General features: G+C 37.5%; 1 protein-coding gene across 1 annotated transcript; it reads left to right on the forward strand.

Annotated features, from left to right (window-relative positions):
- Positions 1-26,429: 26,429 nt before the first annotated feature.
- CLCA4 (chloride channel accessory 4) lies at positions 26,430-49,839 on the forward strand (the record flags this gene model as incomplete). The annotated part of the gene is made up of 14 exons (XM_043573345.1): positions 26,430-26,603; positions 30,607-30,747; positions 30,888-31,035; positions 33,809-33,917; positions 35,461-35,638; positions 35,971-36,189; positions 38,243-38,470; positions 40,788-40,965; positions 42,280-42,386; positions 44,831-45,046; positions 45,641-45,908; positions 47,747-47,917; positions 48,860-49,093; positions 49,448-49,839. Coding segments are annotated over exons 1-14 (2,745 nt in total), but the record flags the coding sequence as incomplete, so codon positions are not given.
- Between the last annotated feature and the right edge of the window lie 22,250 nt (positions 49,840-72,089).

Raw genomic sequence — 72,089 nt, forward strand, 5'->3', positions numbered from 1 at the left:
TGCAAATATCTTTTTCCATTCTGTTGGTTGCCTTTTAGTTTTGTTGATTGTTGTATGGAACCCAATTGGACAATAAATTTCATATTAAAAAACAAATAAATAAAATAATAAAATAAAATATTAGGTTTAATTTTTTCTTTCAATATTGTGAAAATAGTATTCCTTTGCTTCTTGCACTTAGGATTTCTGTTGAGAAGTCTGAGCTAGATGGGTAGGTGGTCATCATAAGAGTACAAAGGATAGCCAAAGCCATGTGTGTGAGTGTGATCACTAGCTGCAACATAGAGAGGGAGAAGAGAAGGGAGCCAAGAATGAACTCTTGAAAAAAGCCAACACTTAAGGGGGAAGAGGGGTAAAGAAAAGGGGCATTGTGAACTAGACTGAGAAGGAAAAGCCAGAGATTTGCAAATACAATCAGGAATGCATCATGTAAACCAAGAAAAGAGGCAGTTTCAAAAAAAAAAAAAGAAAAGGAATGATCAACAACATCAAATATTACAGAGAAGTCAAGTAATATTAAATACTCCAAATTGTTCACTGCATAAAACAATATATCCAAATTACAAGATTTTCTTTTCTGAGATGAGAAAGGTTTGTATCACTTTTAAATGCTGTTGAGAGGGAGTAGAGATCAGTAGGAAGCCAGTAGAGAGGGAGAAAGGGAAAAGAGAGGGGAAAGGATGTTTTGTTAAGTTCTTGGAGGAGACTGGAGGACAAAGAGCACAGGTACATGTATATTAAAAGGTAATTATCAGTGTTTTCTGGGGAATGAGGAAAGAGACAGTCTAAATAAAGGTATATTTGTAGATGTAAAAGCAAGCATTTGGAGGAGTTCTATTTTCATTGTGAAATTTTGCTGATAGATAAGGAGTTAGGTGAATTAGGACCAGTATTTTGGATATCCCTTTAGACCAAAGAACAAAAACATCTTCTAGAGAAAACAATAGGTTATTAAACATGTAGTTGAAACATTATATTTATTTTTCACAACTCTTTTTATTAAAGGTCTTATTTTGATTCCAGTTAGTTAACATACAGTGATATATTAGTCATTAGGTATATAGTGATCCCAAACTTTCATCCAACACCCCGTGCTCATCACAGCAAGTGCACTCCTTAATCCCCATCACCTATTTAACCCAGCCCCCCCATCCGCCTCCCTTCTGATCACCATCAGTTTGTTCTCTATAGTTAAATGTCTGTTTCTTGGTTTGCCTCTTCTTTTTCACAACTCTTAAAGGCAATTAAAGCAATATTTCTTCTTGTAAGGCCATTTTGATTTGTGTTTCTGGTGAGGGAAGTTGTCAAGTGTAAAATTTAGTTCCTGTTCTTGGCTCTGTTTCTTGTCATATAGACAAAGTCGGCCTTCATAGGAAAGAATGGAAGTGACTCTGAGAGAAGTAGCAACAAAGAAAGGAAAGATAATGTTTAAGTCCTTGGTTTTGGTTGCTCATAAAAACTAGCTGCATCTTGACCTTACCATAATTCCTTGTTCAGTCCTTTTTAGGATTCTCCGAGTAAATAACTTCCACTTAATTCCTTAAACCAATTTGAGGTAAATTTCTATTTGTTGGAACAGAGAGTTCAGACTAGTGAATGATTAGTGCAAATGAACCAGACAGAAAGAAGCATTTTAGGAGTTCAAAAGAGAGATTTCTTTGGTCTAGGGAGTCAAGAAAGATTTAATGACTTTACTTGAGGTGGGACAAGGACTAGTTCAAGTATGCAGAGCTAGATAAGCAGCCATCATGACAAATGTAAGAGGTGAGGGGCACCTGGGTGGCTCAGTTGGTTAAGCATCCAACTTCGGCTCAGGTCATGATCTCACAGTTTGTGGGATCCAGCCCCGCATCGGGCTCTGTGCTGACAGCTTAGAGCCTGGAACCTGCTTCAGATTCTGTGTCTCCCTCTCTCTGCCTCTCCCAGCTCACACACACTCTCTCTCTCTCAAAAATAAATAAACATTAAAAAAATTTAAATACTAAAGGTGAATAAACTTAAAATGAACTTGAATCTACAGGTAAAAGTAAATGTGTAGGACAAAATAATGGCCTCCCAAAGATGGGCATGTCCCACAACTGTGAATGTGTTACCTAACATGGCACAAGGGACTTTGCAGTTATAATTAAATTAAGAATCTTGGGGCGCCTGGGTGGTTCAGTCGGTTAAGCGTCCAACTTTGGCTCAGGTCATGATCTCACGGGTCATGGGTTCGAGCCCCACATTGGGCTCTGGGCTGACAGCTCAGAGCCTGGAGCCTATTTCAGATTCTGTGTCTCCCTCTCTCTCTGACCCTCCCCCACTTGCACTCTGTCTCTCTCTGTCTCAAAAATAAATAAACATTAAAAAAATTTTAACTGAGGATCTTAAAACTTGGAGATTATCCTGGATTTCCAGGTGGAGCCAATATAATCACAGGGGTCCTTATAAGGGAAATAGGGTGGGAGAAGAGGCAGAGAAGAGGTGATGATGGGAACAGAGACACAGAGAAACTTGAAGATGCAATACATTTGGCCTTAAAAATGGTATAAGAGGCCATGAGCCAGGAAATGCATGTAATTTCTAGAAGCTGGAAAAGGCAATGAAACAGGTTTTCCCCTGCTGCCTTCAGAAGAAACTTACTCTATTGACACTTTAGCCCAGTGAGAACCATGTTGGATTTAGGACATCTAGAATCATAAGATAATGGATTTATGTGGCTGTAAGTCACTAAGTTTGTGGTAATTTGTTACAACACAAAGAGAAAACTAAAACAGTGGGACAGGAGTGATTTGATTTTAAAAGATGCCTCCATCCCCGTCATATTTAATCCTGATGTTCAGACTTTGCAACCTGGGCCAAGATGCTACACATATCCATCAGCAGGAATTTCACCTATCCAGCTTGAAACACAGAGCCTGTGTTCTATCAAAAGATAGTAATAAATAGATTTGTGGGTAAGTAAATGCTATATTCTAGTATAATTACTCCCAGTTCTCTGTTTCTAGGAACTACCCCCCCCCACCAAGTACCAACCCATACATACATACACACACACACACACACACACACAGAGAGAGAGAGAGAAAGAGAGATAAATGTGTGTGTGTGTGTGTGTGTGTGTGTGTGTGTGAGAGAGAGAGAGAGAGAGAGAGAGAGAGAGAGAGAGATTCATTACAAATCTTTTCTATCTAGATATATGCCTTTTTGAATTTGATGCCTCAAACTCAATTTGTCCAAAACTGAATTATTGAATTTGCTTCTGCCTATAACTCTTTAACCTGCTTTTTTCTTGTTTTCTTCCTTGCATGAGTGGGAGAAGGGAGTCCCAGCTCTCCACCAAGACAGCCAAGCCAGAAAACTAGAGTCAGCTGGTTCTCTCTCTCTTCAATCTCAGTCACCAAATTATAAAGAATGTATCCTGTAATTACCTCTCAAATCTATATCCCTCCTCTCTCTCCCTGCAGACACCACCGTATCTTGGGCTTTACACTCCTTTACCTGGGTCAGAGCAAAATCTTTTCATGAGCGGCCCTCTGGCACCAGCAGCAGGACACTCCAGCCACTGCCTGGCCCACCCTCTATCTCTCCCAGAGATCTACCTATCAGTACACTCTAACCAGGTCAAAGCTTTCCTTAAAAGTTTTCAGGGTTCTTCATCAACTCCCTGGTTAACCCCATGAAGCCTAAGTCCTTTACATGGCATTTCAGGTCTCTCACATAATCTCCCGGGGGCGGGGGGGGGGGGGGGGTACAATAGTGCCATGGTCACTACTTCAACTCTGACACCTGGCATATTATCAGGCATCTAGTAATGATTAAATAATTTTTTTAAATATATACTTCTCTATTTTCTCAGCCCCCATTCAGGCCACTCCCCACTTTATCCTTTACGATACAATACCAGACTTCTCATTGTTCCCCAGCTGGTCGATGCTATTTCAGCTGCATGGCTACAATTCCGTTCCCTCTGTCAGGAATGCCTGCTCCCCATTATTACAAGGAAAACACAGTTAACTATCAAAATCCTGTTGAGGCATTGCTTCTTGACGTTTTCTCAAACCACCTACCCCACAGGCCTCAAACTCTCTTCTCTGTACTTGTTCTAAACCTCACTTTTCTCATCACGAAATAAAAACATTTCTTAAGCACTTATCACATATCAAGTAATCTCCTAGGCAGTGGAGATTTAGCAGTGAAGAAAAAAGATAAAATCTCTTCCTTACATTCCACTGCTACTGCTTCCCTAGCCATGATTCTGATGCTGGCTAGAGTTAAAAGGAATTCACCATGTTCCAGTCTCTATTCTAAGCACTTTGCAATATGAACTCATCATTTCACCCTCACAATAAGCCGGTGAGGTAGAAACTGTTACTACTCCCATTTTTCAGATGAGGAAACTGAAGCACAGTTTTAGCAACTTATTTAAGATCATCAACTGGTAAAGATGACTCATCCAGCATTCAAATTCAGGCAATCTCATTCTAGAACCTGCACTCTCAACCACAATGTCATATATATTTGTTACATATTGCACTGCACTAAATTGCAATCATTGATTTCCATGTCTCTCTACCATGCTCATCTGTGACTTCGTTAAAGCCAAGGACTATATTTAATTTGCTTTTGTATTCCTAAAGCCTACCATAGTGCCTGCTTTATAGTTGGTGGGGACTCAAGAAAAGTTTGTTGAAATATTGGAAACTCCGGTTGCTCTCAAATTGCTGAATAAAGGAAAAAACATTGTGCTGAGTGCTAAACTTATTAACTTAAGTATGTGACATAAAATAAAAACGTTAAACCTTTATCCTCCTAAGTCCCTAATTTTTTATTCTACTAAAATATGCATGACTTAAAAATTTATGATTTTAACCACTTTAGATGTACCATTCTGTTGCATTAAGTACATTCATATTGTTGTGCAACTATCACCCCGTGTACATCTAGCACTTTTCATCTTCCAAAACTCAAACTCCATATCTATTAGACAACAATTCCCCATTCCCCCCCTTCCTCCTAGCCCCTGGAAACCACTGTTTTATTTCCTACCTCTATGAATTTGATTACTCTAGGTATATCATATAAGTATACCCATACAGTATTTGTCTTTTATGAATGGCTTATTTCACTTGGCATCATTTTTTTCAAGATTCATCCATGTTGTAGCATGTGTCAGAACTGCTTTATTTTTTAAAGATGAATAATATTATTCCATTGTATGTATACTCTGCATTTTGTTTGTCCATTCATCCATTGATGGACACTTGGGTTGCTTCCACTTTTGACTATTACAAATAATGCTGCTGTGAATATGAGTGTACCTATATCTGTTCAAGTCTCTACTTTTAACTTTTTGGGGTATATATCCAGGAATGGAATTGCAGGGTCACACGATAATTCTGTGCTTAATTTTTGAGGAGTCACCACAGAGTTTTCTATAGCAGCTGCATCATTTTACAGTTCCACCAGCAATACACAAGGAAGGATTCTAATTTCTCCCTCCCACCAATCGTTATTTTCTGCATGTGTGTGTTTTGATAATAGCATACCTATGGGTGTGAAGTGATATCTCATTGTGAAGTTCCTTGGATTTTTGGACCAACATTTATCTTCCTTGTCACTCTAAGTCCCCTCTAAATCTCACATTACTCTTGAGTCATAAACTGAAAGAAAACTTCCTTGAAATCATATGACTGAGGGACATTTCCCACAGGATAATATTCTCTTTATTTATTCATGGTGATATAGAGGTGCTGAAATACCTGACATTTTGTCATCAATACACAAAATTCACAGCCTTTTCCTACTGTGTCAGCCCTAAATTAGTCTTTGTCCTCTGTTTAATCATACAGTTCATTTAGACCCTATTCCTTTTATACCATCATTCTGTTTATCCAGCTTTGCAGGCAACCCTACCCAAGAGTCCATGGCATGCTAATGAAGACACATATTACTTATCAACTGCATTTTTTTAAATCTAGGAGCAAATTTTAAAACATTCTGTATTATGGTATTGTCATAGCAACTTTATGAAGTTATGGATATATTTGCTGTAATCACTGTCCCAGGGAAATTTACTTTATTTTTTTTTAACTTTTATTTTTTTTCAATACATGAAATTTATTGTCAAATTGGTTTCCATACAACACCCAGTGCTCATCCCAAAAGGTGCTTTCCTCAATACCCATCACCCACCTTCCCCTCCCTCCTGAGACCCCCCATCAACCCTCAGTTTGTTCTCAGTTTTTAACAGTCTCTTATGCTTTGGCTCCCTCTCACTCTAACCTCTTTTTTTTTTCCTTCCCCTCCCCCATGGGTTTCTGTTAAGTTTCTCAAGATCCACATAAGAGTGAAACCATATGGTGTCTGTCTTTCTCTGTATGGCTTATTTCACTTAGCATCACACTCTCCAGTTCCATCCACATTGCTACAAAAGGCCATATTTCATTCTTTCTCATTGCCACGTAGTATTCCATTGTGTATATAAACCACAATTTCTTTATCCATTCATCAGTTGATGGACATTTAGGCTCTTTCCACAATTTGGCTATTGTTGAGAGTGCTGCTATAAACATTGGGGTACAAGTGGCCCTATGCATCAGTACTCCTGTATCCCTTGGGTAAATTCCTAGCAGTGCTATTGCTGGGTCATAGGGTAGGTCTATTTTTAATTTTCTGAGGAACCTCCACACTGCTTTCCAGAGTGGCTGGAAATTTACTTTTAAAAAGAAAAGTTAAAATGTCTATATTACTCTGGGGCACCAGGGTGGCACAGTCAGTTAAGCATTCAACTCTTGGTTTTGGCTCAGGTCACAGGTTCAAGCCCATTTCATGCTCCATGCCATTGCCACTGCCAGGGCAGGGCTTGCTTGAGATTTTCTCTCTTCTGTCTCTCTGCACACCCCCCCCACCCCGTGCTCTCTCTCTCTCTCTGTCTCTCAAATAAATAAACTTTGAAATAATGTCTATACTACCCAAAAAAATCTACACATTTAAACATTCAATGTAATCCCTATCAAAATAATACCAGCATCTTCACAAAGCTAGAACAAACAATTATAAAATTTGTATGGAACCAGAAAAGACCCTGAATAGCCAAAGTAATGTTGAAAAAGAAAACCAGAACTGGAGTCATCACAATTCCAGACTTCAGGCTGTATTAAAAAACTGTAGTCATCAAGACAGTACAGTACTGACACAAAAACAGACATAGATCAATAAAACAGAATAGAGAACCCAGAAATGGACCCAAAATGTATGGCCAACTGCTCTTTGACAAAGCAGGAAAGAATATCCAACAGAAAAAAAAGACAGTCTCACTGGACAGCAACATGCAGAAGAATGACCCTGGACCATTTTCTTATACCATACACAAAAATAAACTCAAAATGGATGAAAGGCCTAAATGTAAGACAGAAAACAATCAAAATCCTACAGAAGAAAACAGGCAGCAACCTCTTTGACCTTGGCTGCAGCAAATTCTTACCAGTCATGTCTCTAGAGGCAAGAGACACAAAAGCAAAAATGAACTACTGGGACCTCATCAAGATAAAAAGCTTCTGCACAGTGAAGGAAACAATCAACAAAACTAAAAGGCAACCAATGGAAATGGAGAAGATACTTGCACATGACATATCTGATAAGGATTAGTATCAAAAATTTATAAAGAACTGATCAAAATCAACACCCCCAAAACAAACAATCCAGTGAAGAACTGGATAGAAGATGTGAATAGACACTTTTCCAAAGAAGAGATCCAGATGGCTGACATATGAAAAGATGTTTAACATCACTTCTACTCAGGGAAATAAAAATTAAAATTACAATGACCTATCTCTATATACCTGCCAGAATGACTAAAATTAACAACTCAGGAAACAACAGATATTGGTGAGGATGTGGAGAAAGGGGAACACTTTTGCACTGTTGGTGGGAATGCAAACTGGTACAGCCACTCTGGAAAACAGTATGGGAATTCTTCAAAAAATTAAAAATAGAACTACCCTACAACCCAGCAATTGTACTACTAGGTATTTATCCAAAGGACACAAAAATGCTGATTTGAAGGGGCACATGCACCCCAATGTTTATAGAAGCACTATTGACAATAGCCAAATTATGGAAAGAGCCCAAGTATCCATCCACTGATGAATGGAGAAAGAGGAAGTGGTATATATACACAATGGAATATGACTCAACGATCAAGAAGAATTAAATCTTGCCATTTTTAACAATGTGGATGGAACTAGAATGTATTATGCTAAGCAAAATAAGTCAGTCAGAGAAAGACAAATATATGATTTCACTCATATGTGGGATTTAAGAATCAAAATAAATAAACATAGGGAAAGGGAAGGAAAAATAAGATAAAAACAGAGAAGGAGGCAAACCATAAGAGACTCTTAAATACAGAGAACAAACTGAGGGTTGCTGAAGGGCCAACAGCTAACTGGGTGGTGGGCATTAAGGGGGGCACTTGTTGGGGTTATCACTGGTTGTTATATATAAGTGATGAAATGTTACATGGTACATTAACTAACTTGAACTTTTTTTTAAAAGAAAGGGAACAGATTTTGTTGACTCATGTATGAAAGTCACTTTGCCCAAAAGAAAATTAAAATTGATCCGTTTTTTGACAACTTTCCAAATAAAATATATCAAAGTATATAGGAATAGGTTAAATTTTTTAACTCTATCTAGAGGGGAAACCCAATGCACAAAACAACTCCTATATAAGGAGCTCAATAACTTTGAATGATTACTTTGATGCACATATACGTAGAAAGAAGAAAAACAAGCAGCTCAACCAATAATTAATTGGACAAATATTCAACAAAAGAGAACTCCTCCTCCTCTCTTAACCATCCATACCCTACATGGCAAGGATCAACTAGAAAGAAGAGAAGAATTTAATCAGGTTTTACAAGAATATATAAAAAGTCATAAAAACAACAATGGCACAAGTTGACTCTGTACCAAGAACCAAGGCCATGCCTATTGTGAGAAATAAGCCCACTGACCCAATCAAAGGAGGGACACTGAGACTTGGAGCACAGTGAAGCTGTTATAGCAAATACGCGGTATCCAGGAAGAGACAAGTGACATACACTAGGGGAATCAGAAAAGACTGTTTATTTTGCACTGGTGTCAGCCAGTGGAGTCACCTCCAAATGCTGGGCCCTGAGCCTGGTGCTGGCCTTCTTTTATGTCTGGCTAGCTTTCCAGGAAACTTTCTATTGGCTACACATGTGGGTGGGATTGCAGGGTCTCAAGGGGAAAAAGGGGAAGGGCACTATCAGTTGCACTACATGGGCAGTTGGCTGATGCAAGAGGCAATCAAGATTACAGAAGCCAAAAGCATGTAAGGGAGGTTATCTGGCCAAGGACATCTGGACATTTTTATCTGCTCCTGCCAACTTTCCTTCTCAAAGCAAGGCTTTATAATCAACGTTCTTGAAAAAGCAAGTGTCTGATGGAGAGGCATATTTGGGGCACTTACAGCAGGCAATTTATCTCCTAGTGTGAAGTTCCCTTCCTTGATTCCTCATTGGCTGAGTACTACAGAGGTTACAGCCTTACCCAGAAGTAGCCTATGCCCATGTAAGGCAAAAAGTAATCTGATTGGGACAAATGTATATTCCTTGAGGTGACACAAGAGACTTAAGTTCTTTAGCACGTGTTCATTGCAAAGCCCATGAAAATAAGCCCACAAAATGGGGAGGGGGAAGAAGAACCAGGAAGTGAGTGTCTAAGGGTTTGGTACTCCATTGGGAGGCGGGGGGGGGGGGGGTTGCACGTATTTCCAATTGATTGTAAACCTATTGTTAACTAGACAGCACAACTTTTAGTTGGTATCTCTGAAAATGAATCATCTCACTTCTCACACTACCAAAGAAACGCAAAGTGTAAAGGTCTAGCAAAGAAACTAGGTTAAGCATGAAGGATTATATGGGTGCTAGGAATGCCACCATAAATCTGTTTTCCCTTATCAGAGAGGTGATTAATAATAATGCATTTGCATCAAGGTCAGACCCACAAAGTAAACATGTGCCAACTATGGTCAATGTGATGAACACCAGTTCTCAAAATTTAATGTGCATACATATCACCTGAAAACCATGTTAAAATACAAATTCTGAGTCAGCAGGTCTGGGATAGTGCCTATAATTCTGCATTTCTCACAAGCTCCTAGGTGATACCAATATAGGTGGTCCATAGTCCACAATTTTAATGGCATAATGTATACAATCAGAAGGCCTGAAAAAATAAGTGGAAAGTGAAATTTTGGGGGTTTTGGTAAAACATTTGCTTTTCTGATAAAAAAGCAAACATTGTTGAAGCCACCATATTCCTTTGTTTACAGCACAGATACAGGGCCTGTCTCTGCAGCAGCCACTTGCAATCATGAGTAAAAAGGCACCAATTCAAGGTTGGTAAAGAAGAAATATAGAAATTGCTTGTCTTTGATGTCATCATTAAGCCACTGTACCAGCCCTGGACTGCCTTGTAAGAAAAATAAATTGGTATTTGGTGAAGCCACTGTAGGGACCAAGGGCAGACTGCCCCAAATAGGCCACTTTGCCATGAATATTATTTTGCATGAGAAGTAATCAAGGGGTGCCTGGATGGCTCAGTCGGTTGGGCGACTGACTTCGGCTCAGGTCACAATCTCACAGTTCTGTGAGTTTGAGCCCTGCATTGGGCTCTGTGCAGACAGCTCGGAGCCTGGAGTCTGCTTTGGATTCTGTGTTTCCCTCTCTCTCTGCCCCTCCCCAACTCACATTCTGTCTCTCTCTCTCAAATAAATATTTTAAAATACATGTATTTAAAAAAAAAGAGGTAATCAAAACCCAGCAGATGCAGGAAAAGCTCTCTGCCTCCCCAGCAACTGCCTAAATTTACATTGGAAAGGAGAGCCTGTACCAAGAAGAGAGCTATTAACAGAGACTCCCCTTTACCTAAGAATGTTATCTGTATAATAGGGCAAACTTTTTTTTTTTCAAACCATCTCCTTTCACCTTCCTGCTACTGGCCTTCCTCCCCTTGGTATCCTTAGACCATACCCCTCTCCTTAGTGGTCTCATGGTCTTTGAAATTCCATGTCTGTGTGGATTCCTTGTACGAACACCTATTATATTTGTTTTTCTCCTGTTAATCTATCTCATGTCAATTTGATTCTAAGTCCAGCTAGAAGGACCTCAAAGGGCAGGAAAGTCTGCCTCTCTGACACTACTATTAATTAGGTGAAAACACATACAGGCTATAGATACTAATGTGTGAACCAAGGACAAAACAAAAACAAAACAAAACAAACAAACAAAACAAAATCCAAAACCAGACTAGTAGGAAAGGGAGTATGAAGAGCAAAGGACCTGGGTAATCCACTGCTATAAGCTTCTTTGAATAAGCAAGGATCTTATTTGAGTCCCACGTCAGGGGGCTAGTGAGACTAGTGAGACCAGCTTTTTCAGAAATAATTCACTAAGAACTTCTTTTAATGTCAAAATGATGTGGGAAACAAAGGCATAAAGCAATGGCAGATAAAATTAAATTTCCTTCTAACCCGCAGCCTATTGGCAAATACTTGAGGCTGGCAGAGCAAAACATTTCTCCAGGAACCTCTCCCTACTGTCTTAATGTTAATGCTCTGCTAGAGAGGAAAATAACCTCAGTTTGACAATAGACAGGCCTCCAGTATCCTGTGAGTCTTCTTTAGCATGTGAAAATCTCATTGGAAACATCCCCAGGACTTTACCTCACCTAATGCCATAGTATATAACCAGTCTCTCCTCATGGCCTCGGGGCAGCTTTTTCTGCCCAGGGGTCCTGTCCCCATGCTTCAATAAAATCACCTTTTTGCACCAAAGATGTCTTCAATACTTCTTTCTTGGCCTTCAGCTCCAGACACTACAAACCCCACTATCACCCCAAAGACTTCATCATTTATTTGGTGCCCAAACACGGGGCTATGGTTCCTTTCATCTGGACTCTGAGCCGGTGCAAACTTGAGGAGTAGTCTTGCCTTCCTTTACTCTCATTTCAGGGGCCTTTTGAGAAGTATGGTCTTATTGGAACACTTTCATGTCAATTGCTCAGGCTGTAATCCTCTCACCTGTGGCTGTTCTGTGGGGAGGAGAAAGCCTGCCTTTTGGCTGGAAGTTAGTACCCTGGCCAGAATGGTATTAAGACTCGGAAACTCGATGCCCTCTCTTTATTCCTGTCCTTGTATAAAGTTGTCTGTCTTGGGCATGGGACAGCCACCTAAGTCACCAGGATGGCTGCCAATCTTAAGACTCAGGTGTGAGGTTTCCTCCCATTGGCCTAACATGATCCAGCTGCTTCTGGCCAAGGGACCTCCACTGGGAGCCAGCAGAAACCAGTACCCAACTGAATTAAAAACCCAAGCAGGAAACATTTCCTAGGGAAGTTGGGTATAAAGACTATATGTGTTGGAATGTTGCTTAGATCATGATGGATTTCTGTCTTTACTTTTTCAGTCAATGTCTTCCAGTAACTAAAACTGCAGAATTGAGTAATTTTGTAAAACTTTTCCAGTGTTTTCCACGGGTTAAAAACGGAGGGTTTTTTGTGGCCTTCTCCAAGAGGCAAGCCATAGTGTGGTGCAACATGGCCACCAACAGCACAGCACAGCAAGCGCCCCACCCCACACCGGTGCTCTGCAACAAGTCAGCAAGGCCAACTAGGTCCATACGCTGGCACCCATTTGTAGTCTAGAATGCACTGGGGAAGCAGGAGGAGAGCCGGCCTCCCTCTTTCAGGAACCCTTAGTGCCTTAGTCAGTGGTCAGAGTGATTTTGTTTCAGGGACGCCTCATGTTGCTTTGACACCTCAGGAACCTCTGACATATCCTGTGCATGGGAAGCCACCCAGGAATGGGGGGGGAAAGATTTTCATGGTAATGGAGCTTCTCTCTCTCTAGGAGGAGATTGGGAGCCTCTCTGCGGTCCTCAAGGACTCTCCCTTGGGATGCCTTTTTAACCCACTGAAAACCATTTGGACTGCAAAATTTGGGAAAGGACTGATCTTCTTTAACTCTGCATGGCCTCAATAGGATCTAGCAGTTAGATCTCTTCTGCAGGAAACAGGGCAAATGGGTAGAGGTACCCTTGGTCCAGACCCACCCTCACGACTCTAAATCAGGACCCAGACCAAAAAGCCTCTTAACAGAATGTGTTAAACTCCCTCCTGATATATTGGATGTCTAAATAGGCCTCCTCCTGATAGAACTCAGTCGCTGGATGAACACAGGCCATCCCTAATGAAGGGGATGCTGACTCTTTCTCTCTGTTCCTCATGGGGGGTTTCTCCATCACTCATTTCCTGGGTAATGGCTCTAACTGGATCTAACTGTGGTTAGTCTACCCCAGGACAGGGGCTTTAAGAAATATTCCCAAGCAAAGCAGCTGCCAAAACTCCCTTTGTTTGGAGGAGATTCCCTGTGTTCTCTGGCCTGACATGGACTGCATATTTCCACTTGGTGGTGGAAAGGAAAACAAACATGACATCTACTCCTCTGTCCCAGCTGATAAGATTTAGAACTGGGAATCCTCTTTCTCTACCTGCTGGTGGCATCTTGCCTCTTCAGCCTCCTGTTTCTGCACCACCTAGGGCCTGCATAACTGATTCTATACCATCCTCCATTCCTCCACTGGCACCACTGACTCCTCCTCCCATCCTCGGTGTCAAGGAGAGAAGAGCACCCACTTGGACTACCCATTTCTGATTTCCCCACTGGTGTCCCAGGTAAAAATTGACCATGGGGAACAGATTGTTTTTGAAGTGGATGCAAGTGGAACATATTTGGTGTTTAAACTAATTTAAGTTTGTTGGTTTAATTAAAATAGACCTATCAGCATTAAATATAAATTTTCTATTCTATCTAGGTTTGCTAAATTTTCTATTCTATCTAGGTTTGCTCAAGGTCAAATAAGCTTGTGTTGTCTCTATTACAATTTGTTAGCAAGAAGATGACTTAAAATAATGGTTAATATCTGTCTCAAAATTTTCATGAGTAGCTAAGATAGTTTTCAATCTTTGAAAGCTTTAAAGTTTTGCTTCCATGATAATTGGGATTGAATCCATTGGACTTGTAGGTCTTTTCCAAGCAGAATGGAATGCTACAGGATTAATTAATTACTAAACATAAGATTTATCTGCTTTTGACTTAATTGCAGAGAAACTAAGGATATTTGGGTTTAATGGTAAACAAGCCTTGTACTTTATAACTTCCTGTGTTTGTTTGTTTGTTTTTTTTAACAAACTTCCCAGGACTTAAGTTGTAAATAAAGTCTTTTTGACCAATTATCCTTCTTTGGTATGTTAAGTTACTCTGGAAGCACTGTCAAATATAAGCCTTAGGGTGTATTGCTTGGGTAAATACTATAACTGCTCAAACATATGTGTGATTCCTAAAGTTGTAATATTTCCTGGTAAAAGGCCTTCACTTGATATTCTGATTATTTAAGTGTTATGTGCCACAAAAATAACTGAATGTCCCTGTCAATTGCATTATAAGGAACTCTCATCAGATCTTTAATCATGTCCATTTTTGACTCTTCTGTCGTAGTTTTGTGGCTCTTGTTGGAAGTATGGTTGGGTCTCCAATGTTTGCTCTTCCACATTAAGGGAACTTTCTTAAAATATCTATGACATACAGAAATGTGATAAAGTATTCCTTTGTCAACAAACTAAATCATTTAACTTTTCTACCTAAGCCCTCTGAAATTCAAAAACTCTCAGTGAATATTCTTTCTTCCATGGCAATTGTACTTATTTGCATGAGTTCAATAAGAATCTGTTCATCTTATAACAGGATACCATTGGAAATACGGGTTATAAGACCATACAGCTTTAAGGAACTAAGGTTGACTTTATGAAGCATGATGCCAATAAAGTCCCTTGTTAATGTTGGCCTGATACCTTGCTTACAGAGTTCCCAGCAGCCTTATCAGGTGAGTAAAGAATGTCACTTCCCGGCAGGTGCAGGGACCTCATGAAGAAGAATTCGCCCAAATCTACAGGTATTGCAGGCATGTCTGATGTCAAGTATTTGGCTTGGCTTCTGCCTGGAGAGGCTACTAAATGTTCAATCTAGATTACTTATGAAAAGTTCCAGTAAAGCAAACTTTAAGAGATGTATATGATCAATTGTTACTTTTGCTGAGCTTATGTAAATAATCAGGCCAAATTTGTTAAAACTGGACTTGTTTTACAAATGAATTAGTCTTTATTTGGCTATCTCTAGAAACGAGGGTTTTTAGAGAGAAAAATTACGTTTCAATAATGCACCTTTGTGGATGTTAAATTCTAGCTCTGATACTCTTTAAATGTTGTTTGTCTAAGTTGGACAACTTGAGATGAACTTGAAAAAAATTGTCACAATAGCACAGGTATGGACAATCTTCTTGCTTGTTATTCTGTGGGGATAACAGGACCCCATGGGCATATGATTGTTTAAACAACTGGAAAATGGGATAGATTTTCCCAACAATTGTATGAAAAGACTATAGTGCCTTATTAAATTATTCATTTGAGGCCAGGTTAATTCATACATCTCTAAATAAATATACAAGTCATAGCCTTCCTAAAACTTATCCGACAGTTACTAGAAACCTATCCCATATAAACGCAGCAGATACACTCTATTTAAAGGATCGGAAGTCTAATACAGCAGGGGATTTAACTCAAAAATGGAAGGGCCCCTGACAGGTCCTAGTATGTATTCCCACTGCCATAAAATTAGAAGGCCATTCCTCATGGACTGCCATAATCAAGAATTAAAACTGTCCCTTCCTCACAGAAATCCAGCATGCAAGCTGACACACCTTCTTATTCCTGTGAACCAGTGGAAAACCTCAATTTTCTCTTCAAACTACAATAAAGGACTGGAGGAAAACTAACAAAGGTTTTTTATTTAGGCTTCTCTTTTTCATAATATTAACCTTTATTTTGTTGTCTTTTCTGGTGTCTCCCTGCCTGGTGCCAAGACTCCTTCATCACCATACCTTCCAGAAGACAGATGATTCTTTCTACTCAAGGAAGCTCATACATGCTGTTTCCCCTGGACTGGTCATCTTTGCCTTTTGCAACTACCCTATACCTTCTCTAACTGACCAATGTTGACCTATAGATAGGGACATCTCTACACCCCTATCCAGCAGGAAGAAGTTACAGAAAAGAAGACCATCCACCCTCAGCAACCTTAAAGATTTTAAGGGTCAAAACTGTTCAGTGGGGAATGATATGGGAAACAAAGGCAGAAGGAAATGGCAGATAAAATTAAATTTCCTTATAACCTGCAGCCCATTGGCAAACACTTGAAGCAGGCAGAACAAACCAGTCTGTCCACGTGGTCCCGGGGCAGCTCTTCCTGCCCATGGGCCCCATCCCTGTGCTTTAATAAAATCACCTTTTGCACGAAAGACATCACAAGAATTCTTTCTTGGCCATTGGCTCCGGATTCCACGAACCCCCATCATGCCAAAACCTCATCAAAAATAATGTCAGTGATATGCTTTCCCAACTTACATACATAACAATAACTGATAGTTACTGAGCAATTACCATGTGTCAGCCAGTGTTCTAAATGTCCCATATGTATATATGTTTAATTCATTTAAGTCTTGAACCATTCTTTGAGGCAAGTTTAATATTTTCCTCACTCTACTCATAAGGAAATTGAAGCATGGAAAGGTTAAGTAGCTTAACCAAGTTCACTCACTTACTTAATGATAAAGTTGGGGTTTGGACTCAGGCAGCACAACACCAAAACCTCATATTCTCAGGCACTTTATCTTATCGCTGCCACATAAGATAAGACCTCTGGTATCTGTGGCTTTAAAAAGGAATACATATATGCATATGGATTTGAACACTCATCTCAATAAACTTTAGTCCCCCAAGGGGCTTTGTCCACAGGTGGGAAATTACTCTCCCAATCCAGTGCTGCTATTAACATCTCTAGGCTGGCATTTCCATATTGGAAACATTCGAAACTTTAAAACTTCAATTTTAGAATCAGATGTTTAATATAGCTATGAATATAAGCAGCTACTGTTTGGAGGCAAAAATTCTAATTATAAAGTAATTTGGGGTCATCCTAAGACAGCAATGACCCAGCCTACTCTATCAGTCAATCAGAGAAAGAAGCACCGCTATTTGGACCACAAGAGCAAATACATTAAGATCTAGGTGCTTGTAGGGCACATGGGTGGCTCAATCAGTTGAGCGCCTGACTTCGGCTCAGGTCATGATCTGATGGTTTGTGGGTTCGAGCCCCATGTCAGGCTCTGTGCTGACAGCTCAGAGCCTGGAGCCTGCTTTGGATTCTGTGTCTCCCTCTCTCTCTTCCCCTTCCCCACTTGAGCTCTCTCTCTCTCTCTCTCTCTCTCTCTCTCTCTCTCTCTCTCTGTCTCAAAAATGAATAAACATTAGAAAAAAAGAATAGAATAAGTAAAATTTCAAAATAAAACAAAATAAAAAATCAGAATACTAAAATAATAAGCTATTGATTTCTCACATGCTAGCCCCCCAACAAGGTCTGGTTGAAAGTCTTGAACACACTGGAACTCCACAAGTACTTTTTTTTCATCCAAAAACTAGGGCCATACTATTTTTCTGAACTAATCTCCTAAAAACAAAAAAACTCTAAATACTAAACATATGACTAATTTCATTTTAGAAAGAAAACCAAGTCAATTAATTTGAATTAAACTGAACATTGAGCAAGTTGCTTATTATCTCTTTGCCTCAGTTTCCTCATCTATGATGTGAAGATAATAATAGTACCTAACTTTTGGAGTTGATGTAGAGATTAAATAAACTATTATGCAGTGGTAAAAAAATATATAAGATAAAATAAAACATTAAAATCCTATCTATTCTGTAAGACTCTGATTGATTTCCTAAATCCATCTTTAGCCCTGACTCAGAATTCCTTGCTCCTTCCTTCATGTTATCACATATTTTTATTATAGCATCTATCACCTTGTATTCGAGATCTTCATAGGTCAGTCTTCTTCAGTAAACTGTAGATTACTTAAGGGCAAGCACTTTTTTATCTTCTGAGCTTATCACAAAACGAATACTCCATAAGTATTCTAGGAACTAGGTTAAAGTATATATGACGTGTTATATACAGTAATCACCTATTTACTGTGCTTTATCTTAGTGCACTTCAGATACATTGCATTTTCTACAAATGGAAGGTCTGTTGCAGCCCTCCATGGATCAACCCTATTGTCACCCTTTTCCAACAGCATTTGCTGACTTCATGTCTCTGTGTCATGTTCTGGTAATTCTTATAATATTTCAAGCTTTTCATTATTATATTTGTTCCCATCATCTGTGATCAGTAACCTTTTATGTTAATACTGTAATTGTTTTGGGGCACCGTGAACTGTGCCCATATAACATGGTGAGCTCAAATGTTTTGTGCGCTCTGCTGCCCCATGACTGCCCTAGCCATTCTTGCATCTCTCTCCCTCTCCCCAGGCCTCCTTATTTCCTGAGATACAACAATATTGGGTTAGTCCAATTAAGAACCCTACAAGGCCTCTAAGTGTTCAAGTGAAAAAAATAGTCACATGTCTCTCATTTTAAACCAAAAGCTAAAAATGATTAAGCTTAGTGAGGAAGGCATGTCAAAAGCCAAGACAGACTGAAAGCTAGGGCTCTTGTGCTTAATAGTTAGCCAAGTTGTGGATACAAAGGAAAAGTTCTTGAAAGAAATTAAAAGTGCTACTCCAGAGGTCACAGAAATGTTAAAAAATAAAATAGACTTATTACTGAAAGGAGAAAGTTTTAGTGGTCTGGATGGAAGATCAAACTAGCCACCATATTCCCTTCAGCCAAAGCCTAATCCAGAGAGCAAGACCCTAACTCTCTTCAATTCTGTGAAGGCTGAGAGAGGTGAGGATGCTACAGAAAAAAACAAAAAAGTTGGAAGCTAGCAGAGTTTCATAAGGTTTAAGGAAAGAAGCTGTCTCCATAACATAAACGTGCAAGGTGAAGCAGCAAATGCTGATACAGAAGCTGCAGCAAGTTATCCAGAAGATGTAGCTAGAGTAATGAAGGTGGCTACACTAAACAACAGATTGTCAGTGTGATGAAATAGCCTTCTATTGTGAAAAAGACACCATCTAGCACTTTCACCTTTAGAGAGATAAACTCAATCCCTAGCTTCAAAGGATAGGCTGACTCTCTTGCTTAGGGGCTAACACAGATAGTGACTCATTTACCATCAAGTTGAAGCCAATTCTCATTTACCATTCCAAAAATCCTAAAGCCCTTAAGAATTATGCTAAATCTACTCTGCCTGTGCTTTATAAATGGAATAACAGCCTGATCAAGGCACATTTGTTTATAACGTGTTTTGTTTTACTGAATGTTTTAAGCCCACTGTTGAGACCTACTGCTCAAAAGAAAATGTTCCTTTCAAAATATTACTGCTTACTTACAATGTACCTGGTACCCAATAGCTCTGATGGAGATGTACAATGAGATTAATCTTGTTTTCATACTTGCTAATATAATATCTGTAGCCAATGGATCAAGAAATCATTTTGACTTTCAAGTCTTATTATTTTAAAAATATATTTCTTAAGGCTATACCTGTCTCTGATGAAGCTGGAAATTGAAAACCTCTGGAAATGATTCACCCATCTAGATTCCATTAAGAATGTTTGTAGCGTACCTGGCTGGCTCAGTTGGTAGAACATGTGACTCTTGATCTTGGGGTCATGAGCTCGAGCTACACATTGGGTATAGACATTGCTGAAAACAAACAAACAAACAAACAAACAAACAAACAACAACAAAAACCTTTGGGATTCATGAAAAGTGGTCAAAATATCAACATTCACAGGAGTTTGGAAGAAGTTGATTCCAACCTTCATGGATGACTTGGAGGGGTTCATGACTTCAGTAGAGGAAGTAACTACAGATATGGTAGAAATAGTAAGACAACTAGAATTAGAAGTGGAGCCTAAAGATGTGGCTGAATTGCTTCAGTCTCATGGATAAAGCATTGCTTCTTACAGATGAGCACGCAAAGTGATTTCTTGAAATGGTAACTATTCCTTGTGAACAGGTTGTGAAGACTGTTGAAATGACAACAAATGATTTAGAATATTACATAAATTTAGTTTATAAAACAGTTGCAGGGTTTGAGAGAACTGCCTCCAATCTCCAAAATGTCTCCAATGAAAGACATTTTATTGTTGGTAAAATGCTATCAAACAGCATCACATGCCAGAGAGAACTCGTTTGTAAAAGGAAGACTCAATCAATGAGGCAAAATTCATTGTTGTCTTATTTTAAGAAATTGCCACAATCACCCCAAATCACCACCCGGATCAGTAAGTAGCCATCAACATCAAGGCAAGACCCTCTACCACAAAAAAAATCTTACGACTCACTGAAAGCTCAGATGATGCTTAGCATTTTCTAGCAATATTTTAAATTAAGGTATGTTACATTTTTTAGACATAATGCTACTGCACACTTAAAAGACTATAATATATAGTGTACACATAACTTTTATATGCACTGGTAAATCCAAAAATTCATTTGACTCACTTTATTGGGATATTCACTTCATTGCAGTGGTCTGAAACTGAACCTGAAATATCTCCAAGGGATGGCTGTGATATGTTTTGCACAGATAAGATGGCTTATTCTCCCCAGTTACAGAAATCTTGTCTTTTTGATTAGGAAAAGAAAATTTTAATATGTGAGAATTTGGTTTTTGCACTGGAGTTTTCATTTGTTTTTAATAGTCTTCCATAGATGAAGGGTTTGACAGACTACGAATTGGGCTCCTTACCAGGAGAAATGATGTGTCTTCAAGAGCACAGCATAGGGGTTATAAATATGGCTGAGGAATCAGAACAGGACTTTAGCTTGGTTCTGACACCTATTAGCTGTGTGACTTTGAGCAAGGTATTAAGGCTCAACTTTGTCATTTGCAAAATGAGAAAATTTATCTATTCGCAGGGTTGTTGTGAGGATGAAATGAGTGATAGAGTCTAAGAATGTCATATAGTGCTTGGCACATAGTAAATTCTTGATAAATATTATTTGAAAAGTTAAGGTATAACACTCTATTGTAGACTCTGTTCACCAGGAAGATCCTAAGACAAGGATTTGTGTACAAGCAATTTACTAAGGAAATTCGTGAAGAAAAAACGGTAAGAGAGGAGGAGAAGCAGGACAGGAAAAGAAGAAATCAAGCAGATGTGTTGATTACAGGCAAAGTCCAATGGAAGTGGTATCAGGCTGACCCCACAGGGATCTTTAGTGTATATGTTACACCTTGGAATTTGTTTCAATCTGAAGCAAGGCACTGAAATTTCATCTCTGCACCTTTCAGTCATTGGCTAACCACCACCTGGGAGAATATAAGCTACCTCTGGCTGTCTGCATAAATGGACAAAGCAACTCCAGTAGCCTGATGGCCATTCTCCAGGTCATGATCCCAGGTCATGGGGTCAAGCCCCACATTGGGCTCTGTGCTGGGCATGGAACCTGCTTAAGATTCTCTCTCTCTCCCTTTGACCCTCTCCCCTACTCATGCGTACTCTCTCAATCTAAAAAATAAGAAATGAAAAAATAAAGAAATCTGTAAGAAGGCTGCCAAATTGCCTGTTTATGAGATGAAATATCCTTGAAAATGGAGGGGTTTAAACCACTCGATTAATATTGTAAAGCAATTAGATGAACAGGGCATTCCTCTAACAATGAGAGAAAATGGAATCATCTCCACCCCTCCATCCCCATGTAGAGAACATGTAGGAAGGTAGACTTCCTTTGATTATGTAAGACCATATAGCTCTTTATAACCATAGATACAACTCCTTAATGGATATGAATATACAAGTTTGAGAGTAAGAGCAAGAAAGAGCTTAAGTGCCACTTTGTGGAATAGAGAAAAAGTATTTGGAGTACCAGGAACTTAATAATCCTGAAAGGAAAGAGTGAGAAACAGAGAGTGAGAGAAGGAAAGGGAAAGCTGGGCACTAAGTAGAAAGAAGGGCATGAGATCCCCTTAATGGTGGGATGTCCCAAGAACATAAAAGAACATGTGATTTCATATTGTTCCCTATTTATTTATTTTTTATTTTCTAACATTTATTTATGTTTGAAAGAGAGAGAGTGCAAGCTGGAGAGAGGGAGACACAGAATCCAAAGCAGGCTCCAGGCTCTTAGCTGTCAGCACAGAGCCTGAAGTGGGGCTCAAACTCACGAACTGCAAGATCATGACCTGAGCCAAAGCCACTTAACCAACTGAGCCACCCAGGCGCCCTACATTGCTCCAAAACCCACAAAAACAGTAACAAAAACCAGTCATTTCCTTTTCAGGGTTTGGAACTGATTTGGAAATAAACATAGGAGTCAGTTCACCAAAATATCAATGGTGAAGTTGGACTAATAAATATGACTTGACCTAAAGCCACAATTGGGATTTCTAATGCTTCTCTCCAAGTCTAGAACTCAGATACTCCCTCTGCCAGACCCAAACCATAGTCTGCAAAGTTATCCGATTTGGTGTCGAGAGAATCACAACCTCACACAAAATGGACACTAGTAGTAGGGAAAGAGAATGGTTTCCAGATGTGGCTCTAGAAGGTGGGAATGAACCCTGACCCATGTGTACTTAGAAGGGGAAAAAAAACCTAGAATAGAATACACACACTGTTGACTGATAGATCCAAAGGAGCAGGAGGAGGAAATATCATTCCATCCAAGAAATCATAAATGAAATCATACACCATATACCTTCCTCAATATAACAATCCAAATCCTCTTTCCATAAGGAAAGAAACTTGCTATTATTCTCTGAACATGTGCCTGACCCAAAATTTAAAAATTCCTTAACAGGAGACCTCTGTCACCATGGTAATCAGAAGTCTGTCCCTCTCTGGATACTTTAGAATTATTCAGCTAAATTCCCAGAGAAGAGGAGAATCTGGAACGGGATGTTAAAAAGAACGAAAGAACGTAAAATTAGTATCTCATTTTCTTAACTTGACATTCTCCTAGTAAGGAACACAAGGAACTTCTCTTATTGATAAATTTAACATGGGAAGAGACAAATCTGTTTCTTTTATGGCTTTTGGGAAACAGTGTTACTCATTCAAAAGTGAATCACCTTGGTTTATCACAGCCAATAAAATTTCTGTGAGAGATAGAATGAGAGTAGGATAGGAAATTATTAACACAGTAAAGATAAATTCTCCTAAGATCCTAAATGCACAACCAAACTGTTAATACTGCATAATAGAAAATCAGTATTCAAATCTAGAATCAATCATTATTCAAATTTTACCATTTTCTTTTTGGGGTTAAGATCTGAAAACTAAAGTTCACAAAAACTGTATTTAAAAGTTGAAGGTTTTTATATATATGAAATGTTTTATACACACCAAACTGATGATTTCACAGACATTACTGTCATAATGATACCAAGTTTTTTTTCTTTTTTTCAAGTGAAACATGTATTAAGATTTAAACATATGTTTAAAAAAATTTAAACATACATTTAGTAACATTTAAGCATATATTAAGAAAATTGTAGAGGGGCGCCTGGGTGGCGCAGTCGGTTGAGCGTCCGACTTCAGCCAGGTCACGATCTCGCAGTCCGGGAGTTCGAGCCCCGCGTCAGGCTCTGGGCTGATGACTCAGAGCCTGGAGCCTGTTTCCGATTCTGTGTCTCCCTCTCTCTCTGCCCCTCCCCCGTTCATGCTCTGTCTCTCTCTGTCCCCAAAATAAATAAAAACGTTGAAAAAAAAATTTAAAGAAAATTGTAGAATGGGTATATGAACATGACAACAATCCTGAATGTGCATGGATGAGATTAGGAAACCTAGTGTATGGTGGTTATCTCATTCTCTTTATTTTATTGTTATTTATTATTATTATTTTTCACTTGAAAAAAAGAAGAAAAAAACTTGGTATCATTATAACAGTAATATCTGTGAAATCATCAGTTTGGTATGTTGGATAACAACTAAATTTTTTCAAAGTTCCTTGTCTCAGTAATAGATAAGGAAACCCAACACTTAAGAATGCCTTAAGTGAGACTGTTTGCTTGAGCAGGATTTGATTTAGATGAATTTAGCAAATTCCTTTCTGATTTGTGACCAGCCAGCTTCTGCCCAGAATGTCTGTTCAGGTTGGGTTGATGGAGACAGTGGCCCTTGGGGCTGGACCAGCCAACTGAAAAATCTCTAAGAGGCAGACTCGCAATGAACAGAGATGGCTATGGGATACTAGAGCAGCTTTCCACTTTCCTTTTTATGAAGAGTATTATAAATTCAGCAAGCGATATAGTTGGAAAATAAGTCAAGAGTGTACATTTGTCTCTAATTCCATGGGGGTCCTTTTTCAGGATCCCTGAATCACCACTCCTTTCTGTGCCACCAGGAATAAGTAGAGGGTGATTGTTACAAATACTCTTCTATTTTCATGGAGCTGTATGTGCCCAGTGCTTGTAGGGAGATTTTCCTAATTCCTGTGGCAAAGATGAAGAGCTCTCTTCCAACCTAATAAACAGGAGTTTCCTGATTTTATTGAGAGAGTAATAGCACCTCCTCAAATATCACACAAATGTTAAAGGGGATCTGAGTGTTTCTGGTTTCTCCAACATTTCAAAGGTTTTGAACAAGCTTCTATTTAAGTATTGTGATATGTCATTATTTGGGGTTAAAATGATAACCATTTACTAATTCAGTCAGTCCATCAGTCAAAAACAATTTTCTGAGCACCAACTCCATGGGATGGGTGCATGCTTGGTTTGTTTGAAGACCCCAAGCTGGAATTCAGGGAGAGGTAGGGGGCAATAGAAGAGAGGTCAGCAAGGGAACCAGGGAAAGACTGCCTCAGATATACCTCTTGATGCTCAACCCCTACCACCTCCAAGTAATCACATTTCCCTAGAGTTGCCAGTGTAACAGCTCCATCCTGTATCTTGTACAACATATTAATTTCATAAATGTAAAATTACCCCATAATATTCATGAGGGAATGGAAGGATGGTATAGAATGCTGCCTAAGAGGTCAAAGTCTGGGCACGTGATAAAATGCCTCTCTTAAAGATGCTGTCTTTTGAGAATGCAACATGATTTCCTCCTACAGAAACTCTTCTTTTAAAGATATTTTCAGGGAGCCTGGGTGGCTCAGTTGGTTAAGTGTCCGACTTCGGCTCAGGTCATGATCTTGCAGTTTGTGAGTTTGAGCCCCGCATAGGACTCTGTGCTGACAGCTTGGAGTCTGGAGCCTGCTTGAGATTCGTGTCTCCCTCTCTCTCTGCCCCTCCACCACTCATGCTCTGTCTCTCTCCCTCTCAAAAATAAACATTAAAAAAATGTATTTTCTGGTCTTCTATTTCTTGTTCTTTTTTGGTTTCTGATGAGTTCTGTTTCCTTCTGCTTTAGAATTAGACATTTCTTATTCATCTTTACAAGTTCCAAAACTAACCCCTTTCTCCTTTTTAAAAGAAAAAATTTTATTATATTGTTTGCCTTATAAAATCATATTGCCTTATTGTGAAGTAATTAAATCCATGGGCTTTGGGGTAAGAATACAGTGTTCAGATCCTGACTCTGTCATTTGCTATGTATGTAATCTTGGCAAGTTACTGAAATTGTGTGCCTCAGTTTCCCCATGCATAAAATGAAGATTATATTCATACTTACCTTAGAGAGTTACAGTGAAAATTAAGAGAGAGAATCTCTGCCCTAGTAAGCACTAAATAAATGTTAACTATCAAAATTATTCATTCTGCTTCAATAATAATTAGCACATACCAGACTTTTTTGATATACTTATATAAAAACATTCTATTCATTGTTTACTAAACAGGATTTTTAAATATAATAACTATCAAATCTTCCTTAATTTGTCAAAGTCTTTAAATTTTTAAATTAAGTTTCAAGGCCATCGTACCTAATTTGGTGTTATTTATATTTAATAACTTTACATTCTCTTCAATTATTTATACTTTGGAAATAATCTAAATAATTGTTAAGTCTCTCTGTAAAACTGAATAACAATCTTACCATTATTTTTTCTACTCATTTCATTATAATTTTTGTTAAATTTTTACATTGTACTGTACAGAAAATACAAGTTATATGTCTATATGTAGGAAATAAACCAGAATTAGAAAATATAAAAAAAATGTTCCAAGAGGAATATGTGTAATTTTTTTATAAAAAGATCAATCTCTTCTATGTTTTAGATCACTTTTATAATAACATACAATAAAATGATTACATAAACAGACATCAAACATTTTACATATGTAACATTGACCTTTATACAAGCAACGTCCCATTATCAGCTGACATTGACAAGGTTTAGGGCTATATATATGGAGAGAGAAACAAAGTGAAAGAAAAGCCTTTTGAACAAACCAACTTTGGGCCAGGAATGCTTTGACAAGAACAATGGGGTTATTAGATTTTGTCTTCCTCTTAGTCCTATACCTGCTGCAGGGGTCCAATACTTCCCTTGTTCAGCTGAATAACAATGGCTATGAAGGCATAATCATCGCTATAGACCCTCATGTGCCAGAAGATGGAAAAATAATTGAAGAGATAAAGGTAAGAAAAAAATTGGATTTCTTCTGTTTGAATTGTGGAGAAGAAAAAAGTTAGTAGTTAATTATTATGGAAACTTCTGAATGCTACAGGAAGTTTAAAAGCAGCATGGTACAGTGAAGACAATACCGGAGTGGCAGAGGGAATGGAAAGTTTTAATAGGGTTCTACCCTGTCTCACCATAAGACCAAAGACAAGGCACAGGGTCTCCCTGATCCTCAGTTTCTTCATCTGTAAATGAACAGTTGGACTCATCTGTTCTTTAAACAATTATTTAATGAATACTTATGGCATGTCAGGGAGTGACAACAGTGAACAATTCCTTACCCTCATGCAGTACACATTCTTTTTAGATGATATAGATAATAAAAACATGTAAAACTATAGCAGGTCAGATGGTAATAGGTTTCCATGAAGTAAAATAAATCAACATTTGGGATAGGCAGTGTTGGAGCTGGGTGGGAGGAGAATGTTCATTACTATTTCATGTAGGGCAGTCAGGAAAGACCTCACTGTTGATGTAGACATCTGAGCGGAGACCTGAGATGAGTGAGGGAAGAACACATTGAAAACCTCGGGGAGGGAACAGTAGGTACAGCAAACATGCTTGAAGTGACCATCAGGAGGTGATGAACAGGAAGAAGGGTGGGGAGAGCCCAACATGGAGACATAGAGGACCCAGACCACTGGAAAGACTTGGGCTTTTACTTCTGAGTGCCATGGGAATCCACAAAAGGATTCTGAGCAGAGGAGGAGTGTGCTCTCTCATGCATGTTCTGGGATCACTCTGACTGCAGTATTGAAGAAATTCTGTAGAGGGCTTCCACTTGTCACTCATCCTACATAAGTCCCATTGCAGCACAGAGATGTGGTGCAGGTAGGAAGCAGTTGCAGGTGAGAAGTAATGATGATGAAGGACAGGGATATTGTGATAGAGATCATTAAAGTGGTATGAGGAACATATTCTGAGGGTATTATAGACAAATTTGCTGATGGTTTAGATGGGGGGTGGGGGGAGGTGGAGAGGAGGAGGGAAAATAGAAGTCAAAGAAGACTCCAAGACTTTTTGCCTGAACACTTGGAAGGATGGAATTATCATCAGTTGAAAAAGGTAGACTATAAGTGAAAATAATGTGGCAGATGGGAGATCAGGAGTTAGTTTGAGGCATTTTGAATTTGAGATGCTTATTAGATACACACATAGATATAGATAAGAATCTGAATTCAAGGGGAAAAACTGGCTGGAGATAAAAATTGGGGACTCATCAGCATGTAGACAAGATTTAAAGTCATGGTAATAAATGAGTTCACTATAAAGTGCAGATGGAGAAGAGAAAGGCTCCAAGCCTAAAAGGAGAAATTTGATTTCTAAAGTTTCTACCAACTGTAACATTTCAAGCAATAGAAATTGGTGTTAACAGCCATGCAAATCAGCTCTCCTGGTCTCTGACATCAACATTTACTAATTCCTTACATTCAGTTCCTCTAGTACTGTGTCCTTAGGCTCACTGATTTAGCCTTTTACATGTGTGTTCCTATCCATTAGAGACTGATGGGCTGGACCTGGGTAGTGAGATGGTGATTCTGTGGCTGCCATTTATCATTCACTCTGAATAAACTCTTGCAGAATAGCAGTGTTCATTTGTTGATACCTTTTGAATTCCAGGGGGATATAAAAATTATTTTACTGAAGAACAGAGGCTTCAATAGCAGTTCATTCTAGATAGGGTTGACCATGTCTCAGCTAATTCTGCATGATGGCTTCTTAGTGTTCAGGAAGAGTCAGTTTCAAACTTTTCTGACCATCAGAAGTCAGTATTTGGAAAAATTACTTTGCAGTGGCAAAAAAAAATATTAAAATGTCCTCTATCAAACACCACAAGTAAAAGTTCAACCATTAGTAGATATGCCTAGATTACACAATGTTTCCTGACATTCTCCCAGCCCTCTGAACAGTCCTTGCATTTATATTACCAGGCAACCTTGTAAAATTCTCTCATCCACATTATACAGAAGAAAAAACTGGTATTTGGAGAGTAAATATTTTTTTCTGAGATCACATTAAATAGCACAATTAGAGCTGAGATCCAACCCATGGGATTTGAAGGCTGACAGATGTGGGTTTGAGTTCTGGCTTGTACAAGATGACAAAAATTACTCTTTTTTTTGTAACTAGTGAATCAACTTGTAGATATAACCTTACTCTGGGGATACCATCTGACCATAATAACATTCATGCTGAATTAACTCACAATTCATAACCTGAGATGTTAACTGTCACCTTTCCTTATTCCTTTTATTCATGTGTCTTTTTGGTTTGAAAGTACTTATTTTTTGAAATATTGATAATATTAATCATCTTTGATCCAACTAGGATAATATAGGAATTCTGAGATGGAATTTAGAAGGAACGTTACAGAAATTTTCCTTGGAAAGCCTATGAGAATCATTATTAGCTACCCTAGTATGCCCTAGGGGATCATAGTCATCTGACATAGGATCTATGAAATCCCTCAATGACCTCAGAACATACCACTACCCAAGCCAGATGCATAGAGCTATGGAAACTACAAAGTAAATGGAATCCCTTGGAGTTGTAGAATGCACAACCTACACAAACGTAGCAACCCTACTTTTCAAATACGCACCACAATTCAAATCACCCTATATATTTTTATCTCATAGAAACATAGATAGTCGTCACTTGAAGCAAAATGTGACAACTGGTGAGATCTGAATATTAAAAAAAAAAAAAAAAAAAAAAAGAGGAAAGCCATCCTTAGAGAAAAGTTGCTTTAGGCCAGTAATTTCCAATCTACTTTAAGAGATCTCTGAAGCCCTTTTACTAACTCCTAACCAGTTCTTTGGGTCTTCAGTTCTGTGCACTCTGGCTTCTGACTGATCCATGGCTCTAAACCCAATTAGTTTGCTGATCTATTTAATGTATTGAGTAAGCACACTGGACTCTTCAAGAGAACAAGATACAGAGTCCTGGGATTCCTGAAGAAGAAAAATTCTATTGTGGGCTTATGTCAAGTCAGGAAGCATCATGGAGGAAAAGAGCCCACCATGAAGGAAACAACACTGCAGACTGGAATGTTGCCGACAAGATGAAGAGTTTGACATTTTCATCTAGCACCCAATATCCTTCAATTATTCAGTAGTTTTGATTATGCAGAATAGATCTCCATTAAGAAGTATTCATCCATTTCCCCCATTAGACAGTGAGTTCTAGAAAGGGACTATCTCCCTTATTAATCATTATACCTTTGGGTTCAGGATACTGAACAGTATAAAGTGATACTATGTTTATCTTGTTGGCAGAGCATCAAGCTTTGTCTATGATTCACAAAGCTCTGCATCTCCTATGAATTTTGCTATCACTCCACTCCCCAGTTCCCAATCCAACTGTCTCTCCTGGGGGGTGGGAGTATAATAAAAAACCTCTCCCTAAGATCCATTGCTACAGACTGTTCTCCTCAGCTTGCATCAGCTAAGGCTGCTCTGTAATGAGACTTATTAACAGTGATGATATCAGACAGTTTTATGACCGTCTACGTGTACAGCACTTTGTAACTCATTTCATGTTTATGTTAATGCTAAAGAAAGGTTGTAATAATCCATTTAAGAGATGAAGAAACTGAGCTTCGGAGTGTTAAACTGTCCAACCTCTATTACCCAGAAGGTACTAATGCCAATATTGGAACCCAGTAGATGACTCTGAAGTCTGTGTCTTTGTCATTTTATGTAATTTCTTTTAACACTCAAGAGAAGCAATTGCCCTTTGATGAAGGGTTACAAAAAATTCAAAGCCTGTGATGTGTAAGATTAAGATATAATTTTGGACTGACAGGTGGCAGAACTGGAACTCTGAGGCAGAGACCTGCTCCCTAGTCAGTTGCTTTGTGTGTCCACTCTTAAATTGGGAAATGCCTGTGATGAAACTCTGCCCATTTGGTCCATTGCTAGTTGGCCATACTCACATTTTTTTTTCCTTTAACAATAGGGTATGGTGACTACAGCTTCTACTTACCTGTTTGAAGCCACAGAAAAAAGATTTTTTTTCAAAAATGTATCAATACTAATTCCTAACAGCTGGAAGGAAAACTCACAATACAAGAGGCCAAAACATGAAAGCTACAAACACGTAAGAGTCAAAAAGCTTCTTTTAAAAAATTATATTTTCTGGTGATCCCCAGTTTTTCAGCACATTGATTGTCTTAGAGTGTTTAAGACTGTTATCATTTCTATTTCTGATGTTTTAAAAATATTTTTGAACATTCTCAGGCCGATGTTTTAGTTGCACCACCTACCTTCCCAGGTAGAGATGAACCATATACCAGGCAGTTCACAGCCTGTGAAGAAAAAGGAGAATACATTCATTTCACCCCTGACTTTGTACTTGGAAAAAAACAAAATGAATATGGACCATCAGGTAGGAATTTTTGTTAGAATACATGTGTTGCAAATTATTCTAACAAGCATCTTTGTATCCAGGTTATGGATGTGCCCAAGCCTTGGAGCCAGAGTCTCTAAATTCAAATACTGACTTACCGATTGTGTGTGACCTTGGACAAATGACCTAGTTTCTCTGTTGTTATTTCCTATAATACAGTAAATAAAAGTTTCCTGTCTTGTAGAATTGTTGTGAACACTGAGTTAGATACTCAGTACAACATCAACAGAAATGTGAACACAGGGCAATAATAAAATTTTTAAGGTGTACTTTTTAGATTTAATTTTTTTCAGTTCTCCACAGCTGGATATTAATCAATCATAAGCCGCCTCCATGGAAGACAGATGTATGGCAAGCTGAAAAGAGCCAGGATGTCAGTTTCTGGCCAAGAGAAAACATTCATAGGCTGTTAGTTGCTGATATTATTAAGCAACCTATTTGGCTAAACCAGGTGAACATGTCTATAACTGATTATTTTTACCTAGATCAAGGACAATTTCATCTAGTTCTATCTAAAAGTTAAAAATCATTGTTTCAAATGAACTAAAGTATATATTTTTGCATTTAAAAAATGCAAATCATTATTAAAGGAAGATCCAACTCACATGCCACTACTAAGTGAAAACCTACCTAAATCCACATACCCCACAATCTCTCTCTCCCACTGCCCTTCCAATGAGCACACATTAAGTCTCTTGTTTCTGTCAAACATTCAGCTAGCCCTGGTCCTCAGTCACCTAGACCTATTCTCCACCCCAACATGAAAGTTCCATCATCCCATACCATCCCATCCCAACCTAATCTTACCTCTCCCTCAAACTTTAGCCTGACCATGACTGCTCTCTTTGACACCTCTAATCCTTTGCACCTTTCTAAGATATACTCTCTTTCCTAGCTGGCATATCCAGCAAAATTAGTTCTTTCAACTATAAGTATATATACCTCAAATCCCTCACCATTCATATACTATGTTTCATTCAACTTGCCAAATCCTGTGTACTGAGTTTCCAACCAGTTTTCTTTGGCTTCTGTTAATGTACTTCCAAGACTATTAAAGAAAATTAAAAAACTAATGATATCATTATATAAGCAGATTTCCCAAGCTCAGGGAAGCCCTCAAAGCTATGCAACAATATTTGTATTTGTCTCTTCTTGGCTTCCTTTCTCCTTCCCCATAGCAGCTGTTCTAAAACTTCTACCATTTTTCCCAAGATCTCTAACTACCCTTTTCAATCACATCAACAGATGCCTTGATTGAGAAAATCGAGCCCTATAGTCAAGCTAATTAACATATCATCTCCTCACATAGTTCCCTACCCTTCCCTTCCCTTTTATTTCATGTTTGTGGTGATAGCACCTGAAATCTACTCTCTTAGCAAATTATAGTGGGCATGAGAGGCTTTTTCCTTCTAATGTTTCCATTTGCCTAGAAAACCTTAAGCCAGTGTTTTTATAGTTCAATGCATAGAGTAGTAATTTAAGGATCTTGTTAATATGCAGATTCTGATTCAGTAGATCTAAAGTTGGTCTAAGATTCTACATTTCTTGTTAGCTTCCAGGTGATGCTGATGCTTCTGGTCCAATGAACATATTTTGAGTAGTAAGGACTTAAAGAAGAAATGTGACTTTTGCATAATTCTGACACTTCCCCTCTATGTTTAGATCTCCTGAGTTAATTTGAGTTAGAGAAATACACACGGTAGCAGAACAAACATATTTCTGAATTCCTCTTCTCCATTGCTATTTCCTCTGAAGTTTTTCCTAATATTGCTAAAACTGAAATCTACTTGTTTCTTCTTCCAGCATTTCAAACTATGGATTTACCTTAATTCTTCCATTTACCCTAAAATCCTTAGCAGAAAAAAAATTTTTTTTAATTCCAAATCCCTCTCTTTGAGCTTTTCCTAGTCAAAGACTACATCTTATTCATCTTTGTATGTCCTAGTACCTAGTACTTTGCATATCTAGTGCCTAGAGCCTAATACTTTGTATTTTCTAGTAATAACATATGCTGAATATGTATAATTAATAATAATTATTTTCACATAATCAATGCTGTATGTGTTAAGTACTATAAATTATTCACTTTATTTGGACATCACCCCAAATTATCTATCGTCTATAGCAGTGTTTTTGAATGCTTTTTTTTTCATTATCCACTCCCTCAAGAGAATTTATAGACTTTTTTTTTTAACTTTATTTATTTATTTTGAGAGGGAGGGAGGGGCAGAGAGAAAGGGAAAGAGAAAATCCTAAGCAGGTTCCACGCAGTCAGCACAGACCCGGACCCGGGGCTTGAACTCACGAACTGTGAGATTAGACCAGAGCTGAAATCAAGAGTTGGACACTCAGCTGACTGAGCCATTCACATCTTTTAACTAATCACATCCTAGTGAAATATTAATACCAAAGATATGTTATTTATCCATTTATGTTTTGGTAAAAGCAAGCTTTGTAGCGCTAAAAGCCATTGTAACAACTAAGACTTTTTGCCCCCCAAAAGCCAAAGCTCAGACTATTTTGCTCATAGCATACATATCATAAATGTTTTCTTGATGTAACATGTTGTGTAATAAAAACATAATATACTATATAATGTAATGCAACATGTTTTTTATAAATAAAAATACAAATGTTAGCAGTTATTTAAAACCTAAATATAACTTTTTGACTGAAACAGTTTGTTAAAATATTTGAGGGACAAATTTTGTCACTTGAATTATGATCATATATTTGAAATATTTTCCTACAGATAGACTGCTTGTCCATGAGTGGGCCCATCTCCGCTGGGGAGTGTTTGATGAGTACAATGAAGATGAGCCTTTCTACAGTGCTAAGTCAAAGAAAATTGAAGCAACAAGGTATGAACATTGAAATTTTCTTAATTACTCCAGGCTATATCTTCTTATTTTCCTTAGTTTTATTTCTTTTAAATGCCAATAATTTTTTTTATCCCGATGCAGATAATAGATGCTATAACACAAAACAGTGTGTCTGTTTCTTTGTTTTTGTTTTTGTTTTGTTTTTAGAATATGTACCTTAAAGTAGCTGATTTTCCATTCAAAATACACATAACTTCAAGAGCATTTGGTAGCGATTTGGCATATTTTTATACCTCTCTACCATAGCTGCCAGAACTCATTTGTGCTGGAGTTGTACTCTGTGTAAAGGGTTGTATAGTATATGGCAAATCAAAATAATTTATACTACACAAGAATGAAAAAAGTGGTTAAAAAATAGTGGTAAATGCAAGCTCAATAAGAAATCAACTTTCAAAGGGCCAATTAAGGATTTCTTGGGTTTTGTAAAATTCATTTAAAAATACCAATCTAACATCACAGTTAATAATAGACAATCCTGTTAGTTCTAAGATCAATAGAGCAAAATGGTTGTTGGTAATTGGTTTAAAATTAGATGTCATCAGCTTACTCAATCTTAGATGCCCTGCAAGGTCTGTGGACTTATCAAAAATGCACAAATTGAAAGATACTTGATTTCATTGAAGTCCCTTCCTTTGCCCATTTGCTTCACCAGTTGCAGCACACATATTTAAGGACTATTACATTGATTACATTTGTTTACACCATATTCCCCCTAAATGTCTAGTCTCTGCTAAAGAATATTCATCATGGTTGTTAATGTAGATAACATTATGTTCATGGAGTTCTGGGGAGTAAGAGGCATACACATATTTAGGAGACTCTAAATAACTGAATGAAATCTAGTAACTGCTTCTTAAATTTGAAATGGAAACACATTGAAAAGATGGGATAATATTCACATTCCAGCATATTTATTGTAATCACTGCTACCTGTGGCCAATTCCATGCAATAAAACATACGTCTAAAATAACCCCACCAGTAGTGACTACTGTCCTAGGCAGTACCTTAGTCTTTCCTTCAAGCCACATTTTGCTTTAGATAAAAATGCTCCTTGAAAAAACAAAATATTTGTAGCTATGCCACATCCCATTCTTTTGGAGATATTTTCTTTGAGAAGAATCTTACAAAGAACTTCAAGCTAAGGTGGCACCAAGAGTAAGTGTTTTCACAAGTTGCCTTGTCCAGATGCCTACAGTGCATTTATCATCATAAGGCCACCAGAAGAGATATTTGGAAAAGGGGAGTCCCCAGCCATTGGGTTTAACAGGACAGCAGCAACTTTAATCCCAACAGGGAACTCAGCCATTACATATACTAGACATCCCACTTAAAATTTCTTTCTGCAATTTCTTGAAAAACAGGTAACTGCTCTGATAGGAACACTTAAATGTTGCTGCCAAAAACAAGATGTGTGTGGTACATAAATAAGAACAAAGAAAACCTTGATGGAAAGATTACTTAAGATTTTCAAACATTTTGATTGTTAAGTTGCCTCAAAGACTAACTATTATATATTTTCAGATGTTCCACAGGTATTACTGGTATAAATAGAGTTTATAAGTGTCAAGGGAACAGTTGTACAACTAGAGGATGCAGAATTGATTCTAAGACAAAACTGTATGAAAAAGATTGTCAATTCTTCCCTGATAAAGATCAAACTGAAAAGGCATCCATAATGTTTATGCAAGGTATTAATTCTGTAAGTATGCCAATTGTGAGTTCAGAGCATATATTTATATTCAAAGGATATGTTATCAAGTTTAAAAAATACCTGTGCAAGTTTCCTGAGAGATTAGATATATTAATATAGAGTTCTTTAAACATTAACTGGCACATAGTAAGCACTCAACTAGTGTTACCTGTTATTACAATTATTCAAAATTCATATTACTATTATATGATTCCTCAGTGAATCTTCTTTCATTAAATAAACAACATGTTTGCCAAGAACATTTTTTATTTTTCAGATTTGTAGTTGAATTTTTAAATACATTGTATGTAAAGGTTTTTTTCATTTTATTAATCTTTTAGGTTGTTGAATTCTGTAATAAAAAAAACCATAACCAAGAAGCTCCAAGCCTACAAAACAAAATGTGCAATTCCAGAAGTACGTGGGAGGTGATCAGCAATTCTGAGGACTTTAAGAACACAACATCTATGGAGGCACCACCCCCTCCACCTGTCTTCTCATTGCTGAAGATCAGAGAAAGAATTGCATGCTTAGTTCTTGATAAGTCTGGAAGCATGAATGTAAGTCTGTGGGCCGATTTGTTCCTGGATATAGGGACATGAAAGTGATTGAATAGCTAAGAATACTCTAAACACTACCTGCTTGTTCTAAATTGCATGGTGGCATAAATACTGTTACCTCCTATGACCATGATCTCAAGAGGAGCAGTGAATATTGTAATGAAAAAGTGTGGCAATGGAGTTAAAAAGACCTAACTCAATATCCAACCCCAGAAAATGGAGAGTTTATTGAGGAGTACTTTTAGATCCTTTAGTAAAGCCTTAGTTAGAAGATCAGTACTAAAGATTTTTAATATGGGCATGCTTTCTAACCTTGTCTCTGTTATCTACTGGAAATACTTAACAGACATAAGGAGAGAGTGGATTGGGGCCTCTGAACTCCATTTCAAGTCAAGGAACAAGATCAACCAGGAGAACTGTTAACATGCCTTTACCTTATTTGCATCATCTATATAAATGACCCCTTTATGCTCGAAGCCACAGACCAAAAGTACCACCATAATAAAGATACAGTCAGATTCAGCCATTTATTCCCTCTACTATCATTCAAGGAATGGAAGGCATTGTGCCAGGGTCTAGGAGTACAAACTCACATCCTTGAAGAATTCGCTGCTGAATAGAGAAAATGTTCTCTCCCTTTCCATTACCTGGCTAACTCATACATATTGTTCAAGTTTGGTAGAGTCACCCATTTCCTCCAGGAGGAGATGGGCTGGGCTTCTAGACTGGGCTAATGGGCCTTCTGCTGGTTTCCTGTAATGACCTGTGCAAACCTCTATTACTATATATCATATTGTAATTACACATTTCTCTCCCATTAGACTAGTCCTCTAGGACTTAAAACAGTGTCTTACTCATCTCTGCATCCCTGTTACCTAAAATAGTGTTTATCTCGTATAAGCACTCAATAAATAATTGTTGAAATGGACTACAAATGAGCAAACATAATGTGATAAGGCACCCAGAAGGATGTCACATTAGAAGCAGAACAGAGCATGCTGAAGATCAAGGTGAATGTCTCCAACAAACCACTCAGTTGAGTGGTTACTGAAAAGCACAGAAGATGGTGCAGCTGAATGAAATAATCCTCAATAGCAAGTTTCAGAAAGAACATCAGAATGCTAGACACCTATACATAGAAGTGTTCTAGGAAGTGTTGCTGAGGAGAGACAGAGTTCCTTATTAGGAAAAGATGAGCAGCCTCCTTTGGACAAGATATGGGCAAAGCTAAGTTTAAAGGTAAAACAAAGGGGTAGAGAGAGAGCCCTCAAAGATGGAAATGTAAGAGAAGTTTTTCACTGTGGGTTGGTTCTAGAGAGTTCAGAGGGAAATTTGGATGTGTGTTGGGGGGAGGTTTCACAGATCAGTTGGTGTTGAGGAACTGGAAAAGACAAACGTACGAAGAGGCTTACATTGAGCATTCACCTAGGAAAGAGGGATGTGAGTTTTAATGAGTTGTCAAAGAACCAATTCCAATTAATCCATTGGTGGGGAAGTGATGGGAAGAGGTTAGAAGCAGAAGAGGTAAGGCGGGGGGGGGGGCGGGGGCAGTAGGGACTGGGCCTCTCAAAATATAGCTGCAGCTTGAGTACGTTTCATCTTTTGGGATGTCCCCAAGTGGATAGGGAGACTTCAATTTCTAGATGGAGTCCATGATAAGTCTGGTTTGATACTGTGGGACCTGGGGAGTGGTTTCATCTTGATACAACTGGAACAGAGGATCTCAGGAGTTATTAGGCAGTCTCTAAGCGGTAAGTCATCACCTCACAATTGCAACCCAACCCCCACCCTACCCTCCACCTCTAATTTGGGTGCTTAGCAGCCAAGAATCAGCTCTAGCTAAAGCCTATGTTCCTTACTATACCATATGTGTTCCATAATACAACTATATTTTCAATTTTATCAATTAAAAGAAAATTGCCTTCTTTAATAATACCAATTACCATTGACAAAAAATCAATGACAAATTTTATTCACTCATTTTGTGTGATCTGCAGTTATTTTCCAATTGAAAACCCCTTGGTTGTTTTCTTGATTTTTTTTTTTTATTCAGAGTTTTAATCGCCTAAATCGAATGAACCAAGCAGCAAAACACTTCCTGCTGCAGACCATTGAAAATGGATCCTGGGTGGGGATGGTGCACTTTGATAGTACTGCCAGTGTGAAAAGTAATCTAATCCAAATAATAAGCAGCAAAGAAAGAAACAAGCTCTTGGAGAGCTTACCTACAGCAGCTAATGGAGGAACTTCCATCTGTGCCGGAATTAAATCAGCATTTCAGGTGAAGATCATATTGCAAATATAGTTTGTTCTTTTTTAAAAAATTAAAGTATAACTGACATCCACTATCGTATTAGTTTCAGAGTGATTTGATATTTTTATACATTATGAAATGATCCCCATGACAAGTCTAGTTACTACCTATCATCATACAAAGTTATTACAATATTGGTAGCTATATTCCCTATGCTGTACATTATATCTCCATCACTTATTTACTTTATAACTGCAAGTGAGTACATTTTAATCCCCCTTACCTAGTTCCTTTCTTTTTTTATGATTAGGACATTTTTATGTCAAATGCTGCCACACATACTTGCTGCCTAATTTTAACATGACTAATCCTAAGAAGTGCAGGATGAACTAAACCCATAGAAAAAAATTCATTTAATAATTTTTAATGGATCAGTAAATCAATGAATAAACGGATGAATAACTGACTATTAAAATGCCACTAGATGGGGCGCCTGGGTGGCGCAGTCGGTTAAGCGTCCGACTTCAGCCAGGTCGCGATCTCGCGGTCCGTGAGTTCGAGCCCCGCGTCGGGCTCTGGGCTGATGGCTCAGAGCCTGGAGCCTGTTTCCGATTCTGTGTCTCCCTCTCTCTCTGCCCCTCCCCCGTTCATGCTCTGTGTCTCTCTGTCCGAAAAATAAATAAACGTTGAAAAAAAATATATACAAAATGCCACTAGAGTATAATCCCAATGAGGTCAGGGACTTTTGCTGTCTTGTTACACCATGCAGTAGTCAGTGCTCAATAAGTATTAAATAAATACATGTGCTTGGTCAACAAAACTCAATTTTTTTAGACAATGAAGCAAGTTATATGGTATGATTCCATTTTGGGCCAATCTTCATTTCAGTTTCTGTGACACTAAGTTGGGGAAAACTGATGTTTATTAAAGTAGATGTAGCAGGGGCCGTTAGTCATAGGGTCAGGAAGTAACATCAGAGTACTGGCTCTACTACTTACTAAGTGATCTTGGGTAAAGTTTTCAGTCTCTTTGGATTCCCAGTGCCTTATCTATGGAATATAGGAAAACAAGAATGCCTACCTCATAGGACTATTATGAAGGTTAAATGAAATACTACATTTATGTATGTAGAACAATATCTTTTATAAAGAGTAAATATATATATTTCACAAATGCCATAATAATGACAAGGGTCATATACATCTGGATAAAAACAAGATTCACAAATATATTATATATTTCACCCAAACATGCAGGGGGAACGTGATGGGGATGCTGTATAAATGCAATGAGTGTATTAAAGAATTTCCTATTTTTAGTGTGATTTTAATGTATGTCAAAGCATATTTCACATATATTACAACATATATTAGCCATCATTTGTCTAAAAACATGCAAAAAATTGAAATGAAGCTGGTCCCTTTGTTCCCTGATGCCAGCTTTATTAGGAGTATCTAAATTCCAAACCCTCTTCTATAAATCTACACACACCTCCACTCCGAATTCACGAAAGCCACTGATAATCTGTCATTTGTTTCCCTTTGGCATGCACTCAGTTTCTCAAAATGGTGTACCAAGAATCCACTACGAATTAAAGCTGTCAGCAATGAAATATAGTTGCTATCCTGGGATAAATTCTTTTTACCCTCTCTTATAGGCACCTAGATTCAGAACTCTGAGTTTCAAACTGTTTGGCTTTATAATAAATGGGTCCAAACCACAAATAGAACTCAATTTAAATAAATATAATCTATGTATTCTCTAAGCACCACCAATACCCTTAGTCTTGTGCTCTTTACTATTAGAAGTAAAACAAAAGTTATATAACAAGATCCCTAACCTTGACCTGCTTAGAACTTTCTATATCTTTTCTTTATATTAAAGGTTCCCTAATTTGGAATCATTAACTTTTTTAAAATGTTGAGGTGGAGTTTTAATGCATCTAGCTGTATATGCAACAGACTTTATACACTAATGGCTTGTTAGAGGGCAGTCCAGTCAGAGAAAACAGAGACATATTTAATGCCACATTCTGCAATTATATTTTTGATGTCGGTTGACCTGAGTCCTCAGACTGAGATGGCATTATTATTTAATCCAAATAGAATTTTCCACAGCCCTGCACCCACATAACTTCATTTGAGCAAGCATTCCCGAGGCAGATAGACAGAAAATAAAATCATGTTTATGTTCGCCTAAAAATTGTTGATTACAGAATCTGATTTTAAAAGAGAAGCTATCTCTTCTGCACACTTTTGTTTAATTTCTTTGCACATTTTTTCTAATATCTCATAAGTCTTTTGATCTTGGAACACTTATAATTATGCTGTCATTACATTTGCAGGTAGTTAGAGAAATTCACCCCCAAATAGATGGATCTGAAATTGTCCTGCTGACTGATGGGGAGGATAACTCTGCAAAGAATTGTATTGATGAAGTGAAACAAAGTGGAGCTATCATTCATTTGATTGCTTTGGGACCATCTGCTGATCAAGCAGTCATAGAGATGAGCACTTTAACAGGTGAAATATGATCTATATATTATTGTCCTTTGACAGCAATGCATAAGTGTAAAGGCTAACAACTGAACAATTTCTCTCAAGCTCTTGCCCTGTGGGGGCTATGCCAGGACCTTGGAACCAGAGTCAAACCAGACCTGCTCTCTGTTCTCAAGGTGCTCACAGTCCAGCTGGCTGAAGAGACAAATAAAACTTCTAATCAGATAGCATAATCAGACAACATCCCTCCATGACAGGATAAATATATAGAAATAAAGCACAATGTGAGCAGGAGAAGCCATTAATTCTCCCAGGGTTGTACACAGTCAGAGAAAGAAGGCATGAGAGATGAGATGACTTCTGAGCTGGGCCATGAACAAGGTGTTTACTTCTTCTGAAGAAAGGAGAAAAGATGATCAGGTCATGAGCAAAAAAAAAAAAAAAAAAATCATGTTGGAATGACAGTGTAAGGCACAAGGAGAGATACTGGGAAATCCATGAAACCGGAGCAGAGGCTTTGGGTAGGGTTGGGGAGCAGATGGGATTAACAGAGGCTCAGGCTGAATAAATCTAAATAACAACAAAACTTCTAGATGAACTACAGGGAAGATGCTATCTTAGATATAGAGACATATAATGAAAATGGACCAGATGTTTCAGTGCCTTCTTAAATGTAGTAGAATAAACAAAACCTGTAACATTATGAATATCAATTATTGTATTGGGTTGAATTCTAATGCTACCAAATATATACTTGCTTTTTAATGCTTAGTTGTACAAACTCCCATTATTTCAAAGTACTTTCGTGACCATTGTAAAATTTATTTCTGTCCCAAGTATCCCTCTAAAGTAATGCTTTTTTTGAATTTTTCTCTATTGCTTACCATTTTTCTATCTCTCCATTGCCAGTTATTGTAAGGATACATCAATATGACAGCTCTTTAAGCTTTCTAAACTGATTCTGACACACTTTGGTTAAAAATCTGAAAGCCAGAATTGTTATAACTGTATCTTAAATAAAAGTGAATAATTACGCTAAAGGGCTGTGAGATCTATGAACTTTAATACGTGGAACTGTAACATCTTCTTTCATATTCTATGAATATTTCATGCATTCCAGCCAGGAATATTTCTATCAGTGAGGTATAAAGGCAGCTTACATTTTCTAGTTATGACAGTTTTAAATTAATATTTCATTGTTAATCTTTACACATGACTGATTTTGTTCTGTTTTAATAATACATACTGAAAGTATGATTTTGTTTATCCTATTACCTTATTAATGTGGTAAGTATGTATTTTCTAGAAAGAAACCTATTTAATGTATTTACATTTTAGGAGGAAACCATTTTTTTGCTTCAGATGAAGCCCAGAACAATGGCCTCATTGATGCTTTTGGGGCCCTTGCATCAGGAAACACTGATATTTCCCAACAGCCTCTTCAGGTCAGAGAATCCACCCCTCAGATTTTGGTGTTTACACTTAGCCATAACAAAGAGAAATAATTCAGTTGTTAAAAGTTTTGAGTCCTATATTTTTCTCAAAGTAAATTTTTAATTGAAATTAAAATCTCAATATGAAATAGAAGTTATTCTTTAGATATGGCCAAATTAAGTAGTGAAGTAGCAGGTATACTTTTTCTTTTTCTTTTCCTATAGAGCTTGGTTAAGGGATAACATCAAAACTGAATACGGTTAACTTTTCTGCCAAAAATAGATTTTGTCCAATAATTTAGCATCCATTTTGCTACAAATGCATTAAAAAATTCCATTCTTCCAAGATTTCCCCCACCCTTCACTGCTGTAAAATAGATTTGAATTAGATGAATTCACTCAAGAATCTGGTTTGGAGATGGAAGCGATGTATCTTGGAAATAATTTATCAGAAAAAAGAGAGTGAATAACTATTGCATATCTACAAATTTAGGGCTTATCTTACTTCTTCAACCACTTTTTCACTGGCTTTTTATTTTATTCTTCTGTCTTCTGAATGCCACTTCTTTTCTCATTTGCGTATCAGTAACACTACCATTTTCTGTATTTAGATTGAAAAGTTTTTACACCTTTCTTCATTCTTAATTCATGTACCATGTAAAATGTCAGCACAGCCTGTTTCTTTCAAAATATTTTTTACAAAATTCTGTTTCTATCAATATCCATTCCCACCAAGTGCGTATCACTTGTATTCCATCTTACAGTTCATCAAGTCACTGCCCACCATCAACTTGCCATGATCACCTAGACAAACCTAGTTTCCTCTACTCTTCAACAATGAAGAGCAAGAAGGTATAGGATTCAGAGTTAAGATAATATGTACTGATTGGTTTGGAGGTTGGGTTTGCAGCTTTGCCCTGAAAACAGTTTAAAAATTCATCTGAGATCTAGCTTGGTGGTGTATGGAGAATAAAATGATGGAGAATAATGTACATTTCTGAAAGTTTCCATCTGTATGACTGAGAAAATGATGACAAAATTGACATGTAAAAAGGGAGAACTGATTTTGAGGATATTATTTTCTGCTCTGTTTTAACCTTAGATTTTGAGGGGCTGGTGGAACATTAAAGTGGAATGTTCCAAAGGAATTTTAAAATATAAAAGTAGAATGTGGGAAGTCATCCAGAAAAGAGACATTTGCATGCAGGATATGCTTAAAGTTTCGAGAATGGCTTTATAAATGATGTGGAAGGGGCAGAAATATCTGCACCCCTCACTCAAAAAGTGTATAGTTTAAGTAGAGAAATAAAAAGAAAACACATTTTTGAAAGATTAACCTCAATTTGTCTTGGGAGAGAAGCGTGAGAACAGTTAGAGGTATGTTGCGATAATCTGAGTAGATGAGAACTTGGATTTGGATGGTGGCAGTTAGAATACAGAGAAAAGGCTGCATCTCACTCTTTACTCAGTTATTTTCCCCTAGTACTACTCTGTAGCCAAAGCTTTCTAATTTTCTTAGACTTTCCTGAAAGTCTCTCTCATTCAGATTTAACTTAATAATAATACATGGCCTACTCAAATCCATGTCCACTTAACACAGAACTGAGATTTTTGTGATTGCAATGATGTTGCAGTGGTAGAATTCATTCCCCTCTATAAGCACTGCTGTGAGAGGATCTTTGGTTTAAAAGACTGGTTTAGAATAGAAATGAGATTTCCCATCATTCCTGAAATGACACATTTTAGAAAGTACTTTCTTGATCCGTGGATAAACTTGGCTTTCCTTGACTGAGAACTATCCACAAAGACTTGAAAAACTTTCTTTGAAGCTCTTCTCAAAGAAAGGTCCTATCTTTCACATCTCTTCTCAGGATTCCAATCTTTGTAAATAGTTTGCCCTCTTTCTACTCCTCTTGGACTGTTTACTGTCCAGTGCTACTCACTCTATCATGTGTGAAAATTATTTCAAGATTTCACATCAGGAAAATAGCCCTGTTTGCTTCTCTCATAGTTTGCTAATCTTGTTTTTCTCCGTTTAGGCCCCCTTTTACTGTATCTCTACTCAAATACTCTAGCCACAACCCATAAGTATTTTTTAGGTCATCATGAAGATGGATAAACTTAGGGTGATACACGCACACCCTATAGCTAATTCTTCTCTTCTGTGTCCTCAAAGACAATTGGGAAAAAAATAACAGGGCCATATCTCCAACTATAAAACCCATTCTCCTGCTTTAATGACTTTATTATGCCCTGTCCTTCCCTCAGACTCTATATTTCTACACTTTCTGATGACAACTGTCACATCCCAATCAGCTTTCAGAGATCACAAGCCTAAGGTAGTATGCCCTACATAAGCTTGTTCTCAGGCCAGAAATTAAAAACTACATTAAAAATGAAAACAGAAAAAATTACTCTCTTCTCCAGTAATTAATTTTTAAAATATATTTAAACAGCTTGAAAGCAAAGGATTAACACTCAACAATAATCCCTGGATGAACGGCACTGTAATAATTGATAGCACCGTGGGAAAGGACACATTCTTTCTCATCACATGGGCCAGACAGTCTCCCATTATTTCTCTCTGGGACCCCAGTGGAACACCAATGAGAAATTTCACAGTGGACACAGTTTCCAAAATGGCCTATCTCGGTATTCCAGGAACTGCAAAGGTAAGCAATCAGCTTTTAGACTTCCTTGCAAATTTGTTTTGGTAGCTGAAAATACATTGTTTACTATCACAACAATAGGTGTCAATACTTGTATCATCTTCAAATTTACAATAAAATAAAATGTACTTTCTATGCCTGTGTGGTCCTGAAAATTATGGAGGCAGGAAAAAGAAAGAACATATGCATTAGGAGAAAGAGAAGAGAAAAAAATGAGGTAGGCTAAGAATAACTTTGAAGAAGCAACGTAGAGAGAATGTGTGCAATTTGGTGTGTAGATAGCTATTCAGTCATTCCTGATTAGCACGACCAGATCTTAGAATCTGTGGACTCTGAGGTCAGAGAATAAGGCCAAGACCAAAGCAAACTTTCCCAAACTTATTTTTCCTAGCTGACATTTCCCAAAGTTTAGACACCATGCATGACAACGGCCAGGATACCCTATCTAAACTGCCTCAATTCTCATCCTTTTACCTTCAAAATTGTCAAAACTTGTTTATTCTGTGACATATTTATAAAATGTATTTAAGAGTTGGACAATGAAAGCACAGAAAAGCTTGATCTTGGATATTTAATATATTTCCATTGAATTTTTAGGTGGGTGTTTGGACCTACAGTCTTCAAGCCAAAGCAAACCCAGAAACATTGACTATGACAGTAAATTCTCAGGCAGCAAATTCTTCTGTGCCTCCAATCACAGTGAATGCTAAAATGAATAAAGACACAAACAGTTTTCCCAGCCCAATGATTGTTTATGCAGAAGTTCTACAAGGGCATGTACCAATTCTTGGAGCCAATGTGACTGCTTTCATTGAATCAAGTAACGGAAATATAGAAGTTTTGGAACTTTTGGATAACGGTGCAGGTAACTCACAGGTTTTTGTGAATAAGCCTGTAATTTTATAACTCAGGATATGTTATGGGTCCCTATAATATTGTGGGGCAGTGGGACAGACTCCAGAAGAACTGATGCAGATTATGGATGAACAGCAGAACCAGCAGGAAATTCTATCTACATAAAACCTACAAAGTACTTAACAAGTGTCCTGCACATAGTATGCACTCAACAAATGTTATTTACTGTCATTATTATTTGTCATCTGGACAACCAATATCTGTTACTCATCAAGAACGTCTCATTTAGGAGACTGAGAACAGCATCAAGAATTCTGAGCAAGTTTCTTAGTTGCACATCATCAGAAAGTCTAGCCAGAGTGAGTGAAGCACAAGCAGCCAGATGGGATTAAATGGTAGAACTTGAGCCCCTGGCAGAGACGGAAGAACAGGCAAGAATAATTCCCAACAGCTGGAAAAAAATGTAAGATAAAGTCTTGGGAACTAAGGTCTAAGGGCAAGTAGAACAGCCAAAACAGACAAGAGATATCACCAGAGATCAGATGCCAGGTCTGAATGGCAGGAAACAAGATACAGAGTTGGCCATGCCGTGGTCTATATGGGTGAATAGTACCTTTTTCCTAGACTCTGGATTGTCCTGGAAACTGATCCTTCTTTTGAAAGGACCATAAGCAAGGAAATTACCATATCGATAACCTCCTGAGTTGTCAGAATTTTCTAACAGTGTCTTGCAATGTCAGTCAATATATAATCAACCAGGGTTTGCCCTGTAAAATTTTATAAGGTAAAATTGTTCTTTGGTGCACCTCAGTGCCTTCATCTGATATAATAATATTTTCCTCAACTATTTCCTGACTTTTCCTTTTCCTAAACCCTCCCAAGCTACATTAAAAGTTAAAGCATCTTGTTTCATTTCTAAAGGTTTTACCAGATGGCTACTTAGCTAATTTGGAATGCCTTTACCTAAGAAGGTATTGGTGATAAACAATGACTTGGAGCAGGGGTTCTCAAACTTTAGCATGCAAAGGAATCACCTGAGGGGCTTGTTATAACACAGAATGCTAGGCCCTTCCATAGAAGGTCTAAGTAATTGGCATTCCTAATATGATCAAGAGACATGTACATGGTGCTCATCCAAGGACCTCAATTGAAGAACCTTTATCTTAGAGTGTTAAACCCCCTGAGAAATTTGTCTGTAATTTAATGAATAACTCTAGTACTGGTGACATCAAGACATAAACTTATTATACAATATTCCTGATCTCCCCAAATGTTTATTATAATAATAGATGGGGTTTTCCACTATCAGACCAGAGAGTTAATGGATCATAGAACAAGAGGTGAGGATACAACACACACACACACAAAAAGAGTGGTTGAAGAGAAGTCAAAATAACTAATTCTTAGGTAAACATACTGAGAATTAAATTGTTATGCCAAGATACGTTTTTTTTAGCGTGAATCCTTTTGCTTTTAACAGGAGATGACATAATTATGTGTTTAGGTAAAGTAAGAACTGCAAGAAAACCATTTGGCTAAAACATGGTAAGAAGAGTACTAAAATAATAGGCATAGAAGTTGATAAAGTAAAGGTACTTATTATATATATATATATATATATATATATATATATATATATATACATATATATATGATATATATGATATATCAATTAAAGAAGATACTGGTTTGTAAAGCATAACAGAACTATTCCCCAGTGGGTCAATCACAAAATAGAGAGCCTAATCAAGGGGATATGCTTATAAAGTCCATATGCTTGGCTTAGAAAATGCATACATTTTTCTTTTTCTTCACAGTAATATTTTATTCCTTCATTTTTATAATAAGGTGCTGATTCTTTCAAGAATGATGGGGTGTACTCCAGATATTTTATAGCTTATTCAGAAAATGGCAGATATAGCTTAAAAGTACGGGCTTATAGAGGAGCAAATGTGACCACACAAAACTTAAGGCGTCCACTGAATAGAGCTGCACATATACCAGGATGGGTAGTGGATGGTGAGTAATGATATCTGATATCTGGTTTGAATAATTGTAGTTAACATGATTAAGGCTTCAAACACTTTATAACTCAAGTACAGCTTTTCCCATTTCTGAAATGAAGTTCTCAGTCATACTGTGTTTGCCTCCAAATTATGCTAACCTTTTTACAGTATCTGGCATCTAGTAAGCACTCAACAAATGTCAGCCATTATTATATTAGTTTGGAGCACCTTACCTATATTAACAACAATATGTCAAATTTCTAACTCAGATAAAGAAAACATGCTAATGTGTTATGTACCTAAGCACAAGCTAGTGGCAGAATTTATTCTTCAGTTCACATAGATACTGGATTCAGTTCACAAAAACACCTAAATGAGTAAACACTTATTTTGATGTTTTGTTAAGTCAAAAGGGAAACTGTGTAGGGTAAGGTGATGATAAGGATTAAGTATGCATTCTTTGTTAGCTTTCCTTCAGTCCATTCCTTACCATGACTTTTAGGGGTTCTCTGTTGGCAACTGGAATATAACTTGAATTATTATTCCTTAGCACTTGTAGCAGAGAGCAAGGGAAAAACCTGCCTTAAGCATTTGAAAGGGAAACAGTAAAAATTTACCCAGGTTCATTGCTAGCTTGGAGATAATTTGAGAAATAAAGCAGTTCTTGTTTTTAAGGGCACATATTGAATTATACAACATTATTCCCATTCAGTGCAGCCTTAATTCCAAGCGATATGTTATATAATTCTATCCTACAATATCGTGGTCAGGAATGCTAAAGAAAAAAATTCTGCCACCAATTGGATGCCTATGACTTTGTCACCAAACTTAGTAAAATGTGATTGTGTATATGTATGAAAAGGGAGCAGGGAGATGTAGGATGAGGAATTCAATTCATTGAGTTCTAAAAATACTAGTAGAGATTTGCCATTAAATATAGCAAATTTTAATGCAGGGAAAATTGAAGGGAATCCACCAAGAGTTGAAATTGATGAAGATACTCACACAACCTTGGAGAGTTTCACCAGAACAGCATCTGGAGGTGCATTTGTAGTTTCAAATATTTCAAAACTTCCCTTGCCTGATCTGTACCCACCAAGTCAAATCACAGATCTTGAGGCCACACTTAATGGAGATGAGATCAATTTAACATGGACAGCACCAGGAGATAATTTTGATGTTGGAAAAGGTAAGGATGAAGTGACATGTAGTGTTGATTAAGTGAAAGGTGCTCTTTGCAAAAGCAAGGGTATAAAGGTGGGTGGGAGGAGAACAATTTTTAATTGACTACTCAGTGAAGTATTAATTTTATAATCTGATATTTTCAAATCAATCAAACATGACACATTTTAACCTGGTCCCGCTTTTCAAACAATGAAGATAGTATTTAGCATATCAGAAGTAAGTTCTCATAGAAAAATTAGTACGGTTTTGGCTATATGTATAAGCTTTGCATAACTAAACATTTTGAGGAGAATAGATAAAAAGGAATTTAACATTATATGCTCTAGTTTCTGAACTACATGTAATTTTTTTTTCTTAGTTCAGCGGTATATTATAAGAATAAGTGGAAGTATTCTGGATCTAAGAGACAATTTTGACAATGCTCTCCAAGTAAACACTACTGATCTGTTACCAAGTGAAGCCAACTCCAAAGAAACCTTTGCATTTAAACAGGGAAATATCTCAGAAGAAAATGCAACTCACATCTTTATTGCCATTCAAAGTGTGGATAAAAGCAATTTGACATCAAAACTATCCAACATTGCACAAGTAGCTTTGTTTATTCCTCAAGCAGAACCAGGTCCTGATGAAAGTCCTCCAAATCCTAGTCCTGATGAAAATCAGCCTAATTCCAGGGTTAACATTGTTATTTTGGTGTTGTTAGTGGTTGGATCTGTGGCAATTGTTAGTACTATTATAGGTGCCACCATTTATATATTAAAAAAGAAAAAAAATTCAAGAAGACCTAGAATAGGATTTTAAAAAACATCAACAGCAAAACTTAAGGATATTTCTGAATTTTTACATTCATTTTGTGTGACTAAGAATTCATAAAAATAATTTTAAGAGTTCTAGAAGGGATACCTGGATTAACTATAAACATGCAGGGGTACTTGGAAAATTATAGGTCAATATTGAAGGTTAAACTTTTTATTTACAAATTATTTTTCATAAAAAATGAATAAAGATCCTTTTTCATATTGATACCTGATATTCATATTGATTATTTGATACAAAAGTTTTCTAGAATGATAATTCAAATTCCATCAAGAAGTTAAGATTATCTATTTCAGTAGTCAAAATACAAATATAATTTGGGATGAGCACTGGGTGTTGTATGGAAACCAATTTGTCAATAAATTTCATTAAAAAAAATTAAAAAAAATACAAATATAAGAGCAAATAAACAATATTTGAGAAAAAATGAATTTGGTCTTGGTACTTTTAAGTATAAATTGATGTTATTACTTTCATCTAAAGTCTCCACTTATATATTACTATATACAACATGAACAAGATTGTTGACATGGAAGATAATAGCAAAAAACTCAGTTACCATCTGTCAATCATAGTTTTTCCTAATTTCAGCTCAACATAATTACATGTATATATACTATATGTCATCTCCCTTTTCACTTAAAAAGTCATGCCTACCTACTGTGTAATTTTCTTTTATTATAGGAAAGAATTACTGAATTGCCCTTGTTTTCAGATACAGAAAGAAAATTAAAAATTTTAAACCATAATTTTTTAATTATTACTCAAAGTTACAGCCTAAAATTTACAACCATAGTAATAAATGAGATCAATTAAATTAAATCAATTAAAGAGAGAATGTAGGTTGAGAAGAGCAGGTTCACATGGTAGGCCATGGCCAGGCCAGCCTGAGACCCTAATGATGCAAACAAAATGGGACATAAAGTATCTATTCTCTTGAATAGAAATTCTTTCAGCACAGTGGTAAGCCATAGTTAACATGCTTTACGGAGAAAATGTAGGAAAGGAGTAAGTATAAGACACCTGGTCTTTTACCAAGAGGGGAATAAAAGCCTGAAATTCTATGTTGGCAACAGAAATAATACATGACAGCCAGACATTCCCTATGTCCTTTCTACCTACCTCACCACTCCTTACAAGGCAAAGCCCACCAACCTGGCTATTACCCTCCCTGATGCACCAGTACAATAGCTATGCTCAAATAGGTCTTGGTAGTGGGCTCTCACCTTCCAGGTCAGACCCTAGTTTAGTTTTATTTCCAGATCTACCTCTGTAGCTAATTGTGAATTAGTAAGAATCAGAAAAACAACTGGATACAATTGTTATGGTCAGTACAGGCTATATAGTTTACAGGGCCTAGTGCAAAAGAGAAAATGAGGGACCCCTGTTCAAAAATTAACAAGAATATCAAGATAGCAATGCCAAAGCATTGAACCAGACCTGTTCTTTGTGCAAATGCACAGATCTCATGCCGGTGAAGCCAACTCTAGCTGTAGTCTAGAATAAACTAGTGATAGCATATACAATATGGGATCTCTGCATGGGCTTTCTATTATGGTCACATGGCATCATTCATAATCTAACAGTTGATCTAGTTAATCACAAAAAAGTATCAGGGTTAGAAAAGGAACCTCAGGACCAACACCTCTGACAGGGAATCCAGGTGCAAAAAATAAACCTAATTTGTCCCAGTAAAGGAAAAGAGGCAGCCCTAGGTGGAGGAGGACAACCCCTGTACCAGCCTTAGAGAATCAAATGACTGCAGGATTTGTCAATAGAAAAAAGCTCACACCAGCAGCCATCCAACTGGCTGCTGCCCCTAGAGGCAGGCAGTGGGCAGTGTCATAAGCTAAATGCCTGCAGGCTAGGGTCTTTCCAAGTTGTTATACTGAGTGATGGTATACATTCACAATGATAGCTGCTCAACCAGGACGAAGGGAAGTACCCTCTGATGCTCCTATTCATGCTACTTGTAGTGGCTGGTGTTTCAGGCCAGAGTATTCTAACAGAGCATGTATAAATGTGGGACCCAAACATAGTGCCTGATGAACACGCACTATGACACCAGCATAGCATAAAATGGGTCTAGGAAGAGCACAGCTCAAAGTAACATGGAAATGAACCAAGCCTACTGTAGGCCAAATAGAAAATTATGTAGCTCGTCTCCAAAATGATTTATAAAGATCCACAACTATCATTATCATTATCATTATCATTATCATTATTATTATTATTACACCACAACATGGCCTTGTGTAGTCACTTCCTACATTAGATCTTGGCATCTCAATGACTTGCTTTAACTAATAGAATATAGCAGAAATGATTAAAGCTTCTATTTGTTGTTCTTGGGAACGCTGAGCTTCCATATACAAAATTCAGCTATAGTGATGGGGAGACTACTGAAGAGGTTCTGAGAATGTATGGAGAAAGAAAGAGGCCAAAATCTCTACTTCCCAGTCAAACCATAAGGTGATTCCATTGCAGTTACCAGACTCTAAGCATGACCAAGAAATGAAACTCCCATTTAAACCCTGTCAACCAAAAGATATGGAGAAAATAAAATGGCTATTGTTTCAAGCCACTAAGTTTTCAAATGGTTCAGTCCATAGTACTAGATGAGCAAGCCTCTAGATGAATCCTCCATAGTCAGTCACCAAACTTCAAGTAAGGCCAGCTGAAGAGCCACCTAGCTTAGCCCAGTCAGCCCAGAAGAGAATCATGAAAATAATAAAATGGTTGTTTCAAGCCACCAAGCTTTGGGATAGTTTGGTCCACAGTAATAGATAACTGAAACAACAATGGTATTAGAGTTCCATCAGGGAAACAGGATCACTATGAATATTCCAGAGCAGGGAATTTATTGAAGGATTTAAGCTGTGTAAGTAAAGAACTGAAGGAGTTGGAGGATCAGAAAAAAAGTTACTACCAAGCCTCCCTGAAGCACTGGAGTTGGTTTTTGGTGTTAGATGTTGGAAGCTTAGCAAGACCAAGAAACAGAATAATACTGTGAAGGGGGCTGATATAGAAGACTTTCAGATTTCAAGCAAATGTCTCTTTTGACCAACTCTAACCCAAAATCCTTCAGTTTCTGGGAAATGTAGCCTAGTTTCTCCAACTTGCCTCAGAAAGGCCACATCAGACATGGAAGAATGCAACAAATGACAGCTGTGGAATAGCAAGGAATTTCCTTACATGGAGGTGTGTGAACCTCCCCCAGACTAATAATAAAATAAATAATAAAGTAATAAGTAAATCATTTATAAATAATATATAAATAACTACAAAGTAATTATAAATATATGAATAAATAAAATGACTTACATTTTAAAATAAATAGTTTTAAAAGACAACAGGCAGGAGGTTATGAGCTTGTGTGACCTGGTTGATTACTCACTCCACATTGGTGGCATTGAATACAGAACATGGAAGCTCAGGGGTAGCCATTAAGCATAACACAAAGTTACAAATGACCTTAATGAGACCAATTTATGGTAAAGGAAAAATGGGCTGTAAATAAACAGAGAAAGTATGTAAACACAATCCTTTCAAGAATCTTAACTGTGAAATAGAGCATATAGAAGGAGCAGAAAATGGGAGAAGTAATGTGTGGTTAAGAGAGGTTTGATCTGTAGAACAAGGAACTGCTATGTTTTATGGTAAATACTATAGAAATATTTGATATTTTAAGCTCCATATATACAAACTGATTTAATTTTTTTTAAATTTTTAAGTATTTGGAGACAGACTTTGGTATAGAATTGAACTATGGTTAAGCCTTAGTTCTGTCTTTTTTAAAAATCAGATACTAGTACCCACCTCCAAGTGTTGTGGGTACTAGAACCCACATTAGAAAATGAGAGGTAATCAGCCCCATTCCTGAACATAGTTAGTGCTCAATTTATGGCAGCTTTTTTTTTTAGTTTTTTAACATGTATTTATTTTTTAGAGACAGAGCACAAGCAGGGAAGGGGCAGAGAGAGGGAAACACACAGAATCCAAAGTAGGCTCCAGGCTCTGAGCTGTCAACACAGTCCAAAGTGGGGCTCGAACTCACAAACCATGAGATCATGACCTGAGCCCAAGTTGGTCACTTAACTGGCTGAGCAACCCAGGTGTATGGCAGCTTTTATGTTAAGAAGCTTTGTACTACTGTGTCCCAAACTCAGAGGTCTTAACACTGAGAACCACCTGTCCAACAGTCAGTCAGTTTATGAAGCTCATACTAATTGCCATCATTCTGCAGCAAGGTGCTGTGGAAAAGTGGTGAATGAAACATATTCTCTCAGTCCTCATGGAGATTACAGCCTTGCAGGAAAGCCAAACATTAAGCAAATCACAAGATATAAATAACTACATGTTTTCAAAGTGGTCTGAAGCATCATTAAGTTACAGAGATTTATCAAGCCCGTCACAAATAAAATCCTCACCATTCACACATCTGACCCTCCATTCATAGTCAGATTTCCCAGGAACACACTGGTTTTGTCCTCATTATGGGACCTTTGCTATTGAAACAGGATAAAATTTCATACTTACCCAGATTCCACTTTTCTGAAATCAATTATGAAGGCCCAAATCTGAGAACGAGAAGTGTTCCAGATTCCAAGAATGGAGTGATCTATGTATCCCAGATTTCTTTTTTTTTTAATTTTTTTAATGTTTATTTATTTCTGAAAGAGAGACAGAGCATGAACAGGGGAGGGTCAGAGAGGGAGACAGAGAATCTGAAGCAGGCTCCAGGCTCTGAGCTGTCAGCACAGAGCTCAACGTGAACTCACAGACTGTGAGATCATGAACTGAGCCACCCAGGCACCCCATGTATCCAAGATTTCAAGCTCAGGATATTGCCAGCCATATCTCCTTACAGTAAGGGAGAGGTACTGGGTCAGCCAAGCTACGCTATCACCAACCCCAGTACCCTAAACATTCCCCAGTATAAGAGAACTAGGAGAAAGAAAAGGGGGTTGGTCTGTTGGTAGTAAATCTCAGGAAGCCACATAAATTAAGAGATGGTAATTTATACCAACATTGTTGTTGAGCCACTAGATGGGCAGAGTTCTAGATGTTGCAAGACTGAAGAAACAGGCAAGAGAGAGAAGGTGAAAAAGAGAGGTCTGCCAGTGGAATCACCTGCATGCACTAAGGATTTCATGCATGTTTGATGCATTAAAGAATATGGTTTCTTACTAACTGAGGGGAATTCCAGAAGACGACAGTATAACTTAGTTGGATCTCCTATGCCAAGAAATTGTGTAGAGAGAAGAGCCTTACAGGACCCGCCTAAGAACCTGCTAGAGACCAGCTTTGAACACACGCCACTCTGAGTGACATCTGAAACCACACAACAGCAAGAGAGGCTCAAGACACTGGCATCTCCTATTCCTCCTACCCAAGATTTAAATAGAATATCCCTAGGAAAAGGGAGAGGCAGCTAATTGGGACTGAGCCCATATACCCTCTGCTACCACTATTTCAAGTCACCAAAGATAAATCTGCGTTAGAGGAAGAGAAAGAGGAAAACTTCAACTCAAATAAAAGATACAAGTTTAAAAATGAACAGGATTTGAGTTTTAACCATAAAACCAAAACTGTTTGAATAGCCAAAATTGACAATACTCATGGAGTTGGGCTATGAAGACAGTAAGAGATTTTGCTACCCAAAGAGATAGGGGACCTCAATAGAACACAGCTCATTATAGCTACTGGAAAACATCATTTTTTTCATGCTTATATCCCAGTGAGTTAATACTGCTCAATAAATAGATTTTATAATGATTGATCACATTCAACAATATCACTGTACAAATTTATGGTGACAATCCAACTAATATACAGACCCATTCCCTAGCCACTAAACTCCTAGTGTCTTTCCACTTTTTTCCCTCTCATAGAAAACACTTGTGTTTACCTCCTCACCATCCATTCTCCATTCTGCAGGCAAAGGCCCAGTCATTTTCCATGCAGGCCTTCTTGGCAAGTCCTTGTCTTCATCTCCAGTCAGCCCTCCCTCCTACTATCAGCCTTTACTTCTGGTGCCCAGCATGGTTTATGTTTAGTATTGGTCCCATTTCCACTAATTTCTATCCTTTTTCCCCATAGAATCCTAAAAATTATCTAGGACCGTGACATACACAACTCTAAAGGGATCCATTCAAATCATACCTTACATGAATGGCAGGTTCACAAAGTACAGTCTCTATATCCTCATGTAGTAGACCTACCTTTAAAGTCAGCATATGAAAAAATAAGTATTCTTTGCAAATAACTTTATATTGCTCCATGAGACAGGGAGTTGTCTTAAAACCTTAGCACCTATAATAACATTTTAATAAAATACCTATTCAAATAATATTTGTTACAAGTAAGTTACATGATATACGATCCCACTACCATGCTTTAATAATTTATGTGATGATCAGTACATTAGTTCCTGAAGGGTTGGCCCCACAGGGAATGTAAGCAGAGTACCTCACATTGTGTGTCCTGCTTTTTGTTGTCACAAGGTTGCCAAGAAATAAGGGAGTGGCTCTTACATAAAACTGTTTTAGAGGTATGTGAGAAACTGGAAACTAGGAATTCGGTGGTATAAACATAGAGCCATAACTTATTTCATAACATGAAGGTCTGGCCAAGCTGGGAACTAACAACTGTGAAAATCTTCTGCTTTTCTCCAAGTACATACAATGTCTCAAATGTATTTAGTACCTTGATCAACTAGTTTCCTTTACAGAGTAAATCATTGCTTTCCAGATTTGAGAGAGTCTAATGTCAGAGCATAGTACTATTAAGAAAAGTCCTCGGGGCGCCTGGGTGGCTCAGTCGGTTAAGCATCCCACTTTGGCTCAGGTCACGATCTCGCAGTATGTGAGTTCGAGCCCCGCGTCGGGCTCTGTGCTGACTGCTCAGAGCCTGGAGCCTGTTTCAGATTCTGTGTCTCCCTCTCTCTCTGACCCTCCCCCGTTCATGCTCTGTCTCTCTCTGTCTCAAAAATAAATAAACATTAAAAAAAATTTTTTTAAAGAAAAGTCCTATTGAGTTTCCTGTTCCACCTCTACCCTCTGTGCCATCAACATGAATATCACACACACACACACACACACACACACACACACACACACACACACAATTTTGAGTCAACCTGGAAGATGGGTGGTTTAGAAGTTTAGAGAACAATTTGGATATAAATTTATCAATTTTTGTCAGGAAACAAAATAATTCTATAAAACTGAATTCATTTTCTTCACCCACACCTCCTTCTAAATGCCTTATCTCAATGAGAGAAAAATATCTTGCCACTCAGTTATTTAAATCAGAGACCAAAAGGCCAACCCTGACCCTTCAATTTCCACACACTTTTTATCCAATTAGTCAACCAGTCCTATCAGTGACATCTCCTTAACCTTTCTCTCTCCCTGCTTCACCTTCAGTGAGGCTGCCTCAGTTCAGTGCCCATCACCATCTCCTGGATAAAGATGATCCCTACCTGATCTGTCTTCAGTCTACCTTCCCCAATACATCTACCACACTACCCCCAAAGGAACTAGAGAAAGACTATACTAGCCCCATACTGCTTTCACAAGAAAGTCTAAATGCCATGAAAGCAAAGATTATGCCTGTTTATATATCACTTTTACCAGGTGCCTAGCACAAAAGCACCAAAATATTTGTCAAATGAATATTAGGCCCCAGTCATTTGGCCCTTAACTCTACTTCCCTATCTCTTATTACACCATATCCATTGGTCTCACAGCTTCAATCAGTCAGACTTTCAGTTTTCCCAAAAGTCCACACTGTTTTACATCTCTGGGTCTTTGTCAAGAGCACAACACTCCCCTCATCCTTCTCCACTTCTAACTTCAGCATCTTCAGTTTCCCTTGTGTGCCTTCTGACCATATGCCCCTCTTTTAAAATTCTACTCCTACTGACTCTCCTGGCTGCCTTCCCAACTCTCAGGAAGAATGGACCATCCCTTCTTTTGTGTCCTACTCTCTACTCTTCATACAGTATTCTAAATCCCAAATGCATTTACCTGTTTACATATCTGACATAAATCCTCCTTTAGCTCCCTGAGCTCTCTCTGGAGAACAGGACTGTGTCCTGGGGAGAGAGAATAAAAGAAGAGAGAGGGAAGAATAAAGTGATGAATATTCAAATGCACATAAAAATACACAAACTTTCCCATTCCCTTTTCTTACCCTTCACATCCAATCAGTCATCAAATCCTGTCAATTCTGAACACCTCAAAAAGCCTGCCTCTATCCTTAGTTCATGCCCCCAGCACCTCTCACCTGGATTCCTACATAATCCTTTTCCATCATGCCCTGCCCAAAGACATCTAGTCATGTTGATGATAAGGAGAACAAGGACAAAATACAGTCAAAACTCAGCTCTCAAGATCAAGGTTGAAGGAGCACATTCTTCTAATTCACACAAGTTGTTTTCTACGTCATACAAGATATACATGCTAGCAATGTGGCCCTGTTTCCAACCTGTTTCAGCCTGTGGCCAGAGTCTTTCTAAAGTACAGATCTGATCCTGTCACTCTCCTTTGCACTTGGTGTGAAGTTCAAGCCCCATGATATGACTGAATGTATTTCATGTTCCACCTCCTGCTTACCACTCCCATCTCAAGTCTCATACCTTCTCACATTGTATATACTCGGTTCCATGCACCCTATCTCAATATATGCAGGATCTCTCATTCTTGGCCTGTGAAGTGCTTTTCATTCTCCTGGAAAGTCTCTCTCCACTTCCACATCCTGCAGTCACATGGATAACTCATGCTTATACTTTTAGTCTTGACTTGGTGTCATTCCCCTGGAGGCAGTCCCTAACTTCTCCAGTCCCCCTTCTGATTGGGTTCGGTTCCCTCACATTACCTCATTTTCATCCTCAGGGTAACACTTAAACACCTGTGTTTTTTTTTTTAATGTTTGTTTGTTTGTTTATTGTGTGTGTGTGTGTGTGTGTGAGAGAGAGAGAGAGAGAGAGACAGAGACAGAGACAGAGACAGAGACAGACAGAGACAGAGACAGAGAGGGACAGAGAGAGCAAGACAAGGGAAGAGACAGAGAAAGAGGGAGAGACAAAATCCCAAGCAGGCTCCATGCTCAGGGAGGAGCCCAACACGGGGCTGATCTCACAACTGTGAGATCATGACCTAAGCCAAAATCAAGACTTGGAGACTTAACCAACTGAGCCACCCAGGTGTCCCAACCCTTTGTGTTTTCATTGACAATTTACTTGTCCCTATTTCACTTCAGAAGGTGGGATTCTTGAGGGAAGGAGACAATTTTATCACCATTATATCCCCAGTGACTATTGCCATGTTCAATACATGAAGGCATAGAATTTGTCTTCTCTAGAGTACCAGTTGCAATAAATCAATCCCAGAGCTAACAAAAGGACCACAAAAGGAGACCAGTAACTACCTTACAGAATAGCCTTACGCCACAGAAAGACAATATTATACCTTTAGACAGGAATGTCGAATCACCCAACTAATGAGGAAAAAGTATCTTGAACTATATCTTCATTGCTACTGAAATAACAAATTTTGGTTTAACATTTCCTCTTAAGTACTCTCCCAACTAGCTTTCAGTCTCTATTTATTTAGGTTGATTCAAATTTTATATGAATTTGCTTCTGCCTAATTCTCTAATCCTAATCCCTTCTGTAACTGTGTTTAGCTTTTTCAGGACTTCAATCCCTCAAATCCATTTTAAAGATATCAAGGCCAGACTCATTCAAAAGCAGCTAAAGACTTATTTCACACTTGAGAAAAGCAGTCCTTCCTTACCCTGCTGTGTCAGCCTGTTGCTCTTCCTGTTACTTCTATATACACAGTAACACTGATCCACCCAGCTGCCTGAATTCAAACCCAGAAGTCATTTTTTTCTTTAAAAATCTCAATTTTTCATTGCTGGTTCCTTCTTTTCACTTCTCTGTTTAAATATCTCTTACAATTAGGCCTTCTCTTTCAACTTAGTCTTAAGCAGCAACATAATCACCATTATCTTTCATTATAAAATTCTCTGTATAGCTTTTAACACTGGCTGATATATTTTAATGTTCAATGGAATGTTAGAATGTTTATCGTTAATATTCCCTCCTGGGATAAAAGTTCCGTTAGAGCAGTGACCTGTTGGTTTTGTTCACATCATGAACTACAACTGGACCTGGTGCATAATAAATTCTCAAAATTTAACTTCATTGAATGAATGAAGAGATAAGGGGAGAATAACCTGGTTATTGTAGGTATCTTCTCTTGTATGAGGACACAAAATCAGGCCAAGGAGGTTTATTGTAAATATTTATGTTATATAATAACTTGTCTATATCATTTCCCACTCCTTTCTAGAGCATAGTACAAGCAAACCTTGGCTTTTGTTATTTGAAGGATGAATTTTCATAAACATATCCATTAATCAAAATCAGTATCAAGACCATTACCAGATGCCCCCTGTTCCCTACATTATCTCCCCAAAAGGTAAACATTATCTTAACTTCTAACCACATAAATTGTTTTTATCTGTTTACAGTTTTTTTAAGTGTAGTTGACATTTGCACTTTAAGTAAATAGAATATATTTTTTTATTTTTTATTTTTTCAATATATGAAATTTATTGTCAAATTGGTTTCCATACAACACCCAGTGCTCATCCCAAAAGGTGCCCTCCTCAATACCCATCACCCACCCTCTCCTCCCTCCCACCCCCCATCAACCCTCAGTTTGTTCTCAGTTTTTAACAGTCTCTTATGCTTTGGCTCCCTCCCACTCTAACCTCTTTTTTTTTTTTTCCTTCCTCTCCCCCATGGTCTTTTGTTAAGTTTCTCAGGATCCACATAAGAGTGAAAACATATGGTATCTGTCTTTCTCTGTATGGCTTATTTCACTTAGCGCCACACTCTCCAGTTCCATCCACGTTGCTACAAAAAGCCATATTTCATTCTTTCTCATTGCCGCGTAGTACTCCATTGTGTATATAAGCCACAATTTCTTTATCCATTCATCAGTTGATGGACATTTAGGCTCTTTCCATAATTTGGCTATTGTTGAAAGTGCTGCTATAAACATTGGGGTACAGGTGCCCCTATGCATCAGCACTCCTGTATCCCTTGGGTAAATTCCTAGCCATGCTATTGCTGGGTCATAGGGTAGATCTATTTTTAATCTTTTGAGGAACCTCCACACTGTTTTCCAGAGTGGCTGCACCAATTTGCATTCCCACCAACAGTGCAAGAGGGTTCCTGTTTCTCCACATCCTCTCCAGCATCTATAGTCTCCTGATTTGTTCATTTTGGCCACTCTGACTGGCGTGAGGTGATATCTGAGTGTGGTTTTGATTTGTATTTTTTATGACTGACTTCTTTTATTGAAACATTTGTGTGAGATTCACCCATATTGCTGTGTACAGTTGTGTTTTGCCAATCCCATTGCAATATAATACTAGCTTTTAAAATTCAACACTGTATCATTAACATATTGAATCTTAAATTAATTTTAAATGATCATATATACATATAATAAAATTTATACAAGGAAATCTAGAATCGTTCCTATTTTTCACTCTTTTATTTTTTTAAGTTTATTTTTAAGAGAGAGAGACAGACAGAGCATGAGCAGGGGCAGAGAGAGACAGTAAGACACAAAATCTGAACTAGGCTCCAGGCTCTGAATGTCAGCACAGAGCCTGATGCGGGGCTCAAACCCACAAACCGTGAGACCATGACCTGAGCCAAAGTCGGATGCTTAACCAACTAAGCCACCCAAGCGCCCCTATTTTTCACTTTTAAAACATTCTCTTTTTTAACATTTTTTAAATTTATTTTTGAGAGACAGAGAGAGACAGAGCATGAGCGGGGAAGGGGCAGAGAGAGGGGGAGACACAGAATCCGAAGCAGGCTCCAGGCTCCGACCTGTCGGCACACAGCCCCAAGCGGGGCTCAGACCCACAAACTGAGATCATGACCTAAGCCGAAGTCGGTCGCTCAGCTGACTGAGTCACCCAGGCACCCCTCGAACATTCTTATAACAAAATCTTAATTTATATCTTTAACTAATTTGTTAGTAAGAATTTCTAAAAGAGCATTTTCAGAGACCAGAACTTTTTTCAGGTTTTTAATTGGCACTGGCAATTTATTCACAAGAAAATATTAGCGACCCTTCTTTTTTGTATCAACTATCTATGGCAGTTATTTGCTTCTAAACACTCACCAAAAATAGATAGACTGTCTTTTTAAGATTTTTGTCAATGTTGCAAAAATATGTGTCATTAACTTATTTTACAAGTGTAGTATCTTTTCCTTGTTTATTAGTTGAACAAAAGTTAATCCTTGGTCTCTTCAAGTTTCCTATGACTGATTCTATTTATCTAGTAAAATTTTCCATTTTATTGAGAGGTTTTAATGGGTTAGTGGAATCTTCTGGTTTTAATTTGCACTCCCTTAATGACTAATTCATTAACATTTTAAAATAGAACAGCAATATTTTCAAATTCTTCTCTGAATCTGACATTAATTCCTGATATTTGTTAAAATCTTATCTATATAATTACAAATGCTTTGTTTGCACATATAAGAAATACATTCTATAACCAAATTTTATCTTTCAAATTTTCATGCAGAAAATAGAAAAACAAATATGTATTAGAGAGCATTCTGGTTTCAAAATGTGTCATTTTCATTGCCCTAAATCAAGCTCATCCAAAGGGCCATGCAAACAAACATTTTGTGGCCATAGTTCCAAAACTGAATTCCATTGAAAAGTAAGATCTAATAGAGGACTATGGTAGGAAAAGAAATGAGGTGTCAGTAATGTCAGTAAAGGAAGCTATCTGGTAGGATAAACAAAAAATGAGGAAGGCTTTAGAGCATAGGTCTGGGAAATGGAAGGGTGTGTAATTTCAGAGATTTAAATTATTAGAATATTTTCTAGGGCCAAGAAAAGAGAAAGAATGTTACAAATAGTATTATTTCTTTTTAAATTAGTCTTTAAAAATCCAGATTTATAGAATAATGAACATAAAGGCAGGATTCTATTCAGCAAAGTAAAGGATAACTTTTAATGTCTATGATCATTACATTTTACATTTAAAAAAGGAGAGAAAGTGGGTTTCAGTGAGAATATATTTACCAAAAATGAGGCTTGTTAAGTTCTGAAATGTATTACTTTAATATCTTATGAAGAATTTTCTTGGGCTGCAATTGAAAACTTATGTCAGAGGTGACTTAAATGTTATACAAGTTTACGTAGAAGCTGAAGTCACTTCCAAAGCAATCTACATATTCAATGCAATCCCTGTCCAAATAACACCAGCATTCTTCACAGAACTAGAACAAATAATCCTAAAATTTGTATGGAACCAGAAAAGACCCCTAATAGCCTAAGCAATCCTTAAAAAGAAAACTAAAGCTGGAGGCATCACAATTCCAGACTTCAAGCTGTATTACAAAGCTGTAATCATCAAGACAGTATAGTACTGGCACAAAGCCAGACACATAGATCAATGGAACGGAATACAGAACCCAAAAACGGAGTCACAAACGTATGGCCAACTAATCTTCGACGAAGCAGGAAAGAATATCCAATGGAATAGAGACAGTCTCTTCAGCAAATGGTTTGGGGAAAACTGGACAGTGACATGCAGAAGAATGAAACTGGACCACTTTCTTACATGATACAGAAAAATAAATTTAAAATGGATGAAAGACCTAAATGTAAAACAAGAAGCCATCAAAATCCTAGAGGAGAAAACAGACAAAACCTCTTTGACATTGGCCGCAGCAACTTCTTATTTAACATATCCCCTGAGGCAAGGGAAACAAAAGCAAAAATGAACTATTGGGACATCATCAAGATTAAAAGCTTCTGCAGAGCAAAAGAAACGATCAGCAAAACTAAAAGGCAACTGATGGAATGGGAGAAGATATTTGCAAATGACATATCAAATAAAGGATTAGTATCCAAAATCTATAAAGAACTTATCAAACTCAATACCCAAAAAACAAATTATCCAGTGAAGAAATGGGCAAAGGACATGAATGGACACATTTCCAAAGAAGACATCCAGGTGGCTAACAGACATGAAAAACTGCTCAACATCACTCATCATCAGGGAAATACAAATCAAAACCACAATAAGATACCAAGTCATACCTGTCAGAATGGCTAAAATTAACAATTCAGGCACAACACATGCTAGCAAGGATATGGAGAAAGAGGATCTCCTTTGCCCTGCTGCTGGGAATGCAAACTGGTGAAGCCACTCTGGAAAACAGTATGGAGGTTCCTCAAAAAATTAAAAATGAACTACCCTACAACCCAGCAACTGCACTACTAGGTATTTATCCAAAGGATACAGGAGTGCTGTTTTGAAGGGGCACATGCACCCCAATGTTTATAGCAGCACTATCAACAATACTCAAAATATGGAAAGAGCCCAAATGTCCATCCATGGATGATTGGATAAAGATGTAGTAAATATATACAATGAAATATTACTTGGCAATCAAAAAGAATGAAATCTTACCATTTGCAACAACATGGATGGAACTAGAGGGTATTATGCTAAGTGAAATTATAGAAACACAAATATCATATGACTTCACTCATGTGGAATTTAAAATACAAAACAGATGAACATAAGGGAAGGGAAGCAAAAATAATATAAAAACAGGGAGGGAGACAAACCATAAGAGATTCTTAAATACAGAGAAAAAACTGAGGGTTGCTAAGGGGTTTGGGGTGGGGGAATGGGCTAATTGGACAAGGGGCATTAAGGAGGACACTTGTTGGGTGAGCACTGGGTGTTATATATAGGTAATGAATCACTGGATTCTACTCCTGAAATCATTATTGCACTACATGTTAACTAACTTGGATGTAAATTTTTAAAAATTTATAATTAAAAAATGAAAAAAAATAAGAAGCTGAAGTCATTTTTAAAAGAGAATTTCATGTACAAATTTTTATTTTTCAAGTGAAAAACAATCTTCAAGTTATTTTTGTTTAGGATAAAACTGACAAAGTCACTTTTCATAAGAGTTTTATGTGCAAGTAAATGCAGTTTCATAAGCACCTTTTTACTTGAAAAAAAAACTACTGACAAACTGTGGTTTTTTCAGACTTAGATATTTTGCAGATTTTTTTTTCAAAAATTTCAATGAGGAGGAAGACAACCAACAGTATTTGTTGCCAATGATAAAATTTGAGTTTTCAAAAATTAGTATTTTGGAAAACTTGCATTATTGCATTCTTGACCGCTTTCTAATACTTAAAGACTTATCTGATAAAGTTGGTGGTGGTATTAATTATTGTGAGTTTTTGATGTTGTATAACAAAATATATCAACATTTGGAAGTTCTACATATCTTAGTGAACCAATATTTTTCAAATTACCAATGCATGATATTAACAAATTGTGCAAGGCTAAAAGATCTATTCAAAATATAAAATACACCAATTGATATTTATTTAGCAGAGAATCAATTTCATTGATTTGTGATCTGATTTGTAAATCAGTGGATGTTTAAAAATACTTATTTCTAAAATTTCAGCAAAACTGGTATCACTTAAAATTACCAATTAATAAATATTTTATTTGTACTATCTTTTCATTAAAATACTCAAAAAACTATTAATAAACAGTAAACAGTTTCTAAGAAGCCATACTTGGCTTGAATTTTAACAATTCATACCTGAACAGCCAGGAAACAATTTGTCGTTGTTGTTGTTGTTATATATATGAACATGTTTGTAGATGAAATGAGGAGCAGTTTAAAAAATTTGAAAGGGGGCGCCTGGGTGGCGCAGTCGGTTAAGCGTCCGACTTCAGCCAGGTCACGATCTCGCGGTCCGTGAGTTCGAGCCCCACGTCGGGCTCTGGGCTGATGGCTCAGAGCCTGGAGCCTGTTTCCGATTCTGTGTCTCCCTCTCTCTCTGCCCCTCCCCCGTTCATGCTCTGTCTCTCTCTGTCCCAAAAATAAATAAACGTTGAAAAAAAAAATTTAAAAAAAAAATTGAAAGAAGAAAACTAAGGGAAGGATATACAGTATTGAACTATTGAATCACTTCTTCATAGTTATTTATCAAGAATCGATATTTGCTACCTCCCTGAAATGAACTCAGTTTGGAAGTTTGAAATGTATACACATATACATGTAAACACATACAGTTTATATATATCATAGGCGTGATGGGTTAGAAAGACAATTTATGGTATAGGAAAATAAGCATCTTGAAAATTAAATATTTTATAAGACATTATGATTAAACTTCTTTTGGAGAAATTTAGTCAAGTGGCAACTTGGGAATATTTTAGAGGGTTTAATAGGCAGCCAGAAGAATAGTGTTTGAAATCTATATATACTACTAGTTTACTTTGTACAAATTATTTCAACTTGTATAGCCTCTATTTCCTCATTTATAATATCAATTAACATCTGCCTCTAAGAGTTTCCATGGAAATTGAATGAGATCATATAAGTACTATTTGTGTATACAAAATGCCATTGAAATAGGAAGTGTGGTTATTTAGGATAATTGGAGTCCCAAGAATTGTATATACCATACAATAGGTCTAAGAATCAGGGATAGCTCTTGGTCTGTAAAGAGACCTCACTGTTGAAAAGGTCATGTGGTCTGAGTACTTTTTGAAGTAGTAGTGATACATTTGTGCTGGAAGTAACACATTATTTTTTTTATATCTACTCAAACAATAATTTAATTATACCTGCTTAACAGGTATTTTACCTTAGTTTAAGGCCCAAATTGTCCAGCCATAAAACAAAATGTTCTCTCAGTAAGTCAACTGTTCTATATACAATAAAACTCACAGAAGCAGTCTTTCTTGTGGTGGGCCTTAACCAGTTAAGCTAACTGGCTGGGCTCAAGACCATCAGCCAGTTCCCTTGCCATTTTTTCTCCTCTAGCAGTTTGGAAGCTATATGCTCTATTTATATTTGTTCTAGAAATTGTAACATGCATGTTTGTCTTAACAAGCTCTAAAGTTAATAAAATTATCTTTTGTTCCAATTAAACAAAGACCCTAGAAAACTTGAATTTCAATCACGCTCCCAATTTATGTTATCATTTTCATATATCCTAAGTCTACATATTTAAAACCACAAGACTTTATTTTTGTTTACAAATAATCAGTGTTTGTTTTTATTTACTCACATTCTCGGATAACTTTGCTCTTCATTCCTTTTTATCTCTCAGATATTCTAACTATAGTTATTTCCTTACCCCCAAGTTGCATTCTTAATAATTATCTTTCTCTCAATTCTTACCTCACAAAATATCCTTTTTACTCATTCTTAAAAATATCTTAAAATCTCTTGGTACATTTAAAAGTGTTCAGCTATATTCTGGTTTCCATTGTTGCTAGTGAGAAGTCATCTGTCACTCTAATTGTTATTTTTGAAAGCATTCTGTCTATTATGCCTTCAGTGTTCTGCCACTTTCACTGTGATGTAATTAGGATTTGGCTTCTTTTTATTTATCTTGCCTGGGATTTTTGGAGTTGGATTGTTTAATATTTGGATTGATTCTTTAATCAGTTCTAAAATTTAGCATCTATTATTTTTTTCCCATTTGTTTCTGCTTCATCTCCCTCTACCTTCCTTTTGGAAGGGTTTAATTGTGTATTAGCACTTCTCCCTCTATCTTCCATGATTTGTGAATATTGAACCATCTTTGCATTCTTAGAATAAATCCCACTTGATCATGGTGAATGATATTTTTAAAGTATTTTTGAATTTGCTGCTAAAATTTTGTTAAAGTTTTTACATCTATGTATATCAAGGATATTGACTTATAATTTTTTGGTAGTGTCTTCAACTTGTTTTGGTATCAGCGTTATGTTGGCCTCATGGAATGAATTTGGAAGCACCCATTCCTCTCCCATTTTTTGAAATAGTTTGAGAAGAATAGGTATTAACACTTCTTTAAATGTTTGGTAGAATTCACCTGTGAACCCATCTGGTCCTGCATCTTTGTTGAAAGTATTTTGATTACTGATTCAATTTCATTACTAGCAATTGGTCTGTTCAAATTTTCTATTTCTTACTGATTCAGTCTTAGAAGACTATACATTTTTAGGAATTTATTTCTCCTAGGTTGTCCAATTTTGGGGGATATAATTTTTTGGTATATACTTTTTAATAGTAGTTTCTATAATCTTTTGGATGTCTGTGGTGTTTGCTTCTCTTGCATTTCTGATTTTATTTATTTGGGTTCTCCATTTTTTTTCTTGATGAATTTGGCTAAAAGTTATCTTTTTTAATATTTTCAAAAAATACTTTTTAGATTCATTGATTTTTTTCTATTTTTGTCTCTATTTCATTTATTTCCAATCTGATTTTTATTATCTTCCTTCCCATAACATTGAGCTTTGTGTGTTTTTCTTTTTCTAGTTCCTTTAGGTGTAAGGTAGATTGAGATTTTTCTTGTTTCTTGAGATGGGCATGTACAACTATAAACTTCATTCTTAGAAGTTTTTTGGGAGTCCCAAAGATTTTGAAACTGTGCATTTCTATTTTCATTTCTCTAAAGGTATTTTCAAATTTCCTCTTTTATTTCTTCATTCACTCATTGGTTGTTTAATAGCATGTTGTTCAACCTCCACCTGCTTGTGGGTTGTTTGTTTTTCAATTTTTTTTCTTGTGGCTGATTTCTAGTTTCACATCATTGTGGTGGAAAGGATGCTTGGTATTCAATCTTCTTAAATTTTGTGGCCAAAACAAATGATATATCCTAGAGAATGTTCCATATGCACTTGAAAACAAGGTGTATTATCTTGCTTTGAGTTAAATGTTCTGTATATATCTGTTAAGGCAATCCAATCTAATGTGTCATTCAAAGCCATTGTTTCCTGAAAGTTATATTTTCTGAGACAAGATGGTGGCCTAGGAAGATGCTGGGCTCACCGCGTCTGGCTGATCACTTAGATTCCACCCACACCTGCCTAAACAACCCAGAAAACCACCAGAAGACTAGCAGAATGGACTCTCCAGAGCCAAGTGTAGACAAGAGGCCCACGGAAGAGGGTAGGAAGGGTGGAGAGGCGGTGAGTGCTACGCGGACTGCTGGGAGGGAGCCGGGACAGTGGAGGGGCAGCCCGCCCGCAAGGCAGAGCCCCCAAGTCTGGCTTGCAAAAGCGGAGGGCCAGACTGCGTGAGTTCTGACAGCCAGTGGGACTTAACATCTTGAATGTTAAAAAAGGAACAGCTCTGCTGGGAGAACGGGAAGGCGAGAGGACACCAGGAGGGAGAGGTGTTGAGCCCTGGAAGACAGAGCTCAGCTCAGCAGGGAACAAAGGCGCTGGCCAGTGCCATCTCCCTTGCCCAACCCCTGCTGAAACCACAAAGTTTCTGTCACTGAACTTGCTTGCACCCATGCAAACACCCAACGCTGTGCTTCTGTGGGTCCATCCATAAGATGGGTCTGCCTGCCCCCCTCCCAGTGCTGCAGGGCCCCTCCCGCAGGGGACCACCATGGGCAAAGAGAGCTAAGCCTGCCCCTCCCACCCCTGTGCTCTTTGCAGATCCACCCCAGCTAATACACCAGATCCCATAGAAGCAGCACCACAAGCCTGGCAGTGTGCAAGTAGCCCAGACAGGGCCCACACCACTCCACAGTGAGTCCTGCCCCTGGGAAAGGGGAAGATAAGGTACACACCAGTCTGAATGTGGCCCCAGCGGTGGTCTGGGGACAGACATCGGGTCTGACTGTGGCCCTGCCCACCAACACATTTTACTCCAGAGAGCACAGCGGAAGTGCCCTGCAGTTCTGCGCCAGTCCAGGGACTATCCAAAATGAGAAACGGAAGAATTCTCCTCAAAAGAAACTCCAGGAAGTAGCGACAGCTAACGAATTGATCAAAAACTATTTAAGCAATATAACAGAACATAAATTTAAAATAATAGTCATAAAACTAATCGCTGGGCTTGAAAAAAAGTATAGAGGACAACAGAGAATCTATTGCTACAGAGATCAAGGGACTAAGAAACAGTCAGGAGGAGCTAAAAAATGCTATAAATGAGATGCAAAATAAAATAGAGGTGACCACAGCTCGGATTGAAGAGGCAGAGGAGAGAATAGGTGAATTAAAATTATGGAAAAAGAGGAAGCTGAGAAAAAGAGAGAGAAAAAAATCCAGGAGTATGAGGGGAGAATTAGAGAATTAAGTGATGCAATCAAATGGAACAATATCCGTATAATAGGGATTCGAGAGGAGGAAGAGAGAGAAAGGTGCTGAAGATGTACTTGAACAAATCATAGCTGAGAACTTCCCTGATCTGGGGAAGGAAAAAGGAATTGAAATCCAAGAGGCACAGAGAACTCCTTTCAGATGTAACTTGAGTTGATCTTCTGCATGATATATCATAGTGAAACTGGCAAAATACAAGGATAAAGAGAAAATTCTGAAAGCAGCTAGGGATAAACACACTCTAACATGTAAAGGGAGACCAATAAGACTAGTGACGGATCTATCTACTGAAACTTGGCAGGCCAGAAAGGAATGGCAGAAAAAATACGCAGCCAAGAATCCTTTATCCAGCAAGTCTGTCATTTAGAATAGGAGAGATAAAGGTCTTCCCAAACAAACAAAAACTGAAGGAATTCATCACACTAAACCAGCCCTAAAAGAGATCCTAAGGGGGATTCTATGAGTGATATGTTTCAAGGACCACAAAGTACCAGAGACAACACTACAAGCATGAAACCTACAGACATCACAATGACTCTAAACCCACATCTTTCTATAATAACACTGAATGTAAATGGACTAAATGCTCCAACCAAAAGATATAGGGCATCAGAATGGATAAAAAACAAGACGCATCTATTTGCTGTCTACAAGAGACTCATTTTAGACTGAGGACACTTTCAGATTGAAAGTGAGGGGATGGAGAACTATGTATCACGCCACTGGAACTCAAAAGAAAGCTGGAGTAGCCATACTTATATCAGATAAACTAGACTTTAAATTAAAGCTGTAACAAGAGATGAAGAAGGGCATTATATAATAATTACAGGGTCTATCCATCAGGAAGAGCTAACAATTATAAATGTCTATGCGCCAAACACGGGAGCCCCCAAATATATAAAACAATTAATCACAAACATAAGCAATCTTATTGATAACAATGTAGTAATTGCAGGGGACTTTAATACTCCACTTACAACAATGGATAGATAATCTAGACACAGGATCAATAAAGAAACAAGGGCCCTGAATGATACATTGGATCAGATGGACTTGACAGATATATTTAGAACGCTGCATCCCAAAGCAACAGAATATACCTTCTTCTCGAGTGCACATGGAACATTCTCCAAGATAGATCACATACTGGGTCACAAAACAGCCCTTCATAAGTATACAAGAATTGAAATCATACTATGCATACTTTCAGATCACAATGTTATGAAGCCTGAAATCAACCACAAGAAAAAGTCTGGAAAACCTCCAAAAGCATGGAGGTTAAAGAACACCCTACTAAAGAATGAATGGGTCAACCAGGCAATTAGAGAAGAAATTAAAAAATATATGGAAACAAATGAAAATGAAAATACAACAATCCAAACGCTTTGGGATGCAGCGAAGGCAGTCCTGAGAGGAAAATACATTGCAATCCAGGCCTATCTCAAGAAACAAGAAAAATCCCAAATACAAAATCTAACAGCACACCTAAAGGAAATAGAAGCAGAACAGCAAAGACACCTCAAACCCAGCAGAAGAAGAGAAATAATAAAGATCAGAGCAGAAATAAACAATATAGAATCTAAAGAAACTGTAGAGCAGAACAATGAAACCAAGAGTTGGTTTTTTGAAAAAATAAACAAAATTGATAAACCTCTAGCCAGACTTCTCAAAAAGAAAAGGGAGATGACCCAAATAGATAAAATCATAAATGAAAATGGAATTATGACAACCAATCCCTCAGAAATACAATCAATTACCAGGGAATACTATGAAAAATTATATGCCAACAAACTGGACAACCTGGAAGAAATGGACAAATTCCTAAGCACCCACACACTTCCAAAACTCAAACAGGAAGACCTAGAAAACTTGAACAGACCCATAACCAGCGAAGAAATTGAATCAGTTATCAAAAATCTCCCAACAAATAAGAGTCCAGGACCAGATGGCTTCCCAGAGGAATTCTA

Source organism: Prionailurus bengalensis, chromosome C1 (assembly GCF_016509475.1).
Source record: "Prionailurus bengalensis isolate Pbe53 chromosome C1, Fcat_Pben_1.1_paternal_pri, whole genome shotgun sequence".
Classification (NCBI taxonomy): Eukaryota; Metazoa; Chordata; class Mammalia; order Carnivora; family Felidae; genus Prionailurus; species Prionailurus bengalensis.